At 44.2% G+C, this 72089-nt stretch overlaps 1 pseudogene; it reads left to right on the top strand.

Moving 5' to 3' along the window:
* Positions 1-30762: 30762 nt before the first annotated feature.
* Positions 30763-30880, top strand: LOC124617042 (annotated as a pseudogene).
* Positions 30881-72089: the final 41209 nt, after the last annotated feature.

The following is a 72089-nucleotide window of genomic DNA, read 5'->3' as shown; positions in this document are numbered from 1 at the left end:
TAATATTCTCTTTTCAGCAAGAATGTTCTTCGGTGCGGAGCACAACTGCAGTCACTATTCAGAACTGCAATCAGCAGCAACTTTTTGCATGTTTTACAGACAGAGGGTAAGCGACGGTGGAGACTGCTTGCTGTCTATCATATGATTGCTTTGAACCTCTCTCACTGCACATGACTCACCTGTAAGGAGGATCACACGATTTCTCTGAATCTGATTATGAAATTGCTAGAACGAACTGCGATTATGAAACTCATTCAAATATTCATTTATGCCCATGAGTCTTCCCGATGTGTAAAGAAAGTACTAACTACAGCTGAATATGTATTTCAAATATGGTCTATGTTTTTCTGCTCTATTTACCGTGTGTATAAGAAGTCGGACTGATCATCAAAAGTTCCCCGCTCGGATTGCTATCCGAGGCTTTGCAATCGCTGGACACTTAATACACTCCTACCGACGTCATGGTTCGAATTACCATATTGGAGACATATTAAGTCCTGAGGGCGTTACCACAGTTATAGACTAGTGTTTTCGCCGCTATTAGATCATAGTAACATAAGAACGTAAATAAGTAGATAGGTACATACAGTAGCAAATGATGAAGTGCTAAATAGATGAATACAATAACAGTTAGTCAGGCGTTAGAGACAGAAGTAGAGGGCAAAGGTGGTAGAAGCAAACTAAGACTAGAATCTACAAGACAGATTATACGAGATGTTGGATGACGGGCGCCTGCAGAAATTTTTCCAGGGGCTGGCTTGTTCTAATATTGCCATCTATGATGTAAATGAGTTGTTCATTTTCAATATCTGTCATGCCATAAGAACTAAATTTTGTAGTGGCAAGAAAAAATTATATCCCAGGGAACTGATATTTATCCATTCGGTATATGAATATGGTAATATTCTTTACTCCAAATTCCAGAGGAGGGCAACTGCTCCCTCTTGTCCCTCCCTCTCTCCTTTGCAGACAACTGTGGTTGGGTATAATAGTTGCGTGGAGATGAAAATATTAGGAAAATACTAAGGCCAGCAGCAAACCTGACAAAAGAGTGACGATTTAAAAAATAAACTGTATAATATTTATTAGTATCAACAGAAGTGCCTTGAGTAGGATAACCTCGCTTCATTCAGGGGCTAGTCACAGTTACTGTACAGTGTGTTACAAAAAGGTACGGCCAAACTTTCAGGAAACATTCCTCACACACAAAGAGAGACATGTGTCCGGAAACGCTTACTTTCCATGTTAGAGCGCATTTTATTACTTCTATTCAAATCACGTTACTCATGGAATGGAAACACACAGCAACAGAACGTACCAACGTGACTTCATACACTTCGTTACAGGAAATGTTCAAAATGTCCTCCGTTAGCGAGGATACATGCATCCACCCTGCGTCGCATGGAATCCCTGATGCGCTGATGCAGCCCTGGAGAATGGCGTATTGTATCACAGCCGTCCACAATACGAGCACAAAGAGTCTCTACATTTGGTACCGGGGTTGCGTAGACAAGAGCTTTCAAATGCCCCCATAAATGAAAGTCAAGAGGGTTGAGGTCAGGAGAGCGTGGAGGCCATGGAATTGGTCCACCTCTACCAATCCATCGGTCACCAAATCTGTTGTTGAGAAGCGTACGAACACTTCGACTGAAATGTGCAGGAGCTCCATCGTCCCTGAACCACATGTTGTGTCGTACTTGTAAAGACACATGTTCTCTCCATTGAGCGTAGGTGGAAGAACATGGGGCCCAATCAAGACATCACCAACAATGCTGGCCAAACGTTCACAGAACATCTGTGTTGATGACGTGATTGCACAACTGCGTGCGGATTCTCGTCAGCCCACACATGTTGATTGTGAAAATTTACAATCTGATCACGTTGGAATGAAGCCTCATCCGTAAAGAGAACATTTGCACTGAAATGAGGATTGACACGTTGTTGGTTGAACCATTCGCAGAAGTGTACCCGTGGAGGCCAATCAGCTGCTGATAGTGCCTGCACACGCTGTACATGGTACGGAAACAACTGGTTCTCCCGTAGCACTCTCCATACAGTGACGCGGTCAACGTTACCTTGTACAGCAGCAACTTCTCTGACGCTGACATTAGGATTATCGTCAACTGCACGAAGAACTGCCTCGTCCATTGCAGGTGTCCTCGTCGTTCTAGGTCTTATCCAGTCGCGAGTCATAGGCTGGAATGTTCCGTGCTCCCTAAGACGCCGATCAATTGCTTCGAACGTCTTCCTGTCGGGACACCTTCGTTCTGGAAATCTGTCTCGATACAAACGTACCGCGCCACGGCTATTGCCCCGTGCTAATCCATACATCAAATGGGCATCTGCCAACTCCGGATTTGTAAACATTGCACTGACTGCAAAACCACGTTCGTGATGAACACTAACCTGTTGATGCTACGTACTGATGTGCTTGATGCTCGTACTGTAGAGCAATGAGTCGAATGTCAACACAAGCACCGAAGTCAACATTACCTTCCTTCAATTGGGCCAACTGGAGGTGAATCGAGGAAGTACACTACATACTGACGAAACTAAAATGAGTTCTAACACGGAAATTAAGCGTTTCCGGACACATGTCCACTTAACATCTTTTCTTTATTTGTGTGTGAGGAATGTTTTCTGAAAGTTTGGCGGTACCTTTTTGTAACACCCTGTAGTGTCACCATTTGTGATGATGATAACTACGTCCCCCAGGCACCACCTCAAGATTACTAAAACACTGATTGTAAGCAAGTTACTTTACCTTTACTTTCAGCCAGGGTATTCTCCCTCCCCGTATCCCCCCTCCCCTCCCCTCCCACACGGCTACCACCCTTTGACCGAATGTTTAGGCTCTTACTGTCGTGAAATAAGGTTCTTCTCGTGCACTTCACGAGCCGTCTGTTTGTGTACATATTGTCACAAAGAAGGTCAACTTGCCAATCCCGTCTTCATGCGTGCAATGCACAAGTGCATCTGAGGGAGCATCGTCAAATTGTTTCCTTTAGGCGCATAATTTGTCACAGACAGGTACTGCAGTAAGGGACAACCCGCAGAATAGTAAATGTGCGGTTATTCACACAACAGCATAAACGGAAGTGACTGTTCCTCACGAAAGCAAAAATCGCGAAAAAGTAATTAACCCGAAACTTTTCGAATGAGGCAAATCTCATCTCTCCGGCTTCCATTTAGCTGACCTGTTGTTCGATCTTTTTTAAGTACGCTTAATCAATGATACCATCGTTCATCTTTGTATAATCGCTGCTTTCTGCGTATGGCTTCTACAATATTGGTGTCCGCCAAGTAGTCCCACAGACACACCTGTAATAACGAAAAGAAACAATTACACAATCAACAAGCAAAAGAATTGTATCCACGCATTCACTGATAAGTCTTGGTTTTATTTCTAATAACCCTTTCGGATTTAACATGTACGTGACGTTGTGGCAATCAAAGTCAGAACATCACATCCAGAGCAAGTCGATGAAATAGTGTGATCATTTGCGGGGAGTCTGCTCGTGATGGTAATCTATACAGCGTAGTTCAACTTCATCACCTGCTACTTGTCTCTGCTAAAGACAGGAGTAATGCTATTCACCGCACATCACGTCCTTCCTGGAAGATCTAAGACTGCCGCTCATTCCGTGGTATCCTTGAGTAGATGGCCGTTCTTAGTAATTCACTGCTACTACACTGGTTTTCATTTCTCGATTGTTCGTCTTTGAGAGGCTCCTTGAAGGGCGGTTACCTTTTCTCCTGTAAACACCTTCGAAACACGTAATACGACAGCAGAAGGTGCAAAATCTGAATAGCAGTAAATGAACATCACGAATCATTCTTCCGCTTCTTTATGCTCCATGGGACAGATTGCCGGTCGTATGAAGGCGCCAAACATCTAGAAGCAAATACCCTGCAACAATTTGTCGGAGCGTTAAGTCTGGGGGATGTTTTCATGGCTTCCCTGGGTGATCTCGTCATTCTGGAAGGCACAGTCGATCAACAAAATTATGCAACAATCTTTAGGGACTATTTGCACGCCTACAAGCAGTTTCCTTTTCCTCGGCACTATGGTTCCGACCAACAGGACACTGCAACATCTCACACAAATGGTTCAAATGGCTCTGAGCACTATGGGACTTAACTGCTGTGGTCATCAGTCCCCTAGAACTTAGAACTACTTAAACCTAACTAACCTAAGGACATCAGACACATCCAAGCCCGAGGCAGAATTCGAACCTGCGACCGTAGCGGTCGCGCGGTTCCAGACTGTAGCGCCTAGAACCGCTCGGCCACTCCGGCCTGCCATGTCACACAGTTCACAGTGTACGTGTGTGGTTGGAAGGCCGCCAAGATGAGTTTACCGTACCTCCTTGCGCACAAAATTCCCCATTCGAGGATCTGTAGGACCACCTTGACCGGACTGTTCGCGAGAAACCTAATGCAGCTGGCCACGGCGCTGGAGTCAGCGTGGTTCAACATCCCTGTCGGTACCATCAAGAAACTCACTGACTCTCTTCCCGCACGTCTTGCAGCAGTTCACGCTAGAAAAGGTGGTCAGAGAGGTTTCTGACAGGTGGTTATTCAGGCTTATGGCATGTGGTCACATTAATGTTACTGAACAGTGTATAGGTCGTTCTTCCCCATACGGCTCGTACTCAGGACGGAGAGCATTGTCTATTTTTCGACTGCTGGTGGCCGTCGGGATTCCCAGTACGTCACTTCTATTGTGCCGCTAGGTATTTGCTTTCAACGTCTTCGGCCGCTCGCAGGCCAGCTGCTGCCCGCGAGCACCATGTATCTCTCGCTAATATTCACCGACCTCAGTGTCTAGTCGAGGGCCTTGGCTGACTGCACCTACGATCGGTCAGAATTCAGCTCTTATCCTCGTAACGAGTCCGTCACATTAGACGATAATTCTCCTCCTACGTAAGAAACTTCCTGGCAGATTAAAACTGTGTGCCCGACCGAGACTCGAACTCGGGACCTTTGCCTTTCGCGGGCAAGTGCTCTATCAACTGAGCTACCGAAGCACGACTCACGCCCGGTACTCACAGCTTTACTTCTGCCAGTGTCTCGCCTCCTACCTTCCGAACTTTACAGAAGCAGGAGAGTAGCGGACGTGAGTCGTGCTTCGGTAGCTCAGTTGGTAGAGCACTTGCCCGCGAAAAGCAAAGGTCCCGAGTTCGAGTCTCGGTCGGGCACACAGTTTTAATCTGCCTGGAAGTTTCATATCAGCGCACACTCCGCTGCAGAGTGAAAATCTCGTTCTGGCTCCTCCTACGTGATTTACAATCTTATTTATTGTCCCTCACTTGTATGTGTTCCTACTTGCCGCTGGGTCTCTTGTTTAATTCCTCTTGGACGGCACGCACCTCTAGTTCTTGCCATATGTTTCATTTCTTTTTGTTCCCTGAAATTTCATTTCATCACTCTTAATTCTAATTAATCTTTGCCGTTGCCTTTGGAAGGGATACAGACGTGACATAAAACCGGAGAAATAGCGCTGCACTTACATTCAATTCTAACTAGCTCTGTTTGAAGGTATTTGTTGGTAACATTTCCAATTTGACAACCCATATAGACGAACGATTATACTGTTGAGGCCAGGAATCGGTAGCTACACTGTTGGTCACTAATTACAATACGGTGAAGATGGCATGCAACAAATAGCTGTCTGACATGCTTGCATAAGAAAATGATTAGCATTTCCATGCAACGCACAGGCTGATTGGGGTGAGGCCGTCTACAGCACGCCGACCATTGTTGTAGCTTGCGCAACACTGCACAAAGTGCGGCATCACATCGTCTGTTCTGTCCATAGCACCATTCATCATCAACGTAGCCACGTGTCGAGACATAGAGAAGCTGACTACATTCGTCAGATTACGGGCCCAACGCCTACTTCATGGTAGGGGGAGGAATACACGACACGATCACTTATAAATCGCACAGCTGGTAGTTGACAATAGCCGTTACTGTAGAAGGAAGTCTAGTGGTTGTGCCCTGTTTTTATTGTCCCGTGAAGTCAACAGACTGCAAGACCGAAAGTTCACTGTAGCGTCTTAATCTACCACGACACAGTGGGTGCTCGAGACTCTTGGCTTGGCTAGCACGTCTTCAGATCTCTCAAAATTAGAAAAAAAAGGTCATGGGTTGAGGGGACGCTGGCACGAGTCACTCCTCGACAGCCACTTCTCTGGAATTCCAGCGTGTAGCTGAAGCAGCGTGAAATGACGTACTCCTGTCTTTCTTCCAAGCTCAGTTCGTCTCGATGCCCTGTCGTATCAGAGAAGTACAATGGGACGTCACGTACATGCAAAAAAGTTGAAGGTCTGAAGATGACAGTTTTACCTGTCGAAATTGGTCAGCAAAAAAAAGTTTTGAATGCTATATTGGCTAACAAAAAATTGCATTACAAGTACTTGCAAATCTCTCCTTCATTTCTCATTATAAGAAGCTTCAAGTACAAAACATATTCTCAGCGAAATACTCAACTATTGTTTTATAGTCAACAATCTTCGTTGTCTCTCTCTCCCTCTCTTAAGCTAACATACACACACACACACACACACACACACAAAACACGCACACTGAGAAATTATTCTGTGGAGGATGAGATTTGATATCAGTTTAAGTCTGAATTTAATTTTATTATTCATTAATTCCTTTACATTGCATCACTGGGTAGGGCGACAAAGATTTTTCTGACTGTATACTTCACTTGTTTCTGTGCCACACTGAGGCTGAGTGATGGGTGTATATATTTTCTGCTATAGTAAATAATTCACTTTTACTTTACTGATACAAAGATGAATGAGCTCATTGCACAAGTAGTGAATGATATCCTTGATTCTGTGTTCAGTTTTAACTGTGGCTGACTTGCTAGTGAGTCAGTTGTGCAGCGCTGGGGCATTGTTATTTAAGGCTTTGTAGCGAGCAGTTGACTTTCTCAGAGAATTGAGGTTTGCCTTTGTGAATCTGGGAGAAGCTATTTGGGATTCTTCATTACGGAGACGAAAACTTATTTCTAATACTTTCTAATTCTTTACACTGATGGAAGGTGACAAAGAGATACACAAGAACAAAATGTTTCATTGTCAGAACTATTAATTGAGGGAAATCTTTGTCCCCCAGACAACCAATAACTTTCATGATTAGTATTAATTTCAGCTTTATCTTTTTCATCATGTCATGAATAACTCAGTGGCTTGAAATGTTTGTATTTTCTTTAATGAGTGAATTTTGTAATTCTTAGAGTCTTGTTACAGTGTGCGTTCTTTTTGCCAATTATCAGAGTTTGATTTCTCAAGAACGACTTCCCTTAAGTAAAATCCATCTCCACCACTGGTAGTAAAATTTTGGATATTTTTTGGTGTGTGCATTGCTCCTTACACGACACGAAGTTGCACGGCTACTCAGGACTTTAGGTACGATTTGAAAGGCTACAGGCGGCTATGAGTCTACACCCTAACATTTACTTTAACTAGTAATCCTTCCACTTGACTACCTGGTGCAGGCGCCTGCTAAATTGATTTTGCCCTTTGACGACGTTTGTTGTTGTTAGCCTGCGAGAGGTTGTCACATTTATCAGAATCTAAATGAACTTGAATGATGAAATAATACGAGTGAAACGGTGGCCCTGTCATTAGTGTAGTCAACTGTTGATGGGTGATGAATACATCAAAATGAAGTTGATCTTTTATAAAGTTGTGGCTCAAGTTTATTGATTAAAAATAGGAAAAACATTGCATGGTGTGCGTAATGACAAATAAAACATGAACTGTCGGCAATACAAATTGATGCAACAAATAGTTAACACTCCACTGGGTGGCAACTGGTTGGAAAAGACTAAAATTTGTCTAACTGAATTACTTACTCTGGCTCGAAACGTGGATAACACAACCTGAAATTATCTAACGATGAGTAGACTTTGAGGGATATTCTACCTAGAAGTTATACTACTTTGGCACATCTGAGAACAAGTGGCGAGACTGTGACTCTGCCCTATCAAATCAGAGCACCAATACTATACCCCTTTCTTGATGTATAGCAATGCCTCAGGTGATGGTGATGGTTCAAGAGTCTGCACTCCAGCGATATGTGGCGTCTGTAATGCGTAATCACGGACACAAAATACGCAAAGTCGCGGCTGGTGATCTGTTAGATGGATCGCAGTTACTCTCCAATTGACCCCTGAAAGCTCGGCAGATTCCAGTGTGTGACATTCCTATTTGCCGGTCATACCACGGACCAATTTGACTCACGTGTACAGGAGTATGCACAAGGCGGCAAACCTGTCACAAATAAAATTGCCGTCCTTTCCTCAATAGCTGCACGTGGCTTCCAAGGACTAAACGTCCACTGCAAGATTTACTGTTAAATGACCAAACTGCCTGCTTGTTCTCAACTCCAGAAAATACTATTCGAAGGAGAGCCTCGATAAGGACTCAGCATGCATTAACATGCTCCCATCAATGTTTGCTGATGTTGATAACATTCTGTTGTCTGACAAAAATGATATTTGGGTGAAAATTTAATATTAAAGAGTAGCCTTGAATATAAAAAATAGAGAGAATCTTGTCCTCTCTCAGAGACACAGATTGTTTCTGACAAACAAAAATAAATAAATTTGTAGTGAGTAGTTTATTTTACTTTAGACGCTGTACTGATGCTTTGTATTTGCTTTCTAGAACGTCAGTACAACAGACACAAAACAGAATGCTGAACAAGAGGTGAATCACTTTTATTTCAGGGTAGATTTCACATTGCATTCTTGCGAGCAAACAGCACGTAGTCGGCAGTATCAGGAGTTGTGCTAGCAAGCTGATCAATTTCATTGAACAGCGTTGGTAAGTTCAAAGCCTTATTTTCTTCCGAGTAGAGCAGTAATTTATTTTTGTTGGTATTCCAAGTCAAACATTGCACTTTATGCCACGCAACGTTCTTAATGTAATTCGGTATTGAGTTTTAGTTATACAGGGTGTTAAAAAATAGTAGGTATCGACTGCTTTGAGAGGTGGTAGTACTCAACGAAAGAAGAAAATTAAGTCCAATAAACATGGGTTCCGAAACACATACTTCCCGAGATAAACACGTGTTTCGAAGGGATGTGCAACGCTTGGTTGCGGGTATTAGCACAGTCGTTGCATTTACGCTCCGTCGGATGTGTCGGAAGAGGGTATTATGATGTCTTACAGTACTCTACCTACCACTAGGTGGTCTGCAGTCAGTTGTGCGATTTCAGTCGTGTTGTAGGCTACGTTAATTTTCGTCGTGTTTGTGTGCACTGTCAACCCTGGGTACGTATCGTAGTGTTTAACCTTCTTCCAAACGCGTATTCAGTCATGTGTTCACTGTTATTCAGCAGTTTGCGCTTACAAATGTAGCATATTTACATTTTCTCTCTTCCACCTCTTGTTAGCAATGGAAGCCTGCTACTTGACAAGTGAAATGGCGGATACGATATTCTGCTATGGTTTAGCAAATTGACGTAGCCTGCGAGCCCTTGCCATCTGCACTGAAAAATACCCACTGGTAAGCTGTTAGGCAGACTTTTCAAGCATATGAAAGATACAGGTACCCTTGCACCTCGGAAGACTGTCAGTGGAAGGCCCCGCACATTGCACATGCCTGACATGGAGGAGCTTGTGCTAAGTTCGTTGGAAGAAACCCCTGAGAACAGCGTGCAACAAATGGTTCAAATGGCTCTGAGCACTATGGGACTTAACATCTGAGGTCATCACTCCCCTAGAACTTAGAACTATTTAAACCTAACTATCCTAAGGACATCAGACACATCCATGCCCGAGGCAGGATTCAAACCCGCGAACGCAGCGGTCGCGCGGTTCCAGACTGAAGTGCCTATAACCGCTCGGCAGTAGCATAAGGCGTGTCTCACTATTATCCATGGGGTGGGTGGGACTTCATATCCGTATCATCTACAGTGCGTTCGGGCCCTAAGGCCACAGGATCATCATGGCAGACAGCAGTTCTGTCAATGGCTGTTGCAGAAGTGTGCCACAGATCCACTGTTCACATCCAAGAATTTATTTAGCGAGCAGGCAAGGATCACAAGAGACGGTGTTGTGAATTTCCATAACCGGCATGTATGGGCAGATGTAAATCCCCAAGCAATTCAGGAAAAAAAGCATCAACACCGATGCTCAATCAAAGCATGGGCAGGCGTACTTGGCGATAGAGTAATAGGGCCATACCTGCTATCACAAAGGTTAACTGGGGCGCATTATCTGAGCTTCCTCATTAACGTATTGTCTACCTTGCTGGAGGCTGCGGCATTGCAGCAACGAATACAAATGATGTCCATGCATGATGGCGCACCAATTTACTTCCGTCACGATGATCGCGAACATCTGACGCAGACATTTCAGAACTGCCGGATTGGTCGGGCGGCCTGTTCTTTCCCCAGATCTCAATCCTCTAGACTTCTGGTTATGGGGACGCTTGAAGCAATTGGTCTATTGCCACGCCAATCAGCGATGTGCAGACACTACAGGGTCGTGTCTTCAGTCCATGCCAGCGGGTGCAACAACTGACGGGTATACTTCAAAGGGTGCGTTATTCCTTATGCCGGAGGAGGTCAGAAGGGTGCGTTGTCATGAAAGGACGCCATGTTGAACGAATCCTGTAAACATGTGTTTAACGCAGAAATTATGCAGTTCCGGATCCGTGTTTATTGGACTTATTTTCCTTGTTTCGATTAGTACTACCACCTCTCAAAGTATTTGACATTTTTTGAACACCCGGTATAGTTTTTATTGAGCACAACTTTGTTTTTTTTAGCATTCAATTAGACATTTTCTTCGTTTCAAATTTTACATTTAATTAAGTTTAAAGCTTTGTTTCACGACACTCTTCACAAGCGCAACACAGGGTCAACCAAGTCAGTGTTGTTTAGAATTTGAATTCGATGTAGATTACGCGTCACAGGAGGAAAATGTTTGTGGAATCAATATATTCAGTTTTCTCACATACAGACAATTTTCTACAGAAAGCTTACAAGAGTTGTGTAAGTCATTTCGTCTTCTTGGATAATATAAAGGGCAATAAAATGAAAACGAGTCAGGTCGGAAAAAAGTAAGTGAACAGTTTATTTCTTCACAATCAATCGTAATAACTTTTAATACAAGACGGTGAATACCTCCATGAAAAACGTTTGCGGTTGTCTGTGGAACCATGACTGCACCAAGGCGTGCACCTCTTCGTCTCAGCCGGCCGAAGTGGCCGTGCGGTTAAGGGCGCTGCAGTCTGGAACCGCAGGACCGCTACGGTCGCAGGTTCGAATCCTGCCTCGGGCATGGATGTTTGTGATGTCCTTAGGTTGGTTAGGTTTAACTAGTTCTAAGTTCTAGGGGACTAATGACCTCAGCAGTTGAGTCCCATAGTGCTCAGAGCCATTTGAACCAACCTCTTCGTCTGAAGCAAGTAAATGGCCATGAATGTCTTCCACCAGGGAACCAAAAATAAGGAAATTGCATGGAGAGAGATCGGGACTGTACGAAGGATGCGAAAGAGCTTTCCAGTGAAACTTCTGCAGCGTACTCGAAACAACCTTGGCAACATTCATTCTGTCGCAGGATAGTGCCTGCCCACATGTTGCCGAAGCTGTGGTGACTACGCTGGAGAAGTTCCGCTGGGAAGCTCTTGCACATCCTCCATACAGTCCCGATTCCTCCCCATGAGATTTTCATATTTCTGGAGCCCTGAAGAAAGAAAATCGTGGCAATCGATTTGCTTTGGAAAAGAGGTGCATGCTTGGCTACAGTTATGGTTCTGTAGGCAGTCGCAGATATTTTTCCGCGAAGGAGCAGACGTCGTGTCTCACGATGGGATGTTGTTGTTGTTGTGGGGTTCAGTCCTGAGACTGGTTTGATGCAGCTCTCCATGCTACTCTATCCTGTGCAAGCTGCTTCATCTCCCAGTACCTACTGCAACCTACATCCTTCTGAATCTGTTTAGTGTATTCATCACTTGGTCTCCCTCTACGATTTTCACCCTCCACGCTTCACTCCAATACTAAATTGGTGATACCTTGATGCCTCAGAACATGTCCTACCAACCGATCCCTTCTTCTAGTCAAGTTGAGCCACAAACTTCTCTTCTCCCCAATCCTATTCAATACCTCCTCATTAGTTATATGATCTACCCATCTAATCTTCAGCATTCTTCTGTAGCACCATATTTCGAAAGCTTCTATTCTCTTCTTGTCTAAACTAGTTACCGTCCATGTTTCACTTCCATACATGGCCACACTCCATACAAATACTTTCAGGAACGACTTCCTGACACTTAAATCTATACTCGATGTTAACAAATTTCTCTTCTTCAGAAACGATTTCCTTGCCATTGCCAGTCTACATTTTATATCCTCTCTACTTCGACTATCATCAGTTATTTTGCTCCCCAAATAGAAAAACTCCTTTACTATTTTAAGTGTCTCATTTCCTAATCTAATTCCCGTAACATCACTCGACTTAATTCGACTACATTCCATTATCCTCGTTTTGCTTTTGTTGATGTTCATCTTATATCCTCCTTTCAAGACACTATCCATTCCGTTCAACTGCTCTTCCAAGTCTTTTATTGTCTCTGACAGAATTACAATGTCATCGGCGAACCTCAAAGTTTTTATTTCTTCTCCATGGATTTTAATACCTACTCCGAATTTTTCTTTTGTTTCCTTCACTGCTTGCTCAATATACAGATTGAATAACATAGGGGAGAGGCTACAACACTGTCTCACTCCCTCCTCAACCACTGCTTCCCTTTCATGTCCCTCAACTCTTATAACTGCCATCTGCTTTCTGTACAAATTGTAAATAGCCTTTCGCTCCCTGTATTTTACCCCTGCCGCCTTCAGAATTTGAAAGAGAGTATTCCAGTCAACATTGTCAAAAACTTTCTCTAAGTCTACAAATGCTAGAAACGTAGGTTTGCCTTTCCTTAATCTAGCTTCTAAGATAAGTCGTAGGGTCAGTGTTGCCTCATGTGTTCCAATATTTCTACGGAATCCAAACTGATCTTCCCCGAGGTCCGCTTCTACCAGTTTTTCCATTCGTCTGTAAAAAATTCGTCTTAGTATTTTGCATCCATGACTTATTAAACTGATTGTTCGGTAATTTTCTCATCTGTCAGCACCTGCTTTCTTTGGGATTGGAATTATTATATTCTTATTGAAGTCTGAGGGTATTTCGCCTGTCTCACACATCTTGCTGACCAGATGGTAGAGTTTTGTCAGGACTGGCTCTCGCAAGGCTGTCAGTAGTTATAATGGAATGTTGTCTAGTCCTGGGGCCTTGTTTCGACTCAGGTCTTTCAGTGCTCTCTCAAACTCCTCTCGCAGTATCGTATCTCCCATTTCATCTTCATCTACATCCTCTTCCATTTCCATAATATTGTCCTCAAGTAAGTCGCCCTTGTATAGACCCTCTGTATACTCCTTCCACCTTTCTGCTTTCCCTTCTTTGCTGAGAACTGGGTTTCCAACTGAGTTCTTGATATTCACACAAGGGGTTCTCTTTTCTCCAAAGGTCTCTCTGATTTTCCTGTAGGCAGTGTCTATCTTACCCCTAGTGAGATAAGCCTCTACATCCTTACATTTATCCTCTAGCCATCCCTGCTTAGCCATTTTGCACTTCCTGTCGATCTCATTTTTGAGACGTTTGTATTCCTTTTTGCCTGCTTCACTTACTGAATTTTTATATTTTCTCCTTTCATCAACTAAATTCAGTATTTCTTCTGTTGCCCAAGGATTTCTACTAGCCCTCGTCTTATTACCTACTTGATCCTCTGCTGTCTTCACTATTTCATCTCTCAAAGCTATCCATTCTTCTTCTACTGTATTTCTTTCCCCCGTTCCTGTCAATTGTTCGCTTATGCTCTCCCTGAAACTCTGTACAACCTCTGGTTTAGTCAGTGGGATAAATGTACTAAAAGTTACGGAGATTACTTTTGAAATGATAAAGTTTTTTTCGATTTTTGAAAAATGAAGAAACCGGCGAACTATTGCTTAATCCACAACTTTTTATTGTGTACACGACCGGTTTCGGAACACTTGAAGTTCCCTTATCTAGTATAAAAAAAATAATCATCTGAGGTTATCCTCATCCCAATGTTATAATGGAACCGAAGATTCCGTGTGTAAAAGTCAAAGGACATAAATTCCATAATAAAACAAACCGTTCCCCCGTGCCGCGCTCCCTCGTCTTCATTTGTCTGCCCCTCATATTTATGAATGGTACCGTTGTTTTCAGACTGCGACTGATTGTTGACAACATACTTCGTAAGAGAGTAAATATATTTTGAGACCGTTGTCGGTGCACCCATCTGCTTAAAGAGGTGTCCACAACAGGTTTTAGAATTGGCACCAGATCTTCTGAGCGGCGAACACTTTGTTTCATCAATGATTAGTTCCGCATCTTCCTTATCTCCGGTTCACCTACAAATTTGATCATGTATTCTTTCTGGTATAGTGTATACGCGAAATAAGTAAAAGTTAGTTAACGTTAAAAAGGCAAACATGTTCTGCTAAACAATATTTATTTCTCATGAACTGGCTTTCGGCTTCTCAGGCCATCTTCAGGTGACAACTGAATGTCGCAAACACAGGTATACATGATATGCGACTTTCACAGATATTATTTGTACAGAAGATACAAAAATGACAGAGTGCTAGCGTAGGAAAATATTACAATAATTACATGAACTAGAAAACGAGGTAAACAAAGATTTTATGTCGTGATACGCATATCAAATGATAAGGAAGAAAATGATTTTTCAATGGTAACCTAGTATTTGTAACGAAAACTTAATTTAACAAGGGGGAAAATGGATGTTGAGGCTGATCATGTAATACTATACTGGCATTCTGCGTCATGTGTTTGTTGATTTCCGTTAGTTTTTTTTAACGGTATGTAAAACTCCAGATTCTACATCACATGGATGGTTTTCTGCTAAAAGATGACCAGTAAATGTCGGATCTTTCTTCCTTAATCGCCAGCTTCTCTCGTGTTCACGTAGCCAAATTACAACAGCTCGGCCTGACACAAATATATACTTTCTTACACTGCTTGGAAGTGATTTTACACCCACCACTCTGTGCTAAGGGTTGCATTTTATCTTTAATACTGAATAAAAATTTCGATACGTTATTGGTATTATAAAATGGAGGTCTGTAGCTGCTAGACTTTAAAGTTTTTGCAAGATTGTCTGAAATTTTGCCAATATGAGGAATTTTGGACCAGGCTTTGAAGCAATAGTGTGATTTCTGTCGGTTAGCATACAGAAGTGGTGTAATTTACTGATAACCTTTTAACAGGAAACTATCTGTATGATGCAGAATCTGAAGTTTTACATTCTGTCGAAAGAAGCAGAAAGACGACAGTACTACAAATAATGGAAATCAACGAACACATGACACAGAATGCTAGCGCAGTATTAGATCATCAGACTACATTTCCATTTCTCTCTCTCCCCCCCCCCCCCCCCCCCCTCCCCGTCAAATTTAAGTTTTCGTTACAAATATTTGATTCAGACTCTAAATTCATTTTATCTCTTATCATTTTTATGCGTATCCCCGAATAAAATCTTTGTTTACCCCTTTTCAGTTACTATAACTATTGTAATATTTTCCTTTGTAAAAACGTTGCCATTTTTGTATCTTTTATACAAATAATATCTGTATAAGTCTCGCATCCTGTTTATCTGTGTTGGCGACATTCAATTGACACTAGAAGATGGCCTGAGCAAGCCGGAAGCTGGCTCGTTATCAAATAAACGTAATTTTGCAGAACATTAACAACTGTTTCCCATTTTTTATTATTATCACGTTGTGGCAATCACTGACGGAAACTTCAGTTAATGTAAAAAAGTTCATTAGTTTCTATCTCTCCCGTTGTGGTGGTTTTAATGGCCATCAGTGTTATCTTAAGTTCATAAAGCTGGGGACAAGCAAGACGGGCGTGCTAATATAGCAGTCGCAATATCGTTATCTGTATCAACGCAGTTTGTGAAGACGAGGAGGGAGGGAGGGAATGGGAGAGAGAGAGAGACCCGAGAGAGGGAAAGAGAGAGAGGGGGGGGGGGCAGTGAGAGCACGACGCCCTCAAGGTCCCGGGTTCAGGCACCCGGGAGGCGCTTCCTGCGGCGCGAGGACTTCTCGTCGCGTCGCGTCGGCTTCTGAGAAGCGGTGGTCGGCGGTCGGCGGTCGGCGGTCACGAACACGGAGCCAGGCACGCCGTAACTCTCAGAGGGCAGCGACGCAGCGCGAACGGCGCCGAGAAGGGAGAAATCGCCGACGCACCACACCCTCCGCGTCTCTGTGTTCGTATCGTTTTTTCTTCCCGGTTCGCAAGAACTCGAGTGCGCACCTTGTCGCCTCTGACAACTTCGAACGGTACAGGCGAGATAAGAGAATTGCAAATTGCCCCATCGTTTCGAGTCAGCGACTGTAAAAGGGCAGTAATGGAACTCGAGGGTCTTCTTGCTGCGCGTGACAGTGTGCGCACAAAGAGTAGATAAACGTCCGCGTTGTACGCGCGGTTAAGTACGTGTTATTGAACAAGTCGGCGCTTTCTCAGCCGTGGGTGGCCCCGAGCTTCGCCTGCTAAGAAGGAAGGCTATTTAAAACTCCGAGGGGAAATGTTTTTAAAACGCAAGCAGCGGCAAAAACAACGAGGTGGTAAAGCTCTCGCTCTGTAAAATTTCCATTACTTCTCCGTTCCGAGTGCCATAACGACTTTTTATTACACACTCAGCAGGTTGTTAGTTCAGCTGGGATCAACAGAAATACACAAATAGTTCCCGTAAAGGTATTCCACAACGAAATGACGATACAGACGTCGCGCGGAGTAGCCGTGCGGGCTGAGGCGTCTTGTCACGGTTCGCGCGACTCTCCCCGTCGGAGGTTCGAGTCCTCCCTCGGGCATGGGTGTGTGTCTGTTGTCCTTAGTGTGAGTTAATTTAAGTTAGATTAAGTAGTGCGTAATCCTGGGGACCGATGACCTCAGCAGTTTGGTCCTATAGTCCTTACCACAAAAAATAAATAAATACAAATAAATAAATAAATAAATAAAATAAACGAGACAGACTTAGCGACATTGTACAACAGATCGTCTGGACTCCATATGCTAACAATGTGTAACCATACAATTTAGGAAGGTTAACATAAGAATCCTTTGAATACAGGGTGTTACGAAAAAGTACGGCTAAACTTTCAGGAAACATTCCTCACACACAAATAAAGAAAAGATGTAATGTGGACATGTGTCCGGAAACGCTTAATTTCCATGTTAGAGCTCATTTTAGTTTCGCCAGTATGTTCTTCCACCTACGCTCAATGGAGCACGTTATCATGATTTCATACGGGATACTCTACCTGTGCTGCTAGAACATGTGCCTTTACAAGTACGACACAACATGTGGTTCATGCACATTTCAGTCGAAGTGTTCGTACGCTTCTCAACAACAGATTCGGTGTCCGATGGATTGATAGAGGCAGACCAATTCCATGGCCTCCACGCTCTCCTGACCTCAACCCTCTTGACTTTCATTTATGGGTCCGCAGCTCGTGGTCGTGCGGTAGCGTTCTCGCTTCCCACGCCCGGGTTCCCCGGTTCGATTCCCGGCGGGGTCAGGGATTTTCTCTGCCTCGTGATGACTGGGTGTTGTGTGATGTCCTTAGGTTAGTTAGGTTTAAGTAGTTCTAAGTTCTAGGTATATGGTATTTTGAAACGTTCCCACACCGTCACTTGTAAAATACTTGTGATAGCATACCGTAAAAAACAACACAGGTGCATCCGCTAGTTATGGTGGATTCTGATCAGCAACGAGACAAATAATTATCACAGGTAGCGTTCAAAATGGCCAACGGCCTTGCCGCAGTGGTAACACAAGTTCCCGTCAAATCACCGAAGTTAAGCGCTGTCGGCCTGGGATGGTTGACCATCCCGATCCGCCGAGCGCTGTTGGCAAACGGGGTGCACTTAGCCCCTGTGAGGCAAACTGAGGAGCTACTTGATTGAGCAGTAGCGGCTCCGGCCTCGTAAACTGACATACGGCCGGGAGAACGGTGTGCTGACCATATGCCCCTCCATATCCGCATCCGGTGACGCCTGTGGGCTGAGGATGACACGGCGGCCGGTCGGTACCGTTGAGCTTTCCAAGGCCTGTTCGGACGGAGTTTAGTTTAGTTTAGTGCTCAAAATGACCACCGGCAGTGACAGTAGACGGTTCCAGTGTGGTATGGAACGACTGCTGAACATGTGCTAGCATTTCAGCGGAAATGTCCGAGCAGGCAGCAGTTATAAGTCGTTGCATATTAACGGGTGTAGTTGGTATGTTATTGTAGACAGTCTTTTAGCATTCCCCACAGAAAAAAGTCTACAGACGTCAAATCCGGGGAACACACCGGCCAAGGTACCGGCCCTCTGCGCCCAAACCAATGATTTGTAACCAATTCGTGAAGACACATGGTAGTGCTTCGCGCACTATGGGCAGGACAGCCATCATGTTGGTATCACAGGTCGCTCCTAATTTGCAGAGGAACGTATTCTAGTAACCGTGGAGTTGACGAAGCCAACGGGTATTGTCAAAAGTCCAGCAGAGCATGCTTCAGCGGTTTACCTTGTAATGGTTGGTAAATGTGGCGTAATCACTAAACAACGTCACCAAATACATGATAAATCTTGTGGACACAGAAACCAAGCCCACACAGAAGTGCTACATATAGCCAACAAAGAAAGAAAACTACGCCTGTTACAAGCACTCGATGTAAATAAACATTTAACTCAAAATGCCCAGTTGCTTCTAAACGATCAATTTCAGCTGAGCACACTCTCACTTTTAAGCTTCACACTATCCAATCATCCAGCCTCATACCCACAAACCGCCACAATGACACATACTGCTACTCAAAATTACAACAAAATAGAATTTCTTATTTGTTACCTTGCTTACTTCACGAACTTCAACGATATAATTTGCAACACTGTAATATTGTGTATCTCAACCGTGTACTGTGTTTAATATTACCCATTGCATGAAATGTAATTTCCAGTATACAACATCTCTGTTGCACAATGCACGTCACTAGTGCTCAGTTAGACAGTTCTCAACCAATGTCACAGCCTCAAAAACTATGGCATATAACCATATAACCTGCAATACTGTAAGATCGTGTATTTTAATTGCTGTATACAGGGTGATTCAAAAAGAATACCACAACTTTAAAAATGTGTATTTAATGAAAGAAACATAATATAACCTTCTGTTATACATCATTACAAAGAGTATTTAAAAATGTTTTTTTTCACTCAAAAACAAGTTCAGAGATGTTCAATATGGCCCCCTCCAGACACACGAGCAATATCAACCCGATACTCCAACTCGTTCCACACTCTCTGTAGCATATCAGGCGTAACAGTTTGGATAGCTGCTGTTATTTCTCGTTTCAAATCATCAATGGTGGCTGGGAGAGGTGGCTGAAACACCATATCCTTAACATACCCCCATAAGAAAAAATCGCAGGGGGTAAGATCAGGGCTTCTTGGAGGCCAGTGATGAAGTGCTCTGTCACGGGCTGCCTGGCGGCCGATCCATCGCCTCGGGTAGTTGACGTTCAGGTTTCATAACTAACCTTTTTCGTAGGACTCTCCATACAGTTGATTGTGGAATTTGCAGCTCTCTGCTAGCTCTGCGAGTCGATTTTCCTGGGCTGCGAACAAATGCTTGCTGGATGCGTGCTACATTTTCATCACTCGTTCTCGGCCGTCCAGAACTTCTCTCTTTGCACAAACACCCATTCTCTGTAAACTGTTTATACCAACGTTTAATACACCACCTATCAGGATGTTTAACACCATACTTCGTTCGAAATGCACGCTGAACAACTGTCGTCGATTCACTTCTGCCGTACTCAATAACACAAAAAGCTTTCTGTTGAGCGGTCGCCATCTTAGCATCAACTGACGCTGACGCCTAGTCAACAGCGCCTCAAGCGAACAAATGTACAACTAAATGAAACTTTATAGCCCCCTTAATTCGCCGACAGATAATGCTTAGCTCTGCCTTTTGTCGTTGCAGAGTTTTAAATTCCTAAAGTTGTGGTATTCTTTTTGAATCACCCTGTATAATACTGCCCATTGCCTAAAGTCTTTATTGTGCAACATAACAGAAGAGTGCTCAGTTTAACAGATTCTCAACCACTGTCAAGATCTCACAAGCTGCATCATCATAACCGTCTAACCTGTAATATAGTGTAGTTAATAATTTACTCTGCTTAATAATGGCCATTGTGTAATGTGTAATTTCAGTGTTAGGATACCAATTCGATGCACACCAGTCTGTGCACCTGGACTGTATCTTTGCTTATAACATTCGCTTACCTAAGAACCAATGTCCCTTTCAGACATTACGATACGATGCGATATTGCAGTGAATGTGTTATTCTGAACACGATGCTAAGTTCCTTTGTATTTATCCGGCGACACAGGGAAAGCGACTTTCAAGTAAAATGTCGCCCCTCTGCAGGAACATACATAATGGATGAACGAGTACAGGTTGTAAACGCATTGTTGACAACATATGGAAGTTTGCGTCTGGCTGTGAGTCGTACACGGATAGCCAAATGGACAGTGAGTCTTCGGCGGTGTTGTTATGATTTATAGCCATCTCCGAGCAGCTTACTTCGTTTGATAACCCACGACGTACTCACAACTAAAGTCGACACTAAGGTTCAGTTTTACGGCCGAGTATGCGCGACCGAAAGTATTCGAAACTGAACAGATTTGCGAGTTGACGTACAAAATGGTTCAAATGGCTCTGAGCACTATGCGACTTAACTGCTGAGGTCATCAGTCGCCTAGAACTTATAACTAATGAAACTTAACTAACCTAAGGACATCACACACATCCATGCCCGAGGCAGGATTCGAACCTGCGACCGTAGCGGTCACGCGGTTCCAGACTGAAGCGCCTTTAACCGCACGGCCACACCGGCCGGCGGTTGACGTACACGTCGATGATAACGAAGTAATGGAGATTCACCTCTCCATTGGGAGCAGCGTGGTCTACGTTAAACTGGTTGAGGACAGAGCTTATGAAACGATTCTCAAAACGACTAGCGACCTTCAATTCAGGCATTCGGATGGACACATTGGACCTGTGAAACTGTAACAAGCAGGTCTCGGCGAGAGGACGGCCCGTGTGTTCGAGTTGCCAGCAGAGATAGTGATCATAGCGTTGAGACGCTTTGACATTGTGATAAGCCATACGCCCGAAAAATGGGCACGTTTTTCCGTGTACCCAGTTCTGAATGGGGTGTGCCAGGTGTGCACAGACCTTACGAAACAGGCCCTATTCTATCTAAACATCGGCGAATGCCGAGCCATCGTAATCTTTGGCAGCCTGCCAAAGACCTGTTCGTAATTCGGGCAAGAGGGACGTTTCAGATCAAGCTGTATGCAACGTCGCATCTCACAACTGACGACGGAAGAGAAGAAGTTGCCCGATCTAACGGTGTTTCCGTTGACGTATGTGGTGGCCGTTCAATCTGTTCCTTCTGATTATCGATTGTCGACGGAAGCGTCGCTTTCCGTCGACACTAAGCAACCTCTTAGATTAGATTAGATTAGATTAGATTAATAGTTGTTCCATAGATCATGAATACGACACTTCGTAATGATGTGGAACGTGTCAGGTTAATAAAAGATGTCTGTACAAGATATTACATTACACAAAATATTGCATGACACTAATGTTTAAGATTTTTTTTATTTTTTCATGTTATTTTTTTCCCCCCTTTCCCTCCCTTAATTTATATCTAAAAATTCAGCCAATGAGTAGAAGGAGTTGTCATCTAGAAGTTCTTTTAATTTATTTTTAAATGTTGGTTGGCTATCTGTCAGGCTTTTGATGCTGTTTGGTAGGTGGCCAAAGAGTTTTGTGGCAGCATAATGTACCCCTTTCTGTGCCAAAGTCAGATTTAACCCTGCATAGTGAATATCATCCTTTCTCCTGGTGTTATAACTATGCACACTGCTATTACTTTTGAAATTGGTTGGATTATTAACAACAAATTTCATAAGTGAATATATGTACTGTGAGGTTACTGTGAGGATCCCTAGATCCTTAAATAGATGTCTGCACGATGACCGTGGGTGGGCTCCAGCAATTATTCTGATTACACGTTTTTGAGCAATGAATACCCAACGATGAATTACGCCAGAATATGATGCCATACGAAAGCAGTGAATGAAAGTAGGCATAGTAAGCTAATTTACTGAGATTCTTATCACCAAAATTTGCAATAACCCTAATAGCATACGTAGCTGAACTCAGACGTTTCAGCAGACCATCAATGTGCTGCTTCCAGTTTAACCTCTCATCAATGGACACACCTAAAAATTTTGAAATTCTACCTTAGTTACAGACTTCTGTCCAAAGTCTATATTTATTACTGGAGTTGTGCCATTTACTGTACGGAACTGTATATACTGTGTTTTATCAAAATTGATATGGCGACAGGGCACTACAGACGTACATTCTGCGCTGCCAGGGGAACTTCTGGCATCGATTTTGTAATGCGAAGGAGGATCGTGAAGGAGAGGTTAACCACCGCAGGTTTGGTAGTGAGAACCGACGCATTTTTCCTTGATGGCTACGACCCCTATTCGTTGTCGGATACCAACACTCATGTCCGGAAGCAACGGGCTCCAAAGCGATGTCAACAGAAGACGAAGATCTCGGTGGTGGTGACGATCTTCAGTAGGAAAATAAGATCGTCATTTCCCCTGACGGGATTCGATCAATAACAGATTCGAGCGATACCTCTCGCAGTGCCATGATTCTGGATAACGGACAGCGGATGGATTCAATATCTGACCCTATTATACACTCCTGGAAATGGAAAAAAGAACACATTGACACCGGTGTGTCAGACCCACCATACTTGCTCCGGACACTGCGAGAGGGCTGTACAAGCAATGATCACACGCACGGCACAGCGGACACACCAGGAACCGCGGTGTTGGCCGTCGAATGGCGCTAGCTGCGCAGCATTTGTGCACCGCCGCCGTCAGTGTCAGCCAGTTTGCCGTGGCATACGGAGCTCCATCGCAGTCTTTAACACTGGTAGCATGCCGCGACAGCGTGGACGTGAACCGTATGTGCAGTTGACGGACTTTGAGCGAGGGCGTATAGTGGGCATGCGGGAGGCCGGGTGGACGTACCGCCGAATTGCTCAACACGTGGGGCGTGAGGTCTCCACAGTACATCGATGTTGTCGCCAGTGGTCGGCGGAAGGTGCACGTGCCCGTCGACCTGGGACCGGACCGCAGCGGCGCACGGATGCATGCCAAGACCGTAGGATCCTACGCAGTGCCGTAGGGGACCGCACCGCCACTTCCCAGCAAATTAGGGACACTGTTGCTCCTGGGGTATCGGCGAGGACCATTCGCAACCGTCTCCATGAAGCTGGGCTACGGTCCCGCACACCGTTAGGCCGTCTTCCGCTCACGCCCCAACGTCGTGCAGCCCGCCTCCAGTGGTGTCGCGACAGGCGTGAATGGAGGGACGAATGGAGACGTGTCGTCTTCAGCGATGAGAGTCGCTTCTGCCTTGGTGCCAATGATGGTCGTATGCGTGTTTGGCGCCGTGCAGGTGAGCGCCACAATCAGGACTGCATACGACCGAGGCACACAGGGCCAACACCCGGCATCATGGTGTGGGGAGCGATCTCCTACACTGGCCGTACACCACTGGTGATCGTCGAGGGGACACTGAATAGTGCACGGTACATCCAAACCGTCATCGAACCAATCGTTCTACCATTCCTAGACCGGCAAGGGAACTTGCTGTTCCAACAGGACAATGCACGTCCGCATGTATCCCGTGCCACCCAACGTGCTCTAGAAGGTGTAAGTCAACTACCCTGGCCAGCAAGATCTCCGGATCTGTCCCCCATTGAGCATGTTTGGGACTGGATGAAGCGTCGTCTCACGCGGTCTGCACGTCCAGCACGAGCGCTGGTCCAACTGAGGCGCCAGGTGGAAATGGCATGGCAAGCAGTTCCACAGGACTACATCCAGCATCTCTACGATCGTCTCCATGGGAGAATAGCAGCCTGCATTGCTGCGAAAGGTGGATATACACTGTACTAGTGCCGACATTGTGCATGCTCTGTTGCCTGTGTCTATGTGCCTGTGGTTCTGTCAGTGTGATCATGTGATGTATCTGACCCCAGGAATGCGTCAATAAAGTTTCCCCTTCCTGGGACAATGAATTCATGGTGTTCTTATTTCAATTTCCAGGAGTGTAGAAGCACTGCGACCTTTAGCCCGCCCGTTAATTCCGTGGGATGATCGCAGCACAAGCGTGACTGCGTAGGCCGACGATGTCGAGAACGTGACGTCTGCTACCTTAGATAAAGCGGTTGCTATTGCTTCACGCCACGATAGTTAAATGCCAGTGGGTATAGGAGGGGTTCCACTGATGACAGCAGGGCCTTCTTCAGGTCTCCTACCTTCACGTGTCTCAACAGATCCCAAGAATGCTACCTCCATGTGCCAGGCTTATCGGATTGGCACCATCAACCTCAATACCAAGCTTCAGACGTTTCGTGACTTCTTACGGGCGGCAGACCTCGAAGTCGCACTCGTCCAGGAAGTGTGCCTCAAGCAGTTCCCATCTATTTACGGATGCGACGTTTATTAGGCACTATGCACGGATAATGGCTATAGCAGTGCCACTCTTGCGAGGGAAGGCACCGTGATCGATGGTGTGACCCACATTCTGTTAGTACGAGGACTTGCTATCACATATGAGGGCATCAGGAATGTGTAAGCGTATGCCCCCTCTGGAGTGGACAAAAGAAGAGAGCATTCGAGACTTACTTTATCTGAGTAGTGTCTTCTTCGACGATTCTCACAAATGGTGTGTGCCGAGTATGAGAGCCAGAGGTGCAGAGTATGTTAATTTTACTAAACGGACCGGAACAGTGACGGAACCATTTCAACCCTTTCTTTGTGAAGATGGTCCTAATAGCTGGTTAGAAGGGTTCATGGACATGTTGACCGATGGCAGCAGCGGGTGTAGTGACAAAAGTTGGTTGCGTTCTATTTATGCTTTAAAAGAAATGGAGGGGAAAGGTTCAAGAATGCGAAGGGGATGGGCTTGTGGCGGGTCTCAGGTTTCGACCCCCATCCTGCTTCTACCGGCCTGATGAAATGTCTGATCTACTTATTTAAGAAGAAAGAAAAAGGAAGTGGTAAGGTGACCGCTCGCGATAAGCGGGAAATACGGGTTGGAGACCGGGTCCGGCACAAATCTTCACTGTCCCCATTCTATTTTTCAGCTGATGGTCGTCCATATTAAGGGGGGTAGGACGTCAAACGGGCCGACTTGGAGCAGGAGAGTCACCACAGGACATTTTAATTTCTACTGTCTATACTTTTACAAATAAATTCATAAAACTTTGTCACAATGACCAGGAAGGATTGAGGACTCACACTCATCGCAGTGGAAGTTCAAAAACGTAGCAAAATACCTTTTTTTACATGTGAAATTTCATCATTTTTTCACTTATTACTGGCTGCATTTATTGCTATAGGTACACTTTTCTTCCTAAGTAAGAGAGATTCTTCGATGAATTTTTCATAGCATACAAACAGTAGTTACAGGTGTATGAAACTCTAGAATTTTCCAAATCTATTAAAAAACTGTGGAAAAAATTGAGATAATTAACTATAAAACTTGAGTTTTTTCTAAACATGAAGTTTAAAATGTAACAGTTCATTCATTTTTTCATAAATTAAATAACGTATAGAGTTTCATATACCTGTAACTATGGTTTGTATGCTGTGCAAAAGTCATCGAAGAATCTCTCTTAGGAAGAAAAGTGTACCTATAGCAACAAATGCAGCCAGTAGTAAGTGAAAAATGATGAAATTTCACATGTAAAAATTTTTGTTTTGTTACGTTTTTGAGCTTCCACTGATATGAGTATGAATCCTGAATCCTTCCTGGTCATGCTGTTAAAGTTTTATGAATTTATTTGTAAACGTATAGACAGTAGAAATTAAAATGTCCTGTGGTGCCTCTCCTGCTCCAAGTCGGCCCGTTTGACGTCCTACCCCCCTTAACAATTGCGAATACATTTACGTCTTTCAGACGTTAGTCAGTTGTTGCCTGGCGATGACACAATAAGCCGAAAAGTAGTTTGAAATAAACAAAAACAGTATACCTGTTATTCACCCTTAAAGATTTTTGTAAGCTTATGACATTCCTGTGGCGAATTATCAAAATTGTTCATTATTTTCTAGTAAAATTATATGACTTCCTTGAGTTGCGTAACTAGAAAAATTAAAGGGATTTAAGAAATTAAAATGTGTCTCCCACAAATATGGTGGATAAAGGAAAATGAGGCAACTGAAGTAGATATCATATAAATTCCTCTGGATCTCTGACATCTTTATACTGAATTGATTTAAATTTCAGGTACGGACTGCGCCATTTTATTCTCCAGCATCGAAAGCTGTTGTTTGATACATCAATAAACAAATTATAGCTACTTCAGTTATAAAGGTTTAAGTCGGTTACAGTCCCCGAGAATGTGAGGGAATTGTTCCTTTGGCGGGGACAGTGTTGTGTTATTTGACACAAGGGCGTAGATTTGCGGAATCCTACATTCTACTACGTTGTTGAGCTACATTAGTTTATCTGCGATGTGTTCCTTATTGATGAAGCCTCTTTCTTTATTGACGTCATTCGTTTTTTGCGGTCGCCTCTGTTCTTCTTGAAGCTAGTGGGCAGACACGAACGTTAGGACTGACTGCAATGAGTAAATTCGCGAGATTTCCATCTGGCTTATTCCTTCCTAAGCCAAGCCGTTTGCAATAACGACATGTAGCGCGATCTACGTCACAGATAGCGTGTCCCCTGTGGCAAATAAGCCAGTAACAAGCGCAGTGACACGGAAATAAACAGACACATGCTGCAGCTGCTACAGCCGTTTGCAGACGATGACCTAAGACTGAGGAGCTCCTGTTAGAGACGATAATGTAGCCGGAGTTCATTCAACTCACCGACAACTATACAGACATATCACAGTTGCCCAAAAACGGCCAAAATCAGATCAAAGGGCCCATTAAAGACGATATCGCCAACGAAACACGTATAAATGAACGAACACTAAGTGGATATCACTACGCAAACATCGTGCTTATCACAACCTTTTTTCTAGGCTCGATAACGTTGCTACTTCGATTAGATCTGATCCTGAGTGTTTTTACCGCAGATGGATGACTTGGGGGAGACCTTGGTTGCAAAAGTCAGCTATTTTGGCTGTTCTGGGAACTTTCGATCTTGAAACTCACGTCGTCGTCATTCTGAGAATGCCTACCACGCAGTGGTGTCGTAATCAGAGGATGGAGGAGGAATTAAAGCACAAATCCTCTGAGTCTTTAATCCGTGTCCTATTACTTTTCAAACTTGTCCCGTGGTCCACGTTCCGACCCCTTTGCTGCGATCTTCTTGAATATTCCACTGGTGTCCCTGAATAGCATTCCGGTTCACTTATAAAATGCTATTTTCAGTTCTTTTCTGGAGAAGTGGCTTTACTCAGTAAAAATCTTGCGGCTGATATTGGTGGACCGTTGTAATTGGCTAAATGCTGAAGATACGTAATGACAGAATGAGGAAATTAAAAATATTATTGTTGTTGTCCCATCTCTGTTGTTTCCTGGTAGCTGTTTATTTTCCGCGCTAGCTGCGACTGAGTGTTTATTTCCGTGATAGCGAGTAACCATGAAGACCGAAGCCTGCTACCTTCATTTCCATTGAAATTGTATTATTGTACTCGTATTATTATTTCTACGATTTCACGGAAATTCTTTCTATAAATATCACTATGGTTGGCATACATATATTCCTGAAATCCATAAACTGACCGTATTCTTCTTGGTGCTCTGCTAATACTGATTTTATCTTTTGCCTCTATCTTGTGTGACATCTCCTAACGCTGCTATGATATCAGCTATCAACGGACTGAAGCAGGAAGCGAAATATAAGAAATTAGCGACTTGAGGTCACACGAAAGACGCCACTCTCAGCCGAAAACGTGTGTCACCTGCGAAAGTCTGTATGCTGTCATAAGCTGGGCAATGATTTTATTTTCGCGACTACACCAAAGAGAATACCCACAGAAGAAATCATCAGTATCGCCGAAGGATCTTTGTTGTCTCTTCCAGAGGTTCTAGCGGAGGAAATAACACAGGACTATGAAGAATTCTGCCTAAAGCGAAACCACCCTTGAACAGCATATCAGCGGACACAAGAACAGATCTTAGTGAACTCAAGAGAAATGAACACATTGTGGTCACCAGAACACATAAAGGATATATGTCTGTTGTTTTGGAAACATTTGAACACCACGAGGAGACGGAACAATTACTGGCGAAGACAGAGTACCCTAAGGTAAAAGGTGACCCGACAGCCGATTCAAAAACAATCATAACTATTATATTACTTGAGATATGTGAGTGAACAACGTACTGTTGGAAAGAGCAAACTCTCGAGTTTTTCATGGTTTCCGCTAGGTTCTCCAAAATATAATGTGTTTTGTGCAGTATCATGGGAAAAGGTGTATGGTCTATTCTTCTTTGCCGAGAACACTGCTACAGAAAGCACATGTCTCGATATGCTTGAGAACTTTCTTTTCCCACAGTTGGAGACTGATTCGAACGACTTCAGTTACCGTACCACTGGCATCTGGAAGTGTGGGAATTTTTAAATCAAATGATGGTCGCGCCGGACCAAATGACTCAGCCTTACATTACTGGCCTCCAAGGTCACCGGAACTGACTACGTGATTACTTCTTGTGGGGGTTTAAAAAAGCCTCTGTTTATGAGCCTCCGTTACCAACAACAATGAATGAACTGAGACACCGCATTACAGCAGCTGTGGAAACTGTAACTCAAGATGCTCCACTGTCGAAACAATTTTAATACCGCTTTGACATATGAAAGGGGGGGGGGGGGGGAGGAAGGGGTCATGTTGAACACCTACGAAAAGGTATGAAAAAACTTTTTGAGTTTCCTGTTCATCATAAAACAAAATTCATTGTATATGTTTATTAGTTTCTGAAATAGACGCGTCTAAAATCGGATGATTCTTTTTGGTACACCCTGTACTTCCAGTAGTCTGACGCCACTTCATCTGTCACACATACTATATAGGTTCTACCGAAATCTCGTAAAAATGGATGTCTGGTGTGTCCTATAGCAAACGGGATTAATTTTCCAACATTTTTAAATAGATATTTATCGGAGAAACTGAAGCATTTTACGGCAAAAACAGAATTTCTGTTTTGAAGTATTCAAAACAACTTCTGGAAACATTATGCATGGCGAAAGGATCCCCAACTGTCATAATGGTGAACTTCGATGTCAAACCTTTGTTTGCTATCATATCAATAGCAAATACAATAAAGATAACTGGGATAAAAATGCTCGAAATATATGTAACCTAGCCGAAAAACGCTTGCGGTCGAGTCCACTGGACGGAATTTGTGTACCCCATCTGTCTGTATTTAGTGTTATCCCATGTGAAAGTGTGAGAATGTTTTCTAAAATTTTCCAATTTGTGTAACTGAGGCGGGACCTAGGTACCAGCCCCCAATTCACCAGAGAAGACGAAGTAAGTATTGTGGAAAGATATCTTCGGTGTGGTGAAGCAACTTAAATCACTTAATAAAAGCAAGTCTTTCCGTCCAGACTGTAAACCAATTAGGTTCCTTTCAGGGTATGCTGATGCAATAGCTCTCTACGTAACAAGCACATACAACCACTAGCTCGACGGAAGATCCGTACCCAAGGACTGGAAAGTTGCAAGGGTCACACCAATATTAAAAAAGGCAATATGTCCATATCATTAACGTCGATATGCAGCAAAATTTTAGAACGTATATTGTGTTCGAAAATTATGAATTACCTCGAAGAGAACGGTCTCATGACACACAGTCAACAAGGATTTAGAAAACATCGTTTCTGTGAAACACAACTAGCTCTTTAATCACGCGAAGTGTTGAGTGCTGTCGAAAAGGAATTTCAAACTGATTCCGTATTTCTAGATTTCCAGAAGGCTTTCGACACTCTACCTCACAAGTTGCTGCTAATCAGATTGCATGCTTGTGGAGTATCGTCTCAGTTGTGCAACTGGATTTGTGATTTACTGTCAGACAGGTAACAGGTCATTGTAACTGAGGGAAAGTCATCGAGTAAAACAGGAGTGATTCTGGCGTTCCCCCAAGGTAATGTTACGGGCCCTCTGCTGTTCCTTATCTGTATAAACGATTTAGGAGACAATATGAGCAGCAGTCTTAGGTTGTTTGCAGATGAAGCTGTCGTTTACGTCCTAGTAAAGTCACCGGAAGATCAGAACAAGTCGCAAAACGGTTTAAAAAAGGTATCTGTATGGTGCAAAAATTGGCAGCTGAGACTAAATAATAAAAAGTGTGAGGTCATAAACATGAGTACCTAGGAATCCCAATTACAAAAAACTTAAATTGGAAAGAGCACATAGAGAAACTTGTGGGGAGGGGCAGCAAAGACTGCGTTTTATTGGCAAAACACTTAGAAGATGCAACCGATCTACTAATCTGGACTCTTTACCATATAGGGTTAAGGGAGTGCATCAAGAAAGTTCAAAGAGGGGCAACAAGTTTTGTATTATCGAGAAGTAGGGGAAAGAGTACCAACGGCCTTTCCGCAGTGGTAACACCGGTTCCCGTCAGATCACCGAAGTTAAGCGCGGTCGGGCTGGGCTGGCACTTGGATGGGTGACCATCCGGACTGCCCAGGGCTGTTGGCAAGCGGGCTACACTTAGCCCTTGTGAGGCAAACTGAGGAGCTACTTGACTGAGAAGTAGCGGCTCCGATCTCGTCAACTGACATACGGCCGGGAGAGCGGTGAGCTGACCACATGCCCCTCCATATCCGCATCCGGTGACGCCTGTGGGCTTAGGATGACACGGCGGCCGGTCAGTACCGTTGGGCCTTCCAAGGCCTGTTCGGACGGAGTTTAGTTTTTAGTTTTAGGGGAAAGAGTGTCACGGATATGATACAGAATTGGGGTGGACATCATTGTAGCCTTATCTCGTTACGGCAAGACCTTTTCAATCACCAACTCCCTCCTCCGAATGCAAAAATATTTTGTTGGCGACGACTTACGTAGGGGGAAACGATCATCATAATAAAATAAGGAAATCAGAGCTCGCACAGGATGATATAAGTGTTCATTCTTTTCCGCTCGCTTTTCGCGAATGGAATAGCAGATAATTATTATGAAGTTTCTTCGACGAACCCTTTGCCAAGTACTTAGGTGTGATTTGCAGAGTATCCATGTAGATGTCGTTGTATGGCACGGGAAATCACGTAAAACAACAACCATGCTTGTGGGCACATTTGACTTCGTCTTTAATCCACTGGGAGTATTCGATCGAGGCCGACGGGCCATTACGAATCCCGGAAGCAGCAAGCTAAAATGGCTCTAAGCACTATGGGACTTAACATCTGAGGTCATCAGTCCCCTAGACTTAGAACTACTTAAACCTAACTAACCTAAGGACATCATACACAACCATGCCCGAGGCAGGATTCGAACCTGCGACCGTAGCAGCAGCGCGGTTCCGGACCGAAGCGCCTAGAACCCCTCTGCCACAGCGGCCAGCGCAGAAAGCTAGTGCGAACAAAATGCATTAGGTAATGGTGAACTATAGCCAACCTGCTTGCTCCACTATTTGAATGATAAGTTTGTTATGTGGGCACACAAGAGAGAATAGTCACACAAATTCCACGACTTTCTGAAACATTCATCGGAAAATCAGTTTCACTATGGAAGTGAAGAGTCCGGTGGGCCCCACGGTATTAGATTGTTGGCCTACAGAATACCTGACGATACTCTTGAAGTCCAAGGCACAAAGTTTATAGGACATCAACCAATACAATTTTGCAGCTTCGCACCATCACCCACGCCCAGAAGCAAGTTCCTCTGAATAGTGTCTGCACATGAATCTCGCATCTCGTGACAGTAAGAACCTGCGATAAGAACTAGAACCTTAGGAAAACTCTGATGGCCAACGACTACACAGATCTTTCCATAAATAGGACCTTTAAACGAAGAGGTACTGACATCAGTGCAAACAAGAAGAACGATGAACCTCCCGCACATTATGTAGACCTTATGTGTCTAGTGTAACAGATGGCATAGGGAGAATCCTTCGGAAGACCGGTTTAAAAATTGTGTTTTTTTCTAAACACAAGACAAACGCTTCCTGCGGCCTATAAGAGGCAATCAAATTAAAACGAAATAGGTGGAGAAAAAAGTAAATAAACAGGTTATTATTTCAAGCGTAAACGCCATGACTCTTAATATATTTTTCCCACTGTGAGACAAGAAGGTCAGTGCCTTTTTGGAAAAATGTTCGAGGTTGCCTACGGAAGCATGATTATACCCAGGCGTGCAATTCTTCGCTCGATGCAAATCGATAGCCACGAATGTCTTTCTCTCCAAAATACGGATATCGCATGGTGAGAGATTGGGACTGTATTGAGGATGTGTAGGAGCTCGCATTCGAAACTTCTGCAGCTCAGAGGAAACAATAGGCACGCTAGTTCCTTGAAAGTCATGATGACCTTTTACTTTGAATGCAAGTACCCGCTGCTCATTGACTTTCTGGAACACGGCGTCACAGTTAATACAAAGCGGTACGTAGACACTTTGCAAAAATTGAAGCACGCTGTCAATTTGAAACGCCCATGAATGTTAACGAACGGTATCATTCTGTTGCAGGATAATGCCCACCTGCATGTTTCCAAGGTTGTTTCCACTAAGCCGCAAGAATTTCACTGGAAAGCCCTTACACATCTTCCATACATTCCAGATCCCTCCCCATGCGACATCCATATTTTTTGGAGTCCTGAAGAATGATATTCGCGGCCGTAGATTTGCTTCGGACGAAGATTATGGATCGAGAGGGTTGTATGGGCGCACGACGGCAAGGTCTTCAGCGCCCGCTCAGTAACAGATTGAGGCGGGTGTCAAGAAAAGACTCAGAACAGTAAGATAAAACAGAACGTAAACCACAGGTAACAAGCTTGGAAAAATATGGGCCTACCCACACCGAAACGTGGGACGAAGCATGCAGCCAGCAGTGAAACATGGACAACACAGGAAGAAAGTGGTGGAGGGAGCTAAAACAATATAGCAGATCGAAGTTGCTGGCTGACCGCAAGGAAAAAGGGAGGAGCCAGCCACTGTGCAATACGCTAAAACTTCCAGCCTAAAAGTTTAGGCCAGAGTCCAGACACATCACAAAACTTTAAAACCCCAGACACACACGTCTCATCATTAGCTAAATCATAGGGCAGATCCCATCAACTTGTGCTTCTGCCCTTGCATTTCGGACGAAGAGGTGTACTCCTGGGTATAATCTGGGTAGGTAGTCGCAAATATTTTCCATGAAGGCAATGATCATGTTGTCTCACAGTGGGATAAATGTATTAACAGTTACGGCGTTTACTTTTGAAATAATGAAGATTTTACTTATCTTTTTCCATCTGTTTCGTTTTCATTTGATTAGCCCTTATACAACGGACGTACCTGACCGCCTTCCCACTGCGGGTGTAAATGAAGTGACGTATATTTGTGGCAAAGTACATGTCGGTGAAACTGGAAGGACAGTAAAAGAACGAGTGGAGAGCACGAACGTCACACAAGTTTGAGACAAAAGGCAAAGTTGATGATAATTCTTCCGGGTTATGTGGCCGTGGTCCTTGAACCACGGCCACATAACCCGGAAGAATTATCAACAACAGTACCATCTGGTCGCGAAAGCTTTCATTGTATGATTAAAAAGTAAAGTGAGCGGTAGCGAAGCATTAACAAGAAAGCGTGCTGTCCAAATAATGTAATATTTATAGAAGAAAAATCCTTGAAGCGGGCGAAATAACGAAGACTAAGTGCGGTTTCAATAGAGATTACAGCTACAGGCTTCGGCCTGTGACGAAAGTATACACCCTTCCACGGGGAGTGAAGAACATAAACAGCTACCGTAAAACAACCGAGACGCCACAATAATAATAATATTTTTGACCCCCTCTCTTCCCGTATCTACTTTCAGTATTTACCCAATGAATACAGGAGCAGTAGCTGCTGGATGATTTCACCCATTATGTTCACTTCTCGGGAAAAGCGCAGAAAAACAGAATCTTGCAAGGAATTCTTCTACCTTGGAAGCAAAGTAATATATGACGTACAAAGCAAGGAGGACATGAAATCAGATTACTGAACCAAAGTGAACGTTCCTGGGAGTGCAAGTCCGAAAGAACAGACACCACACATGTATGAATGTATATACGGTTTGACGGCCATAAGATCTCTCCAGTGCTAAAGTCTTCTCCCTCCTGAACTCTTGCGGGACTCCAGCGAATGCCAGCGAGCAATGAGTACGATGGACACGGAGCTCTACGCCAGTAGTCTGTGACAAGATGGGAAACTGGGTCGGATGGGAGTCGTTTCCAGACAGCTGAGTCGTCGGCACGGTAGCTCAGCGTGCTCGGTCAGAGAGAAGAAAACTGTGTGAATGGATCAACGATTAACTTGAACAAGCGCAAGGGACGTCCACCCCGAACAAATAAACCGAAGAGCTAAAGAATCTGGCATAGGCAAGCATATTCAAATGCAGAGATATGTAAACAGGCAGTGTATGGCACTGCGGTCGGCAACGCCTATATAAGACAACAAGTATCTGGCGCAGTTAGATGATTACTGCTGATACAATGACAGGTTGTCAAGATTTAAGTGAGTTCGAACGTGGTGTTGTAGTCCGCGCACGAGCGATGGGACAAGCATCTCTGAGGCAGCGATGAACTAGCGGTTTTCCCGTACGACCGTTTCACGTCGCGTAACGTGAATATCAGGAATCCGGTAAAACATGAAATCTCCGACATCGCTGCGGCCGGAAAAAGACCCTGCAAGAACGGCACCAACGACGACTGAAGAGAATCGTTCAGCGTGACAGAAGTGCAACCCTTCCTCAAACTGCTGCCGATTTAATTACTGGTCCATGGTTCAAAATGGTTCAAATGGCTCTGAGCACTATGGGACTTAACATCTTAGGTCATCAGTCCCCTAGAACTTAGATCTACTTAAACCTAACTAACCTAAGGACAGCACACACATCCATGCCCGAGGCAGGATTCGAACCTGCGACCGTAGCAGTCCCGCGGTTCCGGACAGCAGCGCTAGAACCGCACGACCACCGCGGCCGGCTTACTGGTCCATCAACAAGTTTCAGCGTGCGAATCATTCAACGAAACATCATCGATATGAGGTTTCGGAGCCGAAGGCCTACTCGTGTACCCTTGATGAATGCACGACACAATGCTTTACGCCTCACCTGGGACGCCAACACCGACGCTGGACTTTTGATGCCTGAGAAACATGTTGCCTGGTCGGATGAGTCTCGTTTCAAATTGTATCGAGCGCGTGGACGTGTACGGGTACGGACACAGCCTCATGAATGCATGGAACCTGCATGTCGGCATGGGACTGTTCAAGCTGGTGGAGGCTCTGTAATGGTGTGGGTCGTATGCAGTTGGAGCGATATGGGACCCCTGATACGTCTAGATAAGAACCTGACACGTGACACGTACGTGAGTATCGTGTCTGATCACCTGCATCCATTTATGTCCATTGTGTATTCAGTCGGACTTGGGCAATGCGACACCCCACACGTCCAGAGTTGGTACAGAGTGACCCCAGGAACATTCTTCTGAGTTTAAGCTCTCGTTGGCCACCAAACTCCCCAATCATGAACATTATTGAGCACATCTGGGATGCCTTCCAGCGCGCTGTTCATCAGAGATCTCCACCGCCTCGTACTCTTACCGATTTATGGACAGCCCTGCAGGATTCATGTTGTCAGTTCCCTCCAGCATACTTCAGCCATTAGTCGAGAACATTGCCACGTGGTGCTGCGGCACTTCTGCGTGTTAGAGGGGGCCCTGCACGATATTAGGCAGGTGTGTCAGTTTCTTTGGCTCTTCAGTGTACAACGATCAATAACAAACAAAATGACATAAAAAAACGGGCGGTCAAGGTGACACTGCGCCAGTAATGGGAAGTCCAGGTTCGAATCTTGGTCCGGCACAAATTTTCACTTGTCGCCAACGAAATTACTTCAGTGCTTCATTGCATCGAGGCAACGGCCTTGCCGAAGTGGATACACCCGTTCCCGTCAGATCACCGAAACTGAGCGCTGTCGGGCGCGGCCGGCACTTGGTTGGGTGACCATCCGGGCCGCCATGCGCTGTTGCCATTTTTCGGGGTGCACTCCACCTCGTGATGCCAATTGAGGAGCTACTCGACCGAATAGTAGCGGCTCCGGTCAAAGAAAACCACCATGACGACTGAGAGAGCGGTGTGCTGACCACACGCCCCTCCTTTCCGCATCCTCATCTGAGGATGACACGGCGGTCGGATAGTCCCGTGGCCGGAAGACGAAGTGCTTTTATTTTCGCGTCAGAAATTATTACGTTTTCATTACATCGAGTATATATACAGCTGCAGGATCATGAATGGTGTCTGTTCTTTTGGAAATTATAAACGTTTTCCGAAGTGTTAAATAAAACTTACGGAATACACTCATACAGGACCACTTGTGTCAACCGTTGTAACTAATTTCTGCAAATATATTTCCGTTTCACGTTCGACAAACCGACGGTGTGGCGCTCGGCCCACATACAGCGCCCGCATCTCGTGGTCGTGCGGTAGCGTTCTCGCTTCCCACGCCCGGGTTCCCGGGTTCGATTCCCGGCGGGGTCAGGGATTTTCTCTGCCTCGTGATGGCTGGGTGTTGTGTGCTGTCCTTAGGTTAGTTAGGTTTAAGTAGTTCTAAGTTCTAGGGGACTGATGACCATAGATGTTAAGTCCCATAGTGCTCAGAGCCATTTGAACCATTTTTGAACCCACATACAGCGTAAACACGATATGCGAAGATCAATGGCCTTCACGAACACAGCACCTATTCGTGCGTTTGTTTTGCAGAGGATCACTTGAGCTTAAGTGTTTTAGCAGGTTTTAGAACCTCGTTGTGCATCGATAGCACCCTTCTCTATTTCTCTTCAAGCCTTAAAGTAGCACGCACTGCGTATACGCTCGCCTGCTTTCCTGCACGCGAGCGTGTGTTTATCAAGCATTTGTTTGCCTTCTGCCAGATGCAGAGAGGACAGCAGTTCGCAGCGCGCACTCCCCGCAGCGCTGCAGTCGGCGTCCGGTTTCGTTTGTGGAGCGAGAACCGCTGAACAATGCGGATACTGAGGGAGGCCGTTTGTATACGCGGCCGAAAATAGGTCCGGGTGCTCTATCTGTCACCGCGGCAGGCAGCACTACCTGTCCGCCCGTATGCATGCATGCGCGGGCCGTGGCCGACTGCCGCGGCTCCGGGCTGAAAACTCTGCCAACACGCGACAGGCACGGGCGCCTGGTCCCACGTGGGAGGTACACACTCGAGCGGGCGATCGGCGCGGCCCTGTCCGAGCGCGTTGACGGCAGACAAGCTCCGAGAGCTGACGTACGAGCCGCTCCTTCCACTTGGGACGTACGTAAGTTAGAATGGACTACGAAAGATCAGGACTGTGGAGGGTGTACCTGTCAGTACGTGACCGTTTCAGTCATGATGGCTGACCACGTCTGGAAGAAAATAAAACCTCAAGACATGGCATTTCTCTCGCAGCTCCTACAACCTCACTCTCTAGGAAAAGAAAGTTATTGTGCTCTTTGTTAGGGCGAACTAGCTCTAGGTTCAGTAGTCTGGACAGCCGGTCTTGGGGACCGATAGTGAAGGAATACCGCAGACCACGACTCCGCGTCTGCTGAGGACAAGGCACATAGTTTAGGACCATAACAAGGACTTGTGAATAGGATTTCCAGTTTCCTAAGTCATCCCATCTCAGTTATGCGATCTCCACTGCCAACATGCAAAAAAAAAGAAAAAAGAAAGAAACAGAGTAACAATAACTGTCCGAATCTCACTCAGGCCCGGCCCACCCTCAGCTACTCACTGTCAGCCTAACGAACAGCCTCACGAGACGAAATTTTCTGACACACATGATGCTGAAGGGCTTAAAAATGTACGCTCCAGCCGGAAAGCCAGAAGACATTCCATCGCGTCCACTGAATCCGGTGAGAATCCAGTAAAATATGATCTCAATATCCAACCAAGAACAGTTATTATTGAAAATCTTGACCCATGGAAAATGCAAAAATTTCAGATGACACTAAAGCAATTTAATCTTGCACAGCTTGTGGTTGACGTGAAATTCAGGAAGAATAGTGTCAAAATCGCCACCAACTAACTGATTTTGAAATTCAACTTAAAAAGGCAATTGGCACCACCTACAGACCGGAAGCTGTCATCAATTTAGGAAGTCCGAGCAGCAAACGACAGTGAGAATGGGAACCACATGGACCCTTTCTCACTGTCGTCATCACCAACGTCGATGACGATGTCACCAACAAGGAAATCGAAGATGAACTAGCAGTGCAGGGATCCTAATTTAAAAATCACAGTGCTCGTCTTTCCGCAACTCAAACAAAGATCCACAACAAAATACGTGTTATTTTGGACAATGAAGAATCTATCGACAAGCTTCTTGCACAGCCCTGCGGGATGCATTGCTACATAGAGTTGAATCATCCAGCCTCTGCCCCCGCAACCTACGCAATGCATAAAATCCAATAGCTTCCTGCAAGCCTCCTAGAACTGTAGCAATGACCCTAAATGCAATAGCCGTAGCGGACCTCACCTGATCTTCAATTTCAAAACTGACTCAAGAAAGACATAAATGCGGCAGCTGCTATGGCATTGGCCTCGATACCGATCCTAATTGCTCAGAACGGGCGAATGAACCCATCTCCGACGAAAAAAATAGTAAAAATGAAGTGTATCGATGAACCTACTGCTCACTTGCAGGAACGCTCCCAAAATGAAAATTTTTTGCTTCATTCAGCACTGCTCTCCTCACCATTCTCCTTGAACGTAGATTCCACACAATGGAGGCTATATAAACAGTTTTCAAGAAGTTCCCAAGGCGAGATACTGAAATACCGCCCACGTAGACCAACATAGCATCTACATCAACAAGTTACGATACCAGTCAGCCTATGTTTAACCTGCTGTTACACCCTGCAAACTTGAATAGTTTCTTCATCAAAAGTTCCTTTTGCACTGACGCCTAACCAAGACACTGCTGCTACATGCTTCATCAACGTAAATGGTTTCCGTGCTAAAAAATGAACTCCTAGAAAAATTAATGAGCGAACATGACAGTTACCGACATTGCTGAAACCAGATGTTTCGGAAAAGATGTCAGTCTTCTACATCTACATCTACATCTACATTTATACTCCGCAAGCCACCCAACGGTGTGTGGCGGAGGGCACTTTACGTGCCACTGTCATTACCTCCCTTTCCTGTTCCAGTCGCGTATGGTTCGCGGGAAGAACGACTGCCTGAAAGCCTCCGTGCGCGCTCTAATCTCTCTAATTTTACATTCGTGATCTCCTCGGGAGGTATAAGTAGGGGGAAGCAATATATTCGATACCTCATCCAGAAACGCACCCTCTCGAAACCTGGCGAGTAAGCTACACCGCGATGCAGAGCGCCTCTCTTGCAGAGTCTGCCACTTGAGTTTGCTAAACCTCTCCGTAACGCTATCACGGTTACCAAATAACCCTGTGACGAAACGCGCCGCTCTTCTTTGGATCTCCTCTATCTCCTCCGTCAACCCGATCTGGTACGGATCCCACACTGATGAGCAATACTCAAGTATAGGTCGAACGAGTGTTTTGTAAGCCACCTCCTTCGTTGATGGACTACATTTTCTAAGGACTCTCTTAATGAATCTCAACCTGGTACCCGCCTTACCAACAATTAATTTTATATGATCATTCCACTTCAAATCGTTCCGCACGCATACTCCCAGATATTTTACAGAAGTAACTGCTGCCAGCGTTTGTTCCGCTATCATATAATCATACAATAAAGGATCCTTCTTTCTATGTATTCGCAATACATTACATTTGTCTATGTTAAGGGTCAGTTGCCACTCCCTGCACCAAGTGCCTATCCGCTGCAGATCTTCCTGCATTTCGCTACAATTTTCTAATGCTGCAACTTCTCTGTATACTACAGCATCATCCGCGAAAAGCCGCATGGAACTTCCGACACTAGATTATGTATGCCGCAGACTTGGAAAACCCAAATCAGGAAGAGGAAGATGTTAACATGGAGCTGTCGCCATTTTTCACACAAAACATTTTTAGCTATACGACTTGGTATACCAGGAAACCTGAGCACTCATCAAACTATTGTTCTAAAAATCATGTGTAATTACGGGTTAACCTGTCTTCTCCGCAGCTACATATGTACCTCCTACTGAGGACTTACTAATAGATCTCACTTGGCCCAGCCGTTGTCACAGGTGACCTCAATGTCAGAACCAGGGTTTTTGGCGATAAAACTAACAGAAAAAAGGCGATCATCTCGCCACAGCTCTAACTGATAACCTAGTCCACCTGGAAGATAACTCACCCAACGTTTATCAACCAAATTGGACCTTCCATCACTGCTCATATTAGCTACACCCAGAAAATCGCTAGACGCAGCAGCGAGGTACAGTATATCCAGCGATAATCTACCTTCCATCATAAGAACAACCACTATTAACCACGCCATGAGTTTTAACAACAAAGAGAAAACTTTCTTCCATTCTAAAAACCTGAATGTAGAAAACTTGAATACAGAGTTCTTCAGCAAAAAGCCCAGAGCATCAGCCCGTGATGCTATAGAGGTTATTGATAACTATAATCAGCTACTTGTTCAAGATGGTTCAAATGGCTCTGAGCACTATGGGACTCAACTGCTGAGGTCATTAGTCCCCTAGAACTTAGAACTAGTTAAACCTAACTAACCTAAGGACATCACACACATCCATGCCCGAGGCAGGATTCGAACCTGCGACCGTAGCGGTCTTGCGGTTCCAGACTGCAGCGCCTTTAACCGCACGGCCACTTCGGCCGGCTGTTCAAGAGGTATTATATGCCACCGTAGACAGTGCTCCTAAAAAAACTATTAAAGAACCCAAAGATAGGCTCCCTACACACATATGGGCCAATCCAAAGCGAACACGTGGGAACGAGAGTCACAAGGACTTTACCCACGTAACTCCACTCTCTTTTGCGAAAAGTTAAAGCTAATCTTGGGCCATACCACTACCGAAGAACCGGCTCTACAAACTGATGATCACATCACGAAGAGGAAAGAGAGAAGACCGAAATATTTGGCACTGTAGTAGCAAAAATTCACAACTACCAACAGTACTCCAGATTTGATGGTAGCCACGAGGAAATTATTAACCTCATCGACAGCAGGAAAGTGCAAATACGAGTTGAAGATCAAATGTCATCTTACTTCACTCTTGCAGCCATCATCTCCCCAGTGCTAAACACATTACACGCTGCTCCAATCCCAAGACTCAGGTGGTGGAATGAAGGCGTGGATGGCTTTGTACGCGAATGGTCTCTCTTACTGCTGTCATGCCCCGACCAGAAACACAATCACTGAGGACGCTAAGAACTATATCAGCAAACTGGAAACCTGACTCAATAAATGCAAGATTAGACCGAAGCCAACCAAAAGCCCGCTGGTTCTATTTAGGCACAGAAATCTCACCAATCTACGGCTACAGAACCGTCACAAACTCAATATTCGACTCTGGAGACGGGAAATTAATAAACAATCTAATACAAAAAATCTAGGCATCTTCCTAGACGTACTCTAACACTGATAGAAAAACACATCCGAAAAATGTAAACAAGCAGAAAACAGACTCAACCTACTGCGACTCATGCTGTACAGAACACATGGAGTTGATCAACCATCGGTGCTTCCTCCACATAAAATTTTGGTCCGTTCCATCCTCGAACACGGATGTCAAACAAGGATCATGTCAACAATCCAAGCAAAAGAATTCTATCTGTGGAGAGGAGGATGCTGTGTATTGCTGAAAATCTGTCATGCCTTCTACAGAATTCTCTACATTAAAACCTCAACACCAAAAGTGTACTGAAAAGAAGCAAAGAAAAAAAATGCCAGTTTCGAACTTAACAGGCCACTTAACGAGGGACTCACAATTTCTTTTCTATAACACGATCGCCGGCCGGGGTGGCCGAGCAGTTCTAGGCGCTATAGTCTGGAACAGCGCGACCGCTACGGTCCCAGGTTCGAATTCTCCCTCGGGCATGAATGTGTGTGATGTCATTAGGTTAGGTTAGGTTTAAGCAGTTCTAAGTTCTATGGGACTGATGACCTCAGAAGTTAAGTCCCATAGTGCTCAGAGCCATGTGAACCATATAACACGATCCTAAAATGTTCGACTCTCCAAAATTTAAGTACACTTTTCCTTCCTATATAGTTCTAGAAGCCATATCACTTCATCTGCCTCGAGGAATGAACAAGTCAACGAGATTGTCGATAGACCAAAGCTACCCACAAGGACTTGAGATGATTTAGCACTACGATAAAGGAAAATAACTAATTAAGCAATTGTATTTCGCGCAGTGTCTACAGAATGAAAAGCAAATGATACATGGACTAAATTTCCAGTATCAGAATGATAACAAGAAGGAATAAAACCAAAACATCAGGCAGATAAACGCAGAGGAGTCTTTTCCGACCGAACGTGGTTTTCCCTCAGCCGCAATCCGGATGCCGGGATTCAGAATAAAGAAGATAAATATATCTACCACGTATCCATCTGAAACTCACAGTATTAAATATGCACCCAAATTCTCGTAAATAAATTGTGTCACCATAGAAAGTGACAACGCCCTCCTGTAACCCGCTCTTTCCGACGGACTTTTCGTTAAGAAAAATTGAACTAGGACAGCGTTCTCCCAGTAATAAATTACATCAGTTCCAAATTCCTTAGTTCCGACTAAGGTCAATAGGAAGTTTGTCTTGGTTGTCAGGTAAATGTCGGAAATGGGAAGCCGCTCCAATTTATTTCCAGTTGTGGACCCTCTTTGCTCCATTATCAGCTCATCTGGTAAACGTGTGCATCGAACAGTGACTCTTCAGTAAGCGAGATCTCAAACAGCCTGCTCCACTCCTTGGACTAGAACTTGGAAATTTGTGTTAAGTTCCTATGGGACCAAACTGCTAAGGTCATCGGTCCCTAGGCTTACACACTACTTAATCTAACTTAAGCTAACGTACGCTAACGACAATACACACACCCATACCCGAAGAAGGACTCGAACCCCCGACGGGAGTAACCGCGCGAACCGTGGAAAGGCGCCCTTGACCGCACGGCTACGCCGCGCGGCCTTGGAGTAGAGAATGAAAAGATTTTAAAAACAAAACAAAACAAAAAGGATCCTACATGTATTCGTACATCAAGAACACTGTATGTGTCTACTGAGTAGTCGACTGTACTCGATATATAAACAAAAAAATTCACATTTATTGTGCATTTGCTACTATCTGCTGATGACTGTAGTATACAGAAAGGTAACGTCGTAGAGTGATTGCAAAAGGGTGCAGAATGACTTACACAGAATTCCTGTTCCGTAAGATGAATTGCTCTAAATGTAGAAGCATTTTAGGTAATGCTGATGAGTAGGAAAAGCAATCCTGAATTGTTGGAAGACAGTATTTGTTATGTGCTGCTTGACACAGTCACGTGGATTGAATATCTATGGATAACGTTGCAATGCAGTACGAAATGGAACGAGCACATAAGATCGCAGTAGGAACGGTGAATGTCGGCTTCGGTTTACTGGGATAATTTTAGGAAGATGTGTAACGTAACTACACTCTGCGGTGCGCAAAAAGGTTTTTGTGACATCTCTATGTAATGTTCCGTAAGTAATGGAAACAAAGCATTGAATCCGAACATCAATGCTTGCTGATGGAATATAGATAATTAAAATCTGATCGTTATCGCGCAAGTGTTTACCGTGCACAACAACGATTTAAATGTAAACAAATGGTAATAAGTGAAAGTATCACAATAGTTAGCCGTAATTTTGTATTCCAATTCTGTCTGAATGAATTTAGATGGCAGAATAAAAACGGTCGCCAGCCCCATAGCGAGTAAAATTTAAATCTGGTAAATGGCTGTAAGGCTGTGAAATCACGCAAATACTGGACAATAATGATAAAGCGGCAACTGAACAAAATGCACTCGCTCGGACTTAAGGTGTTGAAATCACAGATAATGTGAAAACTAAAGACATCTTTGTCAATAATAATGTCACATACACATACGCACATGATGTCATTTACAGAGCATAATATAAAATCATAAAATTAATTTGACTACAAGAGACCGAGCATACTTTTTTCATAGAAATACGAATTGCATTTAAATCACTTTTAGGTTCAACTGATTGTCTGCAGTAGCAGTGCAACAATATGTGAACAACTACAATTACTACTGCTTTTTATTACACTAACTACTTGATTGAACATCAGCTGTAAATTTAACTGAATCTGTTTTCTTTTATATTTCTTTCACTTACGACTTTTCCGGAAGTTATGGTGAGAAAGACAGTAGACTGGTGACGATGAATGAGTTGGGACAATAAAGTTTCGCTTGCAGAGTTAATGCTTTGACGAAAAACACTCTACTTTTCTAAAAAAAATTACTATTACGCTGGCATGCCTACCACACAGCTAAAAAATATTGGCTGGGTCTTATCTTGCGATGAATTGCTTGCGGTGCGAAGTAATGCTAATTATGAAATTCATTATTGCAACAGGCTCCTATTGATCAGCGAGCAGCAGGAATAAATTTGGATCACACAGTTTTCTTCATTAATTCCAAAATCTTTTTGCGAACATGTACTGTGTCCATATGTGCGCGCTCACTTATATTCTGCCTTACCACACATTATAACAAGATTTCCAGCGCGATCTCCATTTAGCGCGCCAACATACACGTCTTTGCCACACCACAGATGCTTCACAATTCTCTCTGCCTTCACTTCTGCGAGTGCGTGCTCTCGCGCCAAAGATGTTACTGTTCCATCAGAGACATTCCTTGTTTCGTTCAACATAAATCCTCTACATTTCCAGCGTGTTTGCTACAACCATTTTACATAGTTATTTTTATTTATTCTTTCAGCATATATTACGTTTGCATTAACAGAAATTATTGATTAAATTTATAAATACATATAGTTATAAAAAACGGTTTTAAACTCATGGAATAAAGTAGACGAAAAATACATGAAGCACTGGGTAGAGTGTTACAATTGCTGGTCATCTATAAAGGAGCCCGCGTACAGAACACTAGCGTGGCATATTCTAGAGTACTGCTCATGTATTTCGGATCCCAGTAAATCATTGAAAAGGAAGGCATCGAAGCAATTAATAAGCGTACAGTTCTACTTGCTACCGGCAGGTTCCAGCAACACGCAGTTATTACGAAGATGTTTTGTGAACTTAAAAGGAAATCGCTGGACGGAAGAGGACGTTGTTGTCGAGAGGCACTACTGAGGAAATTTAAAGAACTGGCATTTGCATGTCACTACAGAACGATTCTACTGCCGCCAAAGTAAGTGCCGCGTAAGTGCTGCGAAGACAAGACTAGGGTTCTTACGGAATAAAGACAGTCATTTTCCCTCGCTTCATTTCGAGTGAAACAGGAAAGGAAATGCCTAGTAGTGGTACCATGTACTCTCCGTTATGTATCGTACGGTGATTTGTAGAGTGTGTAGATACAGATGTACTATACTTCATTCTTATGTTCTAAGAAGTATCGTCATGGAATTAAATTTAAAAAAGTTACCGTCGTGTGGTTCGGACCAAGGATTTTAGGAGGTTTCTCTCGGTCGTAACAGAAATGCTGGAACTGGAAACACCCTCCCCAAAGTTCCCAGTTGGCATCTGCTCTGCTCCGCAAACAGCTCGTTTTTTATTTGGCTGAAAACTTTCTGATCCTTCAATTTATCATTTGTTGTACATGAGACATAAACGTAAAGATTTAAATGTCGACAGCAGAACCGCTGGTGGCTATGGTATGTAACAAGACAGTACAGTCCTTGATAGGTTACAGTCGTTGCCTTTAAGAAGTATGGAGAAGCGGACCCACCAGTATAAAAGGAGGCGGAGAGTACTGTGTTGTGCCATAGAACAACGGGACAACACTTCCCGCTGTACGGCTCGACGTCTTGGGGAACAACATGTGACTCTACTATACGCAGTTTGCAACCACTACAACACAGGTGTTTAAAGTGGAGCCTATGCGCCCAAGGTGTGACAGGATGAGAGAAATATATGAGCTGATTGGAGAAAAATACGTCGCTGAGAAGATAAAAGACCAGGCAACTCGTCTTTTTCACAAATTAGACGAGTATGTGGGAAATGTCCGCCAACTTGAGAATGTAGGCCAGGCCCTACCACGACAACGGCACAAATACAAGGTGCCTCGAGCCATTATTACACCCCCACAGGACCATTAAAGATCACGTAATCTTCAGTTATTCGGTATTTTGCATGTAAATAGTTACTGTCACTCATTCGTACAACTACCTATCCAACACATTCAAACGACTAAAGGACCCACAGAGACCCCAAATCTCTTTACAAATGGTTCAAATGGCTCTGAGCATTATGGGACTTAACTTCTGAGGTCATCAGTCCCCTAGAAGTTAGAACTACTTAAACCTAACTAACCTAAGGACATCACACACACCCACGCCCGAGGCAGAATTCGAACTGCGACCGCAGCGCTCGCGCGGTTCCAGACCGTAGCGCCTAGAACCGCTCGGCCACTCGGGCCGGCAATCCTCTTTACAGCTTGCCACTCCAAAATAAAAAGCTGCCAAATGCGATCACTCTGTTTTGGACACAACATGCCACAAAACAAAGAAAAGAAAAATAAACTGTGGTGACAGTAGAGAACCACTAACATTAGAATGAGTCAGTCAGGAGAGCTCAGCGACTTGGAATGTGGATTAGTCATTGGATATCGTCCAAGTAACAAATCCATCAGGGACATTTCAGTCTTTCTTAAGCTGCCCAAGTCGACTGTTGGTGTTGTAATAGTGAAGTGGAAAAGCGAAGGAAGAGCCACAGGTAAACGAATACCGGGTAGAACTCATGTACTGACGGACAGGCACAGTCGAGAATTACTAAGGGTGGCTGTAAAAAATAGCTTGAAGCCTGCCGAGGGAGTCAGTTGTAAGTTCCACAGCGCTACCGTCAGTCCACTAGCACTATGAGTGAGTGTTGGGAGTTAAAATGCATGGAGGACAATGGTCGAGCAGCTCCTCGTAAGCTACGCATTTCTGTAGTCAGTTGGTGCGATGTAAAGAGCTACGCCATTCGACGGTGGATTGCTGAAAACGAGTCATTTGGAGTAATGATTACGCTACACCCTGCGGCAGTCCGATGGAGCGGCTTGCGTTTGACGAATGCGTGGAGAATATTGTAAGAGGTCCGAGCAGATGTAATTTCGATGTATTGCTCATGCGCTGCCTGCGATATGCAAGGTATAAGAGAATCGCTGACCAGAGAGCAGTGTTGACTGAGTAGGAACTGTGTAGCTGTAGCAGTAAGTTGTTAGTCTGCGCTTGTCTGCAGTCTGCTCCGGTCTGGTATAGTGTATCGTGTTTGCTGGGCCGGTCGCGGTGCAGCGATGCCGGAGCCTGAGTATTATTGTATAAGGTAAAAAGCAGCCTCGCGCATATCTAGTAATGTTATCTGAACTCCCATGCAAATGTTTTAAAAATGTCCTAATAATAATCTTTGTCATAAAAAGTAATTTTTTTACAAGCATTCATTTCAATTTAAAGAATTTACTAATTTCTCCAATCCATGATCATTCCGATTATTGCAAAAGAAAAATCAGTTGCTTCCTTTCATAAATGACAAATCTATCGGCCAGCATTGCACAGAGCTGTGCCGGAAAAATTTATTGTAAGAGTTGATATTTGGCGACTTTATTGAGGTAAGAATTTTTGCTTTTTTATTCAGAATGATCTTACAGGGCCATGACGCAGCAGTGCCGTCGTCCAAAATTTACCAGTTTACTGAATTTATTTTTTATTACGAGGTTCAGGAATTTTTCTGTTTCGAGCTTACATTAAATGAGAAAAGAATTTTGTGGGTGCATTAAATGGGAAACAAATTTTGTGTGGAGGTTAAATGTGAATGAATTTCTGTAGGGAGGTTATAAATGGGAACCAATTTTGTTCTGGGGTTACACTAAAATTAGAATCATTATCCATATTATTATATTTTATTCAATTTTCTGGGGAGGTTACAATATTACCTGCCATCATTTGTCGTACGGAGGAGGTGACTTTACGGTACGGCGGTATTTTTCGTGGTTAGGGTGCGGGTATTTTCTTGCGCTTAAGAAAACGGTATATTCTGAACGATATGAATATATGTTACAGCACTGTGTACTAAACACACTAAAAAAGAGCTTCTGGAATGATGATTTTATCAACACGGCAATGCACCCTGTCATATACCAGCATCTGTGAGGCAATGTTTCTTGTTCGATATCATTCCTGAAAAGGACCAACCTGCCCAGAATCCCGACTTGTACGCAGTGGATTACCTCTGGAGCTACCAGTCTCTTTTTATTTTATGCTTAATATAACATAATGCAACGCGTTTCGAACATGTTTTGTTCATCTTCAGGTGTTTATACATACATACATAATTAGAGAAATGTTCCTCAAAAATAAACAGTCTTAAACTGAATTAATCTAGAACACTTTGTCCATTGTTTTTTACTGTAGCTTCTGGTGTGGATCAAAAAATGGTTCAAATGGCTCTGAGCACTATGGGACTTAAACATCTTACGTCATCAGTCCCCTAGAACTTAGAACTACTTAAACCTAACTAATCTAAGGACATCACACTCATCCATGCCCGAGGCAGTATTCGAACATGCGACCGTAGCAGTTCCGCGGTTCCGGACTGATGCTGGTGTGGCATTTGGGTGGAAGAAGGGGGGGGGCAATGTATGGCTAGAAATCGAAATCAGTGATGTCTTCTGCTGGTTTTCTTCTTTGTGACTGACTATGTATACCACAGCCTGTATAGGATGCAGATAGATTTGCATCAGTTATGTGATAACTGATATCACACGACATCAACGGAGGTACACTGCACATGTTGAATAAGTCATCGACCTTGTTTTATGTTGAACGAATTAGATAAAAACGTGATACTTTGCCTGATGATGGTGAGTGGGAAACTCATCGAAACGTTGCGACAAGATGGCGCTATAACTCGGCTGATAACTCGTGATTTTTTCAACGAAATTCGCCGGGAAAGCCTTATTCCCATATAGCACACCTCTCCGGGAAGGAGATTCAGCCAGCTTCAAAATGCTGCAAAACCTACGAATCAAGTAGACGAGTCTGTTCAGTGGACTAGTTCTCTTACAGTACTATCGGGATAAGGAGGTGATGCCGCACTTCGTTTACTTGCGACAGCCCATGAACACTATGAAGAGAAAACTCATTCTGCAGCGCGCTAGTTTGGGCCTACTGTGGGATCGCATCCGTGTCCCCAGGCCAGAACTGGAGAAAATAACACGATTCTGCTCACGTGCCAACTGGACCTAGCATTCAGTCGCTCGCCCAGCTCTCACTCATGGGAGAGAGTGGATAGAAAAGTCTTCACAAACAGTGAATTCTGCAATCGGAAGGCTGCCCAAATCAATGTAACAAGTTCCACCGACTTCTGGAAGCTCTTTTGCAGAACGCCGACACTGGTGACTCAAGGACTATCATCGATTGAGCTAGAAAAGAACTGGACGAGGCGACAACGTCCGTGTGTCAGAAGCACCAGTTTCAAGATCATTACCTCAACGTTATACCACCAGAAGCCTCAAGCAAGCCATCCTCTATGATACTGCCGAAGAGGTGAGAAGGAAGGCGTGCAGAGTCCTTGACGAAGCCAAAAAGCCAAAGAATGTGGCAGTGGCAGAATGCAGGGCTGTTCACGATCTCTGTGAGGGCAACGACACTATCGTTCTAGAAGGTGATACAGGCAGTGCGACGATGCTGTAACCATCAGTTGACTATTGTCAGAATACTGAGATACTACTACAGGATCCTGCATACGAGTAAGTGAAGAGCAATCCTATCTTATGTGACAAGGAAGACCATCTCACTCCCCAACAACACAGTTAGAATGCAGAATACCAAAGAACTGATAACAGCACGGTTTTATGGCCTCCCGGAAATACACATAGGGTTTCACTACTTCCGATGTTCAGTACTATTAATTCGCAATATCTGGCATAGTCAAACACTTCGCACAGTTATTGAAACCTTACGTGGATCAATCTCCTCACTCTGTTAAGAACTCGACAGAGTTCGTGGAAATGCTTAAAGCGATAAGCGATATGGCCAGACAAGGGTGACTTCTTAGGCAGCGTCACGTATCTTTTCATACTGGTATCCCTAGAAGATTACATGGTACTACTCGAGAGTCACTTCGACAGTGACAGGATAAACTGTTTTAGCACATGCTCATCACCATCTACTTCCAACGTCGTGGAATGTTCTGTGAACAGACAGAGTCTGTCATGAGATTCACTCTGTGACAACCACCGCTAACCTATATGTGGAACACTTAGAGGAAAAAGCTCTCGAAGCCACGAGAAGGAAATGGCGAGCCTCATATATTTGGACGAAACGTTTGTTCTGCGTTTACTGAACTACAGCATCTGCGAAAATCTCTCGCAAAAATGGCTACTCGGAAACACAAGGGCTCCCAGCTGAGAGAAATTAAAAGCTAGCCAAAATTTCGCCAAAATCTACAAGTCTGAAGTGGCAGAGTACAGTGTCAACGACAGACACAATTTTTGTGTTTAAATAGACGAACTGTGTCACGCCAACAGACTCTGGGATTCAGTCATCAAAGAGGCACTCAGAATACTAGTTCATGGCCACCATGCCATTTGGAACTGTGGTTTCCAATCGAGCTGCACGTGGGATACAGCGTTGGCAATAATACGCCAGGAGTACGCTGACGTGAAAGTGGCGGAGGCAACTGGAGAAACAGACAGACAACACCAGGACTCGGTGCTAGGAACCACCTCACCTCCTCCCAACCCACGCCCACGCCCACCCGACACGACTTCCCTCACAACTAGCACCTCGACATCTCTTCTGGAGACATGCGATTGGCCAACCCGTTGGGCCCTGGGCAAAGGAGTTTGTGGCCGTTACAGTGGCAATAAAGAAACGCGTGAAGATATCGGTTAGGAAACTTGTCAAAATGGTGCGACAACACGACGCTATGATTCGACTGATAATCCAAAAAGATTTCATTAGCGTAATTACGTATGTAACGAATGTGAAATGCTGATCAGTGTGACATGTAGCTGGGTGGTGAATGGACAGTAGAGAGACCAAGGAATTAGACTGCTGAATTCTGAGGGATACGAAACGAATGAAACGGTTACCTAATGGATGTTGGTTAGATGACTTTATAAAACATTGCGGAAGCAACACGGGTGTGTCCTGCTGAAGAATGTCATGACTGGGAGAGTACAGAGGAGGTTTTGATCCAGCAGCAGATGCCAAATGGCTGATGATGTTGGAACTATTTTGTGTGTACAGCATTCAAGCAACCAGAACTGGAAGAAAGTGCCTCTGTATCGTGGTTAAATCTCCGGAAACAACATTGTTACACAGTGAAAACTGAGTGATCGTCATTGGGAGAGAAGAATGAATTACGGAAGTCTGCAGTGCCAAACCGTCGTTAGGGTTAATGAAAAAATAATTTGTAGGAAGGTTTTCCCAGAAGATCAAGTAGTCCTCAGACATTCGTGAAACCGTTTGCAGTAGTTTTCCATAAAAGTCTTCAAGATCTTCAAACATTTCATGTTGTAGACGATATGTTAAGGGTTCAGTTACCGTTACGAGTAGCATCATCAGGATATACAATATAGATAAATGACTCTGGCTTCCGATACCTCCTAACATCAATTCTCAGCTGCGTACAGAAGCGCCTGATAAGAAGACTGTCGTTTAGAAAGTTTGCACATTTCGACGACAGTTCTCAGAAAATCATTTCTAGAACTAGAGTCTTGGAACGGGTCGAGAGGCGGAAGCGGCGTTGTCAGAAATATACGCGCCCTGTCATGCCGCACGACGCACTGTAGCAGCCGGCTGACTTTACGGCCCACTATTGTCGCTAGGCTAGCCACGCACGCTGGTCTAGTTGAATGACGTGGACAGCCTCCGAAACGTTTCTGGAGCCGCCCACGCTCTCAGACCTGACCTACATGACCGCCGACTGGTTTAGAGCCGCCAAGTGGCAGAGAGTGAGGCGTGAATTACCGTTCAGCTGCGCCGCCAGCACGTTGTTTATGCGTGTGTGGCGTGGCCAGCGTCCAGAGTCGCCAGGCAAGAGAACAGGGCGATATGGGTGGGGGGGGGGGGGAGGGGGGAGGGGGGAGGGGAAGAGGTATTCGTGGTGGCGCCTGACCAGCAGGCGCCTCGCCGGGACGCACCCACTACCAGAACCAGGAACAGGCACCTCGCCACGAAACTGTTTTTCTTTCCTGGGCCGAATGGCTGATGGTACCCCGCTCATTGTGAATATTCCACGTACTCCTGTTGGCGCAGCGCCGTTTCGTCCAAGGTGAAGAAAGTCCTACGCACATGTGAGAAATTTGTCTGGCCGCGTTTTACGGCTGGAAAGTTTGCGCCATGGTGTTTGTTTACATACCTGGTCAGTCCAAAAAGTTCCGAAGCTGAACACGGTGGGTTCAGTGCTTCAGCATTTCTACATAGTCTCCTCCAGCTTGAGTACAATGTCCACAATTTACATACAACCATGTGAAACTGTTCCACTTGGGAGTCGCATTGGCTTGAATGTCGATTATATCGTCAAAGTATTGTTCCTTCATGTGAGTCTCTATGGTAGGTTCGTAACAATGGAAATTCAGGAATACACAAATATGAGTCTCTTAAGAATAAAATAAATAAGAAGTGCGGGGAAGCTAAGACGAAACTGCCACGCAATAACTGTGAATATAGAGAAAAAGAGCAGCCTTCGGTGAAATTAAAAGCAAGGCCGGTAACTTTAAGATTGGAACGGGAATTCCAGTGTTAATTGCAGAGGAGAGAGAGGATAGGTGGAAAGAGTACATTGAGAGCCTCTGTGAGGAGGAGGACTTATTTGATGACGTGATAGAAGGAGAAACAGGAGTCGATAGGGGATCTAGTACCATATCAGAATTTATAAGAACTCTGGAAGACTGAAAACCAAAAAGCCAGAAGGGGTAGATACTATATCACCGAATTTTTTACGCCATTGGAGGGGGCTGGGTTGGGTTTTGGAGGGAAAAGACCAAACAGGGAGGTCATTGGTCTCATCGGATTAGGGAAGGACGGGGAAGGAAGTCGGCCGTGCTGTTTCACAGGAACCATCCCGGCATTTGCCTGGAGTAATTAAGGGAAATCACGGAAAACCTAAATCAGGATGGCAGGACGCGGGATGCGAGTCCAGTGTGCTAACCACTGTGCTACCTCGCTCGGTACACTATTGGAGGAAGTAGAAACAAAACGATTATTCAAGTTACTGTCTATAATGTAAGAGACTGCCGAAATACCAGCAGACTTTAGGAAAATACATCATTCACGCAATTCCCAAGATTGCAAGAGCGAACAAGGGCGAGAATTCTCGAACGATCAGTTTAACAGCTCATGTATTCAAGTCGCTGACAGGGATAACAGACAGAAGAATGGAAAAGAAAATTGAGTGTGTGTTATATGATGTCCAGTTCGGCTATAGGAAAGGTAATGGCACCAGAGACGCAATTCTGACGTTGCGGTTGACAATGGAAGCAAGACTGAAGAAAAATCAAGATACGGTCATAGGATTTGTCGACCTGGAAAAAGCGTTCGATAATGTGGTGCCAAGTGTTCGAAATCGTGAGAAAAATAGGAGTGAACCGTAGGGAAGGACGGGTAATGTACAATATGTACAAGAACCAAACGGGAATAACAAAAATGGAAGACCAAGAATGAATTGCAACGTGTAAGGCAGGAATGTAGTCTTTCGCCCCTGCTGTTCAACCTATGCATCGAAGAAGAAATGACGAAAACGAAAGAAAAGTTCGGGAATGGGATTAAAATTCAGGATGAAACGATATCAGTGTTAAGACTAGCTGACGACAGAGCTATCCTCAGCAAAAGTGAAGAAGAATTACAGGGTCAGTGAACTGAATGAACAGTCTAATGAGTTCAGAATTTGGTTTGAGAGTAAATCGAAGAAAGACGAAAACAGTGAGAAGCAGCAGAAATGAGAACAGCGAGAAACGTAACATCATGATTGGTGATCACAAAGTAGAAGTTAAAGAATTATGCTACCTAGATAGCAAAATAACTCATAATGGACGGAGCAAGGAGGACATAAAAAGCTAGCTAGCACTGGCAAAAACGGACAATTGACCGATGACCCCAGCAGTTTGGTCCCATAAAACCTTACCAGTACCTGGTCAAGAGGAGTCTACTAGTACCAAACACAGGTCTTAATTTGAAGAAGAAATTTCTCAGAATATACGTTTGGAGCATAGCGCTGTAGCGCAGTGAGACATTGACTGTGGGAAAACCGGAACAGAAGAGAATCGAAGCATTTGAGGTGTGGTTTTACAGACGAATGTTGAAAATTAGATAGACTTATAAGATAAGCAATGAGGAGGTTCTTCCCAGAATCGGCGAGGAAAGGGATATATGGAAAACCTTGACAAGGAGAAGGGACAAGATGACAGGACACGTATTAAAGCATCAGGAATTAACCTCCCTGGTACAAGATGGAGCTGTAGAGGGTTAAAACTGTAGAGGAAGACCGAGACTGGAATATATCCAAGAAATAATTGAGGACCCGGGTTGCAAGGGCTAGTCTAGGATGAAGAGGTAGGCACAGAAGAGGAATTCGCCGCGGGCCACATCAAACCAGTCAGAAGACTGATGACTTTAAAAAATTAAACAAATAAATCGTTTTGCTAACACCATGTTTCTCACCGGTAATGATTTATTACAAAAAAATTATTCGCGTTTTGCATTTCGACCAAGTCATGGCAGCTGTCCACGTGTCGTCTTCTTTGCGGGGCAGGCAACGTGTGCGTGAGAAACTTTGCACACACCATCTCTCTTCCTCAAAGCTTTCTGGAGACTGTATTGAACACCTGATTTAAAGATGTTGCGATATGTGACACAAGTGTTCATAACTATCGAGGAACGTCCACTAGTGAACTCGGCCTGCCAACAACTAACTGATCGGATGCACATCCGTTGTTGACAGGTGTTAGTTCAAGTAGTCACTGTAGCCACTGCACTGGCGACTCTTATACGCTAGGAATAAAATCAGTCGGCACTTTTTACAAGGACGGTCTAGACAAGTTACAACTGTCTTAACGCACTATAATATTCATCTTATTCATACTTGTTTTGTAAACAAAAGCGCCTTTTCCTGCTGCCACTTAATTTATTTATCCCAGACACGTTTCGCCTTTTTCTTGTTCTAAGGCATCATCAGTGGGATCTGACCTTCTTGGTCAGAACGTAAAGTTGTACTTGTATGTCAATAATATAGTGCCCTAGTGCGACCTCCAGACCAGAGGATAGGAAACGCAGATCAGCAAATAATAAGTAATTACTTTTTACATAAAAAAACGCGACGTGAACTGTTTAATAATCTAAAACTGTATCGTTATAGATCCCACTGATGATGCCTTACAACAAGAAAAAGGGAAAACGCGTCTGGGATAAATAAATTAAGAGGCAGCAGGAAAAGGGGGTTTTATTTGGAGATTTGCGTTAATTTATATGGGACCAAACTGCAAAGGTTATAGGTCCCTAGGCTTACACACTACTTAATCTAACTTGAACTAACTTAGGTTAACGACAACACACACACACACACACACACACACACACACCCATGCCCATGGGAGGACTCGAACCTCCTACGAGGGGGGAGCCACGCGACCGTGGGAAGGCGCCCTGGACCGCACGGCTGCCCCGCGCGGCTGGCGGTTATATTTACAACAAACTTTTGTTCATCTTATTTGTCTTCTGTTAACTGGTTTTAGCACATCTCCACCAACATCACCAGGTCATTTTATTCAAAATGTTATAAAATACAAGTTTTTTTATAACACTTGCAGGCGAAAATTACTGTTCAACTTTTTAGTGTGCTTGCTGCAATTTTTGTTTTATGACTTAATTGCCACTCGAAAAGGCTCTTCTAGAACATCCGTCGATGGTATGATAGCTTGTAAATTGCAAATTATGATTTTTTTGTGGCGATAGTTGAAAAATTAGCCAAACATATCACTTGTCCATTTTAATTCACTGCGTTCGTGAGTACTTACACCTTATTCCGATGTTATTTTCTTTGGTGGGCATGTTAATCACGCGAATAATTATGCAAAAAGTAGTTTCTTCCTTTTTTAATGAATACTTGCTTCATCGTTCGTAATAAGACGCAACGCTTGAAAGCAAATAGTTCAAAAGTTCTATTTATTTCACCGTCACACGCGCTAAAATCTATTGGTCTGTGAGGTACCACTTGCTCAGATGCTCACTACCCGTTATAATGTGCCTTTTTCGGAAGCGATAACTTTAAGCTAGGTGAGCAAAAGCTACGTTTGTTCTGTTCGAGAAATTTCGTTACAGGGTCACATGTCTACAGTTCATTACAGAGAAATACAGTGCTCACGTTCAACATACCAGTATATTTTTAAAATATGCTGAGCTAGCCTGACTTGTCAGTAAACAATAGGACAGTGCTTCTTCAGTAGCCGTTGCTATTGTAACAATACACTGGCTCTGTCGGACGTTAAAATAAACAACAGGGGACCAAGTGTTTTTGAATAGCTGTCGTTACTGTTACAGTTTACTGGATTGGCCGGATTTTAAAATAAACAACACGACACCAAGTGCTTCTTGAATAACTATCGCTATTGTAACCATACACTATTGTTCAGCTATTCAAGGAACCCTTGGCGTCCTAATGTAAGTCTGATCATCTCAATTCATTATACCAATAGATAACCAAACTATGTTTTACTCTAAGAGAAATAGGTCCGTTCGATATATTATACTACACACTCGAAAATGTCAACGCTACCGAGACAGTTCACTAGGAAAGGCTACAAAATAAAAGGGAGTTTTAATCCAAGTAACGACAGGTAGTTGGGAAGATGATAACTTTTTAATGGCCATTGAAACTAACTTCTGTTGATCGAAGTAAACCTAGAGATTTCTGTTAAAGGCTACAATCCAGTGAAAGTAAAAAGTAATGTGACTTAATCATTTTCTCCATGCGTGGGTTAACTGTAGGGTGTTACAAAAAGGTACGGCCCAGCTTTCAGGAAACATTCCTCACACACAAAGAAAGAAAATATGTTATGTGGACATGTGTCCGGAAACGCTTCCGGACACATGTCCACATAACAAATTTTCTTTCCTTGTGTGTGAGGAATGTTTCCTGAAAGTTTGGCCGTACCTTTTTGTAACACCCTGTATATGGCCATAAGGTGTCTACCGGAGATGTTATACAGGATGGTCACAAACAGTCTGAAAGGCTTGTAAGGGTGTTGCAGGGGGAAGTTGTGCTGAGAAATCACTATTAAGAAAAGAATTCGACGCGTTACTCCGTTTCCGAGTTATTTAGCACTGAAATTAGCGAATCTGGTCGTTGCGCGGAAATTCAAGCACTTGCACGCGCTAAAATCTATGGGTCTGTGAGTTACCACTTCCTCAGATGCTCATTACCAGTTAAAATGTGGCTTTTTCGGAAGCGATAAATTTAAGCTTGGTGAGCAGAAGCTACGTTTGTTCGGTTGGAGAAAACCAAAGGAAGAACACGTTTGGCAACACTCTCTAGCAAGGTTCTTGAATCTGCGTGCGAAACGACCTTATTGACTAACTTCAATGCTAAATAACTCGGAAACAGCCCAACATACGGAATTTTTTTGCTGACAATTATTTCTCAGAACAATGTCCCCTGCAACACCCACACTAGACTTTCGGACTGTTTTTAACCACCACCTATAATGGCTGGAGGTGTAAGTCCGTAAAGTACAGTCTTCAGGTGGTACAGTTGGCATCCGTGTCGAACTACGAACAGGTCATAGAAGTCAGAGAAGAGAAATTTTTGGTTGTCAGCACTGTGAATCCAGACAGAGAGTCTCCTCATTATACACTGTATTGGTGAGTCCGGTCGTTTAATGAAAGAACGCATGCTTGGAAAAAGAAAGATCGCGCCATCGAATCCTAGTCAGAGCACGGAATTGTTAATCTGCTTTTAAACAAGCCTTCAGTTCTCAATGATGTGAAGATTCCCCAAGGACGACAGTTGGTTCCGATTCTACCTTAGGATGTACAGTCCCTTTCCCCGGCAAGATTACTAGGACAGATTGAAAACATTGAAATTGCCTATGTGGCTACGGCGGCTGAACTCCCCCTAATGGCGCCTCCGGCCAGCAATGCCATACGATCATTTCATTTTTGCCGAAGTGGCACCCAGTTGAAAGACTTGCACTGGCGGTTGAGTGATACGGAATAATCTACATCTACATCTACATCTATACTCCGCGAGCCACCTTACGGTGGCACGAATTGTGCGTGGGAAGAACGACTGCTTGTAAGTCTCCTTATTTGCTCTAATTTCTCGGATCTTTTCGTTGTGATCATTACGCGAGATATATGTGGGCGGTAGTAATATGTTGCCCATCTCTTCCCGGAATGTGCTCTCTCGTAATTTCGATAATAAACCTCTCCGTATTGCGTAACGCCTTTCTTGAAGTGTCCGCCACTGGAGCTTGTTCAGCATCTCCGTAACGCTCTCGCGCTGACTAAATGTCCCCATGACGAATCGCGCTGCTTTTCGCTGGATCATGTCTATCTCTTCTATTAATCCAACCTGGTAAGGGTCCCATACTGATGAGCAATACTCAAGAATCGGACGAACAAGCGTTTTGTAAGCTACTTCTTTCGTCGATGAGTCACGTTTTCTTAGAATTCTTCCTATGAATCTCAACCTGGCGCCTGCTTTTCCCACTATTTGTTTTATGTGATCATTCCACTTCAGATCGCTCCGGATAGTAACTCCTAAGTATTTTACGGTCGTTACCGCTTCCAATGATTTACCACCTATGGCATAATCGTACTGGAATGGATTTCTGCCCCTATGTATGCGCATTATATTACATTTATCTACGTTTAGGGAAAGCTGCCAGCTGTCGCACCATGCATTAATCCTCTGCAGGTCCTCCTGGAGTACGTACGAGTCTTCTGATGTTGCTACTTTCTTGTAGACAACCGTGTCATCTGCAAATAGCCTCACGGAGCTACCGATGTTGTCAACTAAGTCATTTATGTATATTGTAAACAATAAAGGTCCTATCACGCTTCCCTGCGGTACTCCCGAAATTACCTCTACATCTGCAGATTTTGAACCGTTAAGAATGACATGTTGTGTTCTTTCTTCTAGGAAATCCTGAATCCAATCACAAACCTGGTCCGATATTCCGTAAGCCCGTATTTTTTTCACTAAACGTAAGTGCGGAACCGTATCAAATGCTTTCCTGAAGTCCAGGAATACGGCATCAATCTGCTCGCCAGTGTCTACGGCACTGTGAATTTCTTGGGCAAATAGGGCGAGCTGAGTTTCACATGATCTCTGTTTGCGGAATCCATGTTGGTTATGATGAAGGAGATTTGTATTATCTAAGAACGTCATAATACGAGAACACAAAACATGTTCCATTATTCTACAACAGATTGACGTAAGCGAAATAGGCCTATAATTATTCGCATCTGATTTATGACCCTTCTTGAAAATGGGAACGACCTGCGCTTTCTTCCAGTCGCTAGGTACTTTACGTTCTTCCAGCGATCTACGATAAATTGCTGATAGAAAGGGGGCAAGTTCTTTAGCATAATCACTGTAGAATCTTAAGGGTATCTCGTCTGGTCCGGATGCTTTTCCGCTACTAAGTGATAGCAGTTGTTTTTCAATTCCGATATCGTTTATTTCAATATTTTCCATTTTGGCGTCCGTGCGACGGCTGAAGTCAGGGACCGTGTTACGATTTTCCGCAGCGAAACAGTTTCGGAACACTGAATTCAGTATTTCTGCCTTTCTTCGGTCGTCCTCTGTTTCGGTGCCATCGTGGTCAACGAGTGACTGAATAGGGGATTTAGATCCGCTTACCGATTTTACATATGACCAAAACTTTTTAGGGTTCTTGTTTAGATTGTTTGCCAATGTTTTATGTTCGAATTCGTTGAATGCTTCTCTCATTGCTCTCTTTACGCTCTTTTTCGCTTCGTTCAGCTTTTCCTTATCAGCTATGATTCGACTACTCTTAAACCTATGATGAAGCTTTCTTTGTTTCCGTAGTACCTTTCGTACATGATTGTTATACCACGGTGGATCTTTGCCCTCGCTTTGGACCTTAGTCGGTACGAACTTATCTAAGGCGTAATGGACGATGTTTCTGAATTTTTTCCATTTTTGTTCCACATCCTCTTCCTCAGAAATGAACGTTTGATGGTGGTCACTCAGATATTCTGCGATTTGTGCCCTATCACTCTTGTTAAGCAAATATATTTTCCTTCCTTTCTTGGCATTTCTTATTACACTTGTAGTCATTGATGCAACCACTGACTTATGATCACTGATACCCTCTTCTACATTCACGGAGTCGAAAAGTTCCGGTCTATTTGTTGCTATGAGGTCTAAAACGTTAGCTTCACGAGTTGGTTCTCTAACTATCTGCTCGAAGCAATTCTCGGACAAGGCAGTCAGGATAGTGTCACAAGAGTCTCTGTCCCTGGCTCCAGTTCTGATTGTGTGACTATCCCATTCTATACCTGGTAGATTGAAGTCTCCCCCTATTACAATAGTATGATCACGAAACTTCTTCACGACGTTCTGCAGGTTCTCTCTGAGGCGCTCAACTACTACGGTTGCTGATGCAGGTGGTCTATAGAAGCATCCGACTATCATATCTGACCAACCTTTGATACTTAACCCAGATTATTTCACATTCGCATTCGCTAATAACTTCACTGGATATTATTGAATTCTTTACTGCTATAAATACTCCTCCACCATTGGCGTTTATCCTATCCTTGCGGTATATATTCCATTCTGTGTCTAGGATTTCGTTACTGTTCACTTCCGGTTTTAACCAACTTTCCGTTCCTAATACTATATGCGCACTATTTCCTTCAATAAGAGATACTAATTCAGGAACCTTGCCCTGGATACTCCTGCAGTTTACCAATATTACGTTAAATTTTCCTGTTTTTGGTCTCTGAGGACGGACGTTCTTTATCAACGATGATAATGTCCTCTCTGGTAAGCCGTCAGGTATTTTATCGTTTCGCCCAAGGGGGGGTCCCTCTAACTTAAAAAACCCCCGTGTGCACGCCACACGTACTCTGCTACCCTAGTAGCTGCTTCCGGTGTGTAGTGCACGCCTGACCTGTCTAGGGGGCCCCTACAGTTCTCCACCCAATAACGGAGGTCGATGAATTTGCAACCATTATAGTCGCAGAGTCGTCTGAGCCTCTGGTTTAGACCCTCCACACGGCTCCAAACCAGAGGACCGCGATCGACTCTGGGCACTATGCTGCAGATATTAAGCTCAGCTTGCACTCCGCGTGCGATGCTGGTTGTCTTCACCAAATCAGCCAGCCGCCGGAAGGAACCAAGGATGGCCTCAGAACCCAAGCGGCAGGCGTCATTCGTTCCGACATGTGCTACTATCTGCAGCCGGTCACACCCAGTGCGTTCAATAGCTGCCGGAAGGGCCTCCTCCACATTACGGACGAGACCCCCCGGCAAGCACACCGAGTGCACACTGGCATTCTTCCCCGACCTACCCGCTATTTTCCTGAGGGGCTCCATAACCCGCCTAACGTTGGAGCTCCCTATAACTAATGTAAATAATGTAAATATTATTATTATTCTTTTATTATTGTTTTTATTATTATTACTATACAGGGTGAGTCAGGAGGAATGGTACACGCTTTGGGAGGTAATCGTGATTATAAACAAAACTAAATGCCCATATGCCCTATTCCGAATAGTTTCCGAGACAGAACAAATTTACCATCACTTTTGTACATTTTTCATAAATAACTCGAAAACTAAAATCTCCGATGGAAAAGTGGCGCATCAAAAACTTAAATTACAGTTAATTTTCTAGAAAGAAAAGGCTCATTCATTTATTCTCTAGAGCCAACAGTTTGTGAAGATAAAACGCGAGAATATTGAAAATATCGGGAGACGCGCATGCGCTGCAGTTCTCTTAGGCCAATTTGAGGTAGTTTCCTGAGTTGACAACCACAAGCGGCCTGTATCAAACTGTTGGTTTCATCTTCCACTACACTGCTGTCGTGCTTTGTAAACAGCGGCAGCGTTTGAATAATACGGAAAATAAATAACAATGTATATTAGATCTGTTCTATCTTGGAAAGCATTCGGAACAGGGCATATGTCTGTATGAAGATTTTTGTCCAGAATCACTAATAATACAATAATACAAGCCTGTACCTTACCTCATGACTCACCTTTTATACGATACTTAAAAAGGCTGCGAGAAACGATAGTACGGTTATACATGCATGTGTGAAGTATTCGAAGTTACATCAAATTTGAACCAGCCAGTGTTTTTATGCAAGTTTCGGTGCTATTTTTGCCTGACAGACAACGATGCCACCACTGACAGACGGATAGCGGTGATCGGTGTGACGGAGTCCGTGCTTGAGGACGCTTGGAGTCTCGCGGGAAGCGAGGGCAGCGCTCTAGGAACGTCTGTCTGATGGCCGCCGTCATTAATCATCCGGCGTCTTACATCACCAGCGGCCCGTGGCGCGCGTTCGGAGGAAGTAGGTCTTTCCTGCGCTCTCGACTACAACAAAAACGCTCTGTGCAGTCAGTCGGCTCTCAAATTATGCCCCGTTTCTGCCGTTTCCGTTTCCCTCACAGCTAATGTGTCATTTCTTGCCAGGAAGTGCTCTTTCTCGGTTGCTCACGATGCAAAAAAATGTAGTAAATGTAGGAGAGTTACATGTTAAATTTGTAGGTTTATGAACAAGAGTGCCTTTGAAATTTCCAGCCTTTCTGCACTGCGAGCCAATACTCACAATGCAATACATCAACGTTGCAAGAGCTATGTTTCTTATGCTAGGTGTAATGTGTAATGTCACTAGTATCACATTCTCAGCAACTATGCTTTTCAGTTACATATTTATTTGTCCTAGCCATCACCAAGCCAAGTGAAGCTCTGCCTTCTGGTCTTGACAGGCCAATCAACACTGACTGACCGCCTTACCCTCCTCTGCCAATGGTGCGTGATGGGACGTGGGGACAACACATCGCTCTCCCGAAAGCAGTCGTGTTTCTTGACCTTTGAGCCGCTACTTGTCATTCAATTAGCTTCTCAGCTGGCATCACGAGGCTGAGTGCATCCCATTCCAAGACTCCCAGCAAGGAAATTCAGAGTGCAAATTTTAAATTATACTGCTTTACACATTCACTATGATGTTAATTTAACAGAAAACTTGATTACAGACATCATTTTTAGTGTCTTCTCCAGGAGAAAAATAAAATAAATTCCAAACAAGTAACATGCATTTTGAGAGGCACATAAGGTATCCACTTTGCAATGTTGTGTTTATTAGACAGCACCTGTGCTTTAATGATCGTGACGGATGACACAGGTTTTCAAAATTACAGTATCCTAGGGCTACGACGATAACGTCCGCTGGATGAAATCTGTTTTTCCCGCAACAATTTATTTAAAGGTAATCCAACCACATTTTCAAACTTCAGTGAAAATTACGGAATCGGTGCTAATGTTGGTAGCCTTCGATTCGTTTTCCACACCCAGCCCCGTGTGGGTGCTAGGACTGCATCAGGCCTGCTAGACACTTATTTCACCATTCGTAAACTATACGGCATGAACGTTAATGAAACTGACAAATTGCACCGGCAAATTCCTGATTGGAAGTGGAGGAAGAAAGGTCTTATGAGCACGTATCCGGAAATGTATCGTTGCTATGGTAGATGGTGCTGACGAATGAAAGATCCTCTGACCACGTGCCATGTGTTTCTTGTGTGTTCCAGGCTGTGTGTTTGACGCAGCGTACTTAAGCAGCAGAATGGTCCGGTATTAATGTCGGGAACAAGCTGAGACGGTATCTGTGTACGGCCAAGCAGATGGAAACGGCCGAGAGGCATAATACGGTCCTCCATATCTGGTGTACGCACAGTCCACCGCTTCCCTGCTCGTTCGTTTGTCTGAAAGGGCCCATGACCACAGAAAGGCTCAGAAACGGCTTGAAATATTGTTTCATGTGACTAGTGTCTGTGGGGATACTTGTTTTGGCATAGCTGTGCTGCCTCTCGACCGTTTCCACCTGCCTGGCCGTACACAGACACCGTCTGAGGCTTGTTCCCGACATGAATACTCAACATTCTCCAGCTTACAGTACGCTGCATTAGTCCCACAGCCTGCAACACGCAAGGAAAACACGGCACGTGGTCACGGGAAATGTCATTCGCCAGCACCATCTACCGTGTCAAAGATGCATTTCCGGACTAATGTTCAAAGGATTCTTTTTCCTCCATTTCCAGCCAGGAATCCGTCGCTTCAGTTTGACGGTTTTATTAATGTTCACCCTGTAACGTAGATACATTTAATTTGATTGAAATGCTTGAGATTATCCAGAGATCCCATTCTTCCAAGTGGTGGGTGCAAGACGTGTCCTTACACCCACTATATTTTTTTTATAGACATGGTGGAACAAAACCATACAAACGTGGAGTCGCTGTGATCGACGTGGACGCATTCGGGACCATTTCGCGTCGTACGTTGACGGCAGTGCCGCCCTGTGGGCTAATGGCTGACGTTGGCTCCTACAGCTTCGACGCTCTGTAAAGTTAATGGATGACGTTTCCCGAAATCGGTTCCTAACCTCAATTCGTTCCTCGAATCATCCACTGCAAGAAGTCGAGGTTAGTCGAATCATTTAGTTACGTACTGTAATTTAAATTTAATCTGTAGTAAGTTCGTCTGAAATTACTTCAGTCATTCCATATTTAAGCATTACTTACGTATCACGACTTTACCTCCGCCCATCACTCCTACGGAATATTTCACTCACATTTCTCTCTAAATATTAAGTACAAAGTGGACGAAGTTTGGTCGACAAGTTTATCGGCGTTTGTAAGTTCTCATATCGACATAGTCGCTCACAAAAATGTCCAGTTAAACGTAATAAAATCATTAGTTTCTGATTCATTAATGACAGAAAATTTTACTAACTTATGAAGTCAGAAAGTCGCAAATGTACGCCAGGCATAAGCAAAAAGATATGAAGTTAGGATTTGTCAATGAGAATTACCTAATAAGGTGCTGCAGTAGTTAAGAACTAGATTCGCATCCGGGGGAGTTGGTTTCAAATCTCGATCCATCCACCCACATTTAGGCTTTGTGAAGAGTCCCTACATCGGGTATGGCCAATTCCAGGACGATCTCTTTAAAGACAAGTCCGATTTTCTACTCAGTCCTCTTCCAATTGTAGTAGTCTACGTGAAGTTGAAGCATAATCCTTCTCTCTATTCTTCGAACAGAGCTCTAGAGAGTTTTATCTGGTAATGCTACAACCTATCACTTATTGGCGGTCGGATCGTCCCTTGTTCCATTGCTAGTCGCAAATTTGTTGTGGTCTAAAGCAATCCGTCATGTATAGTTTGGCTAGAGAATAGAGGATGCGAAGAGGGCTTCAAATGGTTCAAATGGCTCTGAGCACTAACGGACTTAACATCTGAGGTCATCAGACCACTAGAACTTAGAACTACTTAAACCTAACTAATCTAAGGACATCACACACATCCATGCCCGAGGCAGGATTCGAACCTGCGACCGTAGCAGTCGGGCGGTTCCGGACTGAAGCGCCTAGAACCGCTCGGCCACCGCGCCCGGCTGCGAAGAGGGAGAGGAAAAGAGAGAGAGAGTTTAAGGGAATAGTCTAGGACAGTCTACCAACCATCCATAAGCGTTTTCATCTACCATTCTTGGCATCACTCAGTCAGAATTTGCACGTCCAAAGATGAATTTTGAGAAGTCCAATCCAACTGTCGGACTTCCAGTCAAGTGGGACTGTGTTCTTTTAAAATTCTAAACACGAGCTGTGGTTAAATCTCTTTTTATCAACCCTTAAATCTCCCATAACATCACTACCCCCCCCACCCCCCACGCCCTCAAAAAGAAAAAAAAAAGAAAAGGAAAAATATGAAGAACATTAAAGAGATTCACTTGTCGATTTTCCAAAGCTTCCTAAGACAATTAATTGAAATCCAAGAACCTGTTTAACGATGGAAACCGTTGAGTAAATTTAGAGATCATTTTCCAAAATGTCAATGGTCCGTGCACCGTAAAAGAAAAAATAAAACAGGAGATTCATTTCCTGAACGTCTACTGCTATCCCTTACACCGCGGATTAAAAGTGTAGCTTTCAACGTTATCTCTACGTACCTTTAAAAGCGTCGAGATACATGCATAAGGGCCATATAATCATAAAAAATTTCGTATTCGCAAATAATCGGTGTCTGTTTTCGTTATGTTTTAAACAACCGTTAGCGATCGGGTAGATGCTAACGCTCATTTAGTAAGTAAAGGTCTTAAGAACGACTCATCTGCAATTCAAACACTATTCCTTGAATCTACGGCCAGCCGATTACAGTAATGCGTTAAAATTAAAGTTAGCTTAATGCGGCATTCTGGCTTGAGTGCTTAATCACCGTGCGTAATTATAGTTAATGGTCCATTACGCGGCAGCTCGCTAAAGAGACTTAGTGTGCGCGACAGGCCGCTGTTAAACACATATTTGGAAGACAGTAATTTACTCTCGCGCTTATTTACCTCCCCGTGACGCCGGGTGGATTCATTAATGCCCGCGAGCAGATATTCAGAGTCCCACATATTTTCTCGTGCGAAATACAGAACCCGGTGGAAAGACACTCGAGTGATGTCGGTGTAATTTGGTGAAAGCTAACAGAGGGTTAATGAGTTCTGGAGTTTAATTTACTGTCTTACGGCAGAGGCCGGCGCTGTACTCCGGCGTAGCGTTGAACTGTCTGTGTGAGAGGGAATCCTGTCTAAACCACACGTGTAACGTAGCGCTCGTGGGCAAGCGGTGAGTAGGCGGCTTGAGAAAGACGTTTAGTGATAAACCAGTAATCCAACACCCCCGATTCTTTGAAGAACTGAAATCTCGTGTATTGTAAAATGATAGTATTTTGCAGATAACTTCATTGGTGTATGCGGATACTGTCTGCAAAATGGGTAGCTTGCAGAGTTAGTTATGCTAAAGTTGATGCTAAAGATTTACCGAATGAACAACGAACATTTAGCAAGCGATATTTGTTTTCTTTTCGTTATTTTGTGGGGCTGTAAGCGACGAAAGGTTTAGAAAAGATTTATGTTATGCTTAACGTATCTCGGAAATCATTACGTGCTCTCATTATGAAACAGTGCATGAGTATAAACTGTGTAATTTTTCCTCTTTGGAAAAGCTAGTTTTTCACGAATTTCATTGTTTAAGACTTCATATCTACTGATCCATGTATCATCAAAAAGGCATAATTTTGCAGGGTCATTTCATGGTACGAGGGCGTCCAGAAAGATAATTTCTTGGGTTTTTATGTGAATACTCTGACCGCTTTTTAAATAAAACGAACGTTATTGACATTCTAAATCTTCATTCCTCGTAGCCACTCATTTGTAGGCCTGTGCCGCTAGAGGACTGCAAATTGTAGAATATATCACTGCGGTGTGTAACGTAACTTCGTTTATGCTTGAGAAACAGCGTGCTGTAATCGAGTTTCGAATTCAGAGAGCTCGTCCATACGTGGAGCACCTTCTCCTTCGGCATGAGAACGCCAGAGCGTTGCGAGACTGCAACACTCCAACACAACACACGTGGGACCCGCTCGGACGTCAATCCTTTGCGCTGCCGGTGGCGAGGATATGACAGACCAGCTACAAAAGTTGTGGACTACGTTGCCTCTGGATAGGTTCCAGAAGCCTTATGACTCCACTTTATGACAACCTTCCCATCCAGGTCAGAGAGGGTGTAACATCACAAGTGGGTTCATACTGCCAAGTTGTTTGTAAAGGTGATTCGATTTTCTAGTCACTGTAATAACATTATATACTCTCTCAACCCTTGAAGTCTGCCCCCTTCTGCGTGCTTCACTCTCTCTGCCAAGCGCTGAAGTAATCTACAAATTTTGTTAATGGCTCAGTGTCACCCTTCTTAGGTTGTAGCCATTTGTATCTTTGAGATAATCTCGGAATATTATAAGGCACACCTCTATCTGTGATATTGGGTTGTATTACCTATCTGTTGCCATATCTCTATAGACAAAGCGTATTTCATGTATTCCATTGACCAGCTAACGTTATCAACGACGTGGGCCAAATTGTAGGCTTAAGCAATAAATTCGTTATGGGGTTCACATGTAAACGTGTGCCATTATGGGAAGTGTTCAGCAGACACAAATAACAGTTTGTTGTAGGCACCTCTAGGCACCTCAGTTCGCCCCGGCGGATATCGGTGTTCCCAGCAGCCGTTGGACATTATTATGTAAAGAGCGCACTTTTCCCGTCAATATTGAATGGAGCTTCCCTTTCGCTATGACCTTCTTCAAATACTATGCTCACGGCTGCTCTGCCTAAGAGACTGCAGCTATTGGAATCCTATTAATGAAACGATTCTCGCATATCTTCATTACCAGTATTAAAAGTAGGAAGATTATTTGGAAACATGAAATTTCGGAAGGGCAAAGAAAGAGAAAGGCTGGGCGAAAGCTGAAAATTTGTGCCGTACCGGGACATTTTTTCGTTTATTTATTTTTAATCTACCCTGGACAGGAAATGGAAACGACAAAATACATGTGCTTACCATAGCCACTTGTGTCCTAAGGAAAAAAAAAAAAATTACTGCACCTCTTCAGGCGATGGTGCCTTTGTATGTCTATCCCAAAACGACTAACCTGTCATTAAAAAGGGTTAGGAAAGGAAGAAAGTAGGGGAAGGGAACACACAGGGAATGACGAAAATGAAAGGAGTTGTGTAGGGACTTTTTTAATTTTTTATTTAATTATGTACTGGGATTATTGGAGTCGCTCGCGCCTTCGGTTGGTGGAACATCCAAACATGTCTTCTCAAAATGTTTGTAGAGATTCCGTTTGTAGTTCGTTCAGAGCATCATGTCGGTAAAATAAGCGACAGCATCTCATGGCTTGGGTCGTCGAAGGCGCTCAATAGAAAATTTGAAAAGAACTGCTTGTATCTGGGTTTGTGGACAATTGCACAGTGTCGATCACAAAGGTACGTCCAATAACCCAGTTCCGATTTTTCGTCGGGACCAAAAAGGTAACGGATCGTATGGCCACGTATCCAATCACAGCGTTAATTTTCACTGTGGGATAATAAATCATGTTCGGGAATAAAAGCGTCTGGGAAGCGGTATGAGCAGGTGTCTGTTGGGTAAGCACTGCCAAGAAACACTGCCCGAACCTCCAGACGTCAGTCGACGGATTGTGTGAGAAGCGGGGAAGTTGATGCAGTGGTTAGCACACTGAACCCGCATTCGGGAGGATGACGGTTCAAACCTGCGTCCTGCCAGCATGATTTATGTTTTCCGTGATTTCCCTAGATCGCTACAGCCAATGCCGGGATGGTTCCTTTGAAAGGGCAAGGCCGATTTCCTTCCTTTCCTTCCCCATCCTTCCATAATCCGATCGGACCGATGACCTCGTTGTTTGGTCCCCTCCCTCCAAACCAACCAACCATCACGTGAGAATCGGGAGCGTCTGTTTCGTCCACACCACAGTGAACACTTTGAGTTATGTCAGCGAGGAGGAGGCGATGCAAACGAGACTGGTTGACCTGTTTGCCATTGGCGGTAGTATAGCACGCGGATTGGATGCGAGTGTCGAGAAAGCCTGCATGCACCGCTTTCCATTTACGACGCCATTTGATGTGGGGAAACTTGCTTTCAATGGAATCTGGGGTGGGAAGGGGCGATGCATTTGTAATGATGCATTTTGTACAGTCTTTGGTCTGGAGTATTTGTGGAAGTGGTAAGGATCAGAGGATCTAACATAATTCAAGAAAGAAATGCTGAAAGTGATAAAGCGGGGCTGGAATGTCTGATAACATGACTGAGTCTGACATGGAACCGGAATATTCACGTAAAAGCAGTCCGATAAGGGGCCGGACTTTCAGTTGGGAACAGACAAAAAGGGCCGTAACTCTTTCCGGCACGTGGACTATGCCAGCCCCACCACGCTTCTGTGGGAGGGCAAGGGATTCATATTGAACTTCGAATAACGCCCCAGTACACACAAAGGACCACACCGCTATCAACATACGACGAGCGAGGGTAATCGGGACCGGGAATAGTTGTGTCACGTGACGGATGCGAGAGACTTGGTAGACATTCATGTATCGCACACCCTGTACAATGTCGAGGGATCGAAGCCGGTATCAACGAGGCCATCCCTGATCGTTAGGAGAAAACGTCTGCTGTTTGTTGCCGCCGAACGATGAAGATCACTGGTAAAATCGATGCCCAAGCAGCGGACGGTGCTGGACACACTTAGAGGAACCACACATTTCCCCTGTAGCCTCTAATCAATTGGCAAAATCTGCGATTTGGGAATGTTAACTGCCCGAGGCCTCACCATATGTCGCCACCCATGTCAGAGCTGCACGGCCATCATCTTCACTGCGCAGGTAGAGGACGAGATCCTCAGCATAGGACGTACAACAGAAGCGTTGTCCGTGTAATGACAGGCACACCAGGTCTTGGCGAAGTTCCCAGAGTAGGGGCTCTAACGCCAAAGCCTACAGTATCGTGGAAAGTGGGCAATCCTGTCGGACGGAGCGCTCGATCGCGGTGCGGTCAGGCGTCCGTTATATTCTAGAAGTCGCATCGCTCAAGAGGTGCATTAACACTGTTACTGCGCGAGCGGGAAAACTCATTTTCTGGAGGACCGTCTTCAAAAAGTAGTGGTCGACACGGTCGAATGCCTGACTGAAGTCAAGCAATGCCAGTGCACCAGGAAGTAAAACGACCTGGCGATTGGCTCAATCCCGGATTTGCCGCTTCTCATGAGTGGTCTCGGCCACCCGGAAACAGTCCCTGCTCGACTCAAATTCCCAACTTAACATACGCTGCAATGTCCGACAGATGAGACACCGCACACTTACATACACAAGATATGGTTTGTGGGACATTTACAACTGAGAGTTGTAAAACTGAAGTGAATCTCTCTAAATTAATTATCAGATGTACAAATTTCTGAAAAAATGAGAGGGAGCGACTCCGTGAGGTTTGTTTCAGTGAGAATGGACAAATATCGACAGGGCTCCTACGGGAATCAGGATTTGCGAGTTGTGAGTTTAATGGACGTGGGGCGTTGCTTTACAGCGTGCGGCTTAAGTTGGAAATTTAAGGCGGTTAGGGACTGTGTCCGGATGGCCGAAGCGGTCAAGTCAACCGCTCTTGAGGAGGGGTACATTCATCAGGGTTCGAGCCCCGGTCCGCTAAATATTTTCGACTTTGGCCATTGCATTAAACGCCGTGTGCGGCTAGCTGTCACGATTTCCCTTCCATCGTTCACTTTCCCCTTCCTGCATTTCATGTTTACAAGTGTGTACCAGCCACGTCAAGATTGTTGCCTGTTATGTTGGTCATATACGACAAAACAGATTCAAATGGTTCAAATGGCTCTAAGCACTATGGGACTTAACATCTGAGGTCATCAGTCCCTTAAACCTAACTAACCTAAGGACATCACACACATCTATGCCCGAGGCAAGATTCGAACCTGCGACCGTAGCGGTCGCGCGGTTCCAGACTGTAG

This window comes from Schistocerca americana, chromosome 5 (genome assembly GCF_021461395.2).
Source record: "Schistocerca americana isolate TAMUIC-IGC-003095 chromosome 5, iqSchAmer2.1, whole genome shotgun sequence".
NCBI classification, from domain to species: Eukaryota; Metazoa; Arthropoda; class Insecta; order Orthoptera; family Acrididae; genus Schistocerca; species Schistocerca americana.
The sequence above is the reverse complement of the archived record's forward strand: the minus strand, read 5'-3'. Positions and strand labels throughout refer to the sequence as shown.